At 45.9% G+C, this 71921-nt stretch overlaps 1 protein-coding gene and 1 long non-coding RNA gene across 14 annotated transcripts; both read left to right on the top strand.

The window, feature by feature from the left end:
* Positions 1–11358: 11358 nt before the first annotated feature.
* Positions 11359–53691, top strand: LOC126066566 (schwannomin-interacting protein 1-like). 4 transcript variants are annotated; one of them, XR_007515130.1, is made up of 3 exons: positions 11359–11798; positions 12551–17942; positions 18652–26732. XR_007515130.1 is itself a non-coding variant. In XM_049867756.1 (2 exons), exons 1-2 carry the CDS (start codon positions 11781–11783, stop codon positions 53689–53691), a joined length of 936 nt encoding a protein of 311 aa, XP_049723713.1. In that variant the 5' UTR covers positions 11360–11780. The 4 variants fall into 4 exon arrangements, 3 of the variants coding, with proteins under 3 accessions (XP_049723713.1, XP_049723714.1, XP_049723715.1); XM_049867756.1 differs by lacking the exons at positions 12551–17942; positions 18652–26732 and adding an exon at positions 52774–53691 and having other exon boundaries at positions 11360–11798; XM_049867757.1 differs by lacking the exons at positions 11359–11798; positions 12551–17942; positions 18652–26732 and adding exons at positions 52190–52360; positions 52774–53691.
* An 11574-nt stretch (positions 53692–65265) lies between these two features.
* On the top strand, positions 65266–71619 carry LOC126066568 (uncharacterized). Of its 10 annotated transcripts, none has more exons than XR_007515133.1 (4): positions 65266–68916; positions 69088–69909; positions 69996–70369; positions 70712–71619. It is a non-coding gene; the product is annotated as an uncharacterized LOC126066568 (long non-coding RNA). The 10 variants fall into 10 exon arrangements; XR_007515136.1 differs by having other exon boundaries at positions 65266–69517; positions 69604–69909; XR_007515138.1 differs by having other exon boundaries at positions 65266–69603; positions 69687–69909.
* The last annotated feature ends 302 nt before the right edge of the window (positions 71620–71921 follow it).

Here is a 71921-nt window from a genome sequence, read left to right as displayed (position 1 = left end):
GGCTTTCCACGTCCTGGCTCCTCTTCCCTTCCCTGGACCAGCGACTTGAAGGTGAAATACAGGTACCCCTGAGGGTCCACGGAGACATCTAAAGGAGTATGTAGACATAGATCGTGTTAAGGAAGCTAATTTCCAGACCTTCAGATTTCCTATTACTGGTTTCTAAAACTGATCTGCCTGGGAATCCTACTTCCCTTTTTCTCCCATTTTACAAACTCTTGCTGTGATGAATTACACTGGAGTGTAAAGAACTCTGGCATTCCAAACAAAAGGATAATCTGAAATATTCGTAAGGGTGTTGAGAAAATGAATGACTGTAATGCCTGGGTAACAAATTCCTTTACAAGTCAAATGGTTTCTAAATCTTCACCTTCAACAAAATTGAAAGGGGACCCAATTCAGTTGTCAGCTGATAGAGTATTAATATTTTTATTATAGATCACCGTGTGCATATAGGAGCCCTTGTGGCATGGTGATTAAGAGCTTGGCTGCAAACAAAAAGGTTGGCAGTTCAAAGCCACCAGCCACTCCTCGGAAACCCTACGGGGCAGTTCTACTCTGTCCTATAGGGTCGCTATGAGTCAGAATTGACTCGATGGCAATGGATTTTGGGTATGTGTCTATAACTCAATGGAAAGTGAGTGACATTGCTGTAGCCCCATCCATTCCCAACTACATAAATAATGTTCTTAATGTTTTTATTCATAAAAACAAAAATAGGAACAAAATATGTCAAACTCTATGTCACCAAAACAACACTTAATAATCATCCGCAGTTATAGGCATCTGATTAAGAAATGCACTTCCAAGAATTTTACATTTTTTTCTTAATAATTACCTATCAACTCTTATAACAGATCCATGTTTTTGATCATTTATACCCTGTATTAATTAGGATAGTATAAACTATCTTGCAGTAATCAGTAAAACCTGAAACTTCAGTGGCTTAACACAACAAAATTTACTGCTTTCATATCACACTCTGATGCAGATGACAGGGCTGTCCTTGGTGACTCTCCTCCATGGCGATCTAGATAACTGGTCTGTTTTCACCTTGCATCTCTGCCATCTCAGAGTCCCTTGCTTCCTCCTGTGAAGACAAGAGAGAGAGAAAAGAAGCACAGAACTCAAACCAGCTCTTAGCTGCCTAGGACAGAAAATGCTACATCACTTGTGCTCATACTCCCAATGGGAAGATTGGAGTCAAAATTTCCTCTACCTCCAGAAAGAGAAAAGGCATGTCTGTGTCACAGGTAATGATTACAATGATCCAAAAACCAAACCTGTTGCCACCGAGTCAATTCTGACTCATAGCGACCCTATAGGACAGTGTAGAACTGCTCCATAGTGTTTCCAAGGAGTGGGTGATGGGTTCAAGCTGCCGACTTTTTGGTTAGTAGCCAAGCTCTTAACCACTGCACCACCAGGGCTTCAATTAGAATGATAACTCAATCCATATGATTTTTTTCAGCAGTTAGAACCTTGTGACCACAGAAAAGAAAAAAAATAACTTCGCTTTATTTTTATTATATTGTTGTTGTTAATTGCCATCATCTTGGCTCCAACTCATAGTGACCTTACGTGTAATAGAATGAAATGTTGCCCAGTCCTGAGCCATCCTCACAATCCATTGTTGCAGCCACTGTGTCAGTCCATCTCATTCAGGGTCTCGCTCTTTTTTATGGACCCTCTACCACATATGATGTCCTTTTCCAGCTACTGGTCCCTCCTGAGGACATGTCCAAAGTAAGCAAGACAAGTCTCGCCATCCTCACTTATAAGGAGCATTCTGGCTGTACTTCCACCAACACTGACTTGTTCCTCTGCTGGCAGTCCATGGGATATTCAGTATTCTTCACCAACATCACAGTTTATTGTGTCAATTCTTCTTTGGTCCTCCTTGTTCATTGTCCAGCTTTCACATGCATATGAGGCAACTGAAAACACCATGGCTTGGGTCAGGTGCTCCTTAGTTCTCAAAGTGATATCTTTGCTTTTTAACACTCTGAAGAGGTCTTTTGCAGCAGATTTGCCCAATCCAATAACACCCAATACATGATTTTTTGGACTATTCTTTCCATGGGCATTGATTGTTGATCCAAGAAAAATGAACCCCTTGATGACAACTTCAATTTCTTCATCATTTATCCTAATATTGTTTATTGGTCCAGTTGTAAGGATTTTCATTTTCCTTATGTTCAGGTGTAATCCAGGTTCAAGGCTGTAGTCTTGTACCTTCATCAATAAGTGCTTCAAGTTGTCTTCACTTTCGGCAAGCAAGGTTGTACCATCTGTGTATCTCAGGTTGTTAATGAATCTTCCTCCAACCCTGATGCCACATTCTTTTTCAAATAGCCCAGTTTCTTAGATGATTTGTTCGGCATATACATTGAATAAGTAAGATGAAAGAATACAACCCTGACTTACACCTTTTCCGGTTTTAAGCCATGCAGGGTGAATAATTAAATGCTCTTAAGCACAAAAATATATTTTATTAGGATAAAATTCTGGAAAGGAATGGAAATAAGAATTCAAAGGGGGAACAAATGATGTAAAATTTCTGACTGTTATGAAGTAGAGGACGGTTAACATCAAGTAGACTATGGTGAATGTCAAGTTGCTTTAGTATTTATCCTCCACTGGATATATTATAATGAGTTGAATAACAGTATTACTTTAAAATTCTAATATTTCATAAATTACATACTTCACCACTTTGAGGAATCTGATGGATTTTTTAGATTGCAGCATGAACTGAGGCAGGGCACAGTTTTTCAGGAATGTTAAACAGAAATGTTGAAGCCCTGTGTCCTACACCATCTTTAGGGAAACGCGCTCCACAATTTGATTTCATTGGTTTTAAACGCGCTCCACAATTTGATTTCATTGGTTTTCAAAACAAACAAGAAAAGAAGGAAAAAATGCAGTTGTTGGTGGGTGTGCTTTTGCCGTACTGGATTTGCAGCTGCCATGGGCTGTTAACCGTAGTTTATGAAGATTAAATGCTGTATAACCCCTAGGACACCAACTCCTGAGGAAGCCCAGGGGCAGAGAGTCCCGGGTACAGGACCGTCACATTTCTTGGCCGAGTTCACGGGTCAAGGGAAAGAGCAGACCCATGGTCTGCCACGCCCTGCTTAGCTTTGCAGTCAAGCCACCTTAGCATTTATTTAAGTCCTTAGCTGTGAAGTCAGTGAATTCTTGTTGCCTTACTCATTGGCTCGTCATGCTGAACCACGCTCCCAGCTAAATAAACATCCTGCCACTTTCCAGAAGAATCTAAAGCAGCCTGTCTTTTTGACTGCCAGAGATGGCAGTTTTAGACACGGGTCTAGCTCTCCTCCCTAAAAAGGCCCGTTGACCTTTACAGCAAGTGAAATAGCTTATGGGAACAGTAAGTGGCTAGCCTCACTGTACCATAAAATAGAGCTCCCTGCAGCCTCTTCTCCCTCAGCTCTGCCGTGAGACCCTTAATAGCCTCCCTCATAAAAGCCTCCGTGCCGTTTCCCAGGTGAATACCTTTACAGAAGTACAAATGGGGAGTTTCCAAAATTGCTTGAAGATAGTCTAAGGATATGCCAACTTTTTAGTAGGTATATCTTAATTTGAGATCACTTTATTTTTGCATTTCACTTTTGTACCAGGTAAGAATGATGACTGGCAATATGCTGGAAACAGGAGAGAGCTAACGTTAAAAGTCTATTGAGAACGCCATCTGATTTGGAGATTAAAAAAAAAAAAAAAATTCTACTCTCTGAATCAATAAAGTTAAAGCCATGAAAAAGAAACTTTTGTCAGGTTTCAAAAAAAAAAAAAATTCTACAATCCTTCCCGAGCACCAACCATTTGCAAGCTGCTGCAGGAACTAAGAAAAAAGATACGATCAGCTTCAAAGCCAGGAATTCAGAGGGTCCTTTCCCGACCAACACCCGCTTAGCCTGTTCACAGAATTTATCACTCCCTGACATTTTCTTCTTTATTTACTTGCTGGCCTGTCTCCCTATAGAATGTAAGCTCCATGAGAGGTGGGCTTTGCCTGTTTTGTCCACTGCTGTAGCCCCCCCCCCGCCCCGGGGTTCTGAACAGAGCCCAGAGTGTTGCAGACTTTCAACAAATCTTGTCAAATGAATGACTAAATTCCCACCCTCAGAAGGAATGTAGACTCACAAGGAGCAGAAAAAAAAAAAAAAAACCCACGTATCTATAATCATGTGTTCATGAACTTACTCAGTAAAACGGGGCTCAGACAAAACAATCAGAGACTCGGAGAATAGAAGGAGCTTGCAGAAGGAATCAGGTTACCTACAGGAAGTGCCTGGGTTGGCATTCAATTTTCCAGGCTGGAGGGGGCTGGGGGCAAGGCAGAGTGTGGCGTACACTCAGGGAATACAGAATGGTTTGGACCCACGCCTATAACTTTACATGAAATGAAGGGTAGCTATCAAAGCCTTCGTGACAGTCAACAAATCAATAAGCCTTTTTTCAGTGCATCGTGCGCTGGCCAGTCCCCGCACGGTTGTCGGGGGGTGACTCCCGACTTCGCCCTCACATCCCAGGTCACTCCCATGGCATCACCAAATAAAGAAATCTAGTCTCTGAAAGGAGGTAACCTGAAATTGAGAGTAATTTGAAGAGCCTGGGATTTGGTGTGAGCTCCGAGGGCTCCTTTGAAACATGAAATTGTATGATGTCTGATTGCGCTGTGATTGTCTCTCTGGCGCCTTAAGGACAGTCTCATGCCTGTGGGTGGGTACACGAGTATTTCCCAGAAGGGAAGAGGTCGTTCCACTCTCATCATGGGATTCGGCAGGAAATGAGGACTCCGGAAGTGGCCCTTACAGTAATGTCGGAGATTCTTTTCTCTCTGGGTTCGTGTCACTGTTGTCCAGACTCCAAGAGGCAGAGATTCTCTTGGCATCTGGGGGCAGGCTGAGAAAGAAGCAGGCAGGCTGAGAACAAAGCAGGCAACCAGCCCCACAGGGGACCCTAAGACCAGTCTTGCCATTAACTTCCAACCTTCAGTAATGTTGTGCTAGATTTCACCCTATTGTCAGTTCTCTTGTGAGATAAAGGCAGAATCTGTACCACTTTGGCTGCAGTGACGAAGGGGAGAGGAAGTCCCCATCCCTGCTCAGGCCCAAGGGGCAGCAGGGGTTTACTGAAGCTGGTGACCAGCAGAGAACAGCTGGGTTCAGAAGCCTGACAACAGGGTAGGGAGAGAACAGGGGGCCCTGCCTGTTTGGGTATGCTTGTGATGGCCTCTGAGAGCACTGGAGACCTCCCAGAAATAGCTGAGGGATAGCTAGAGGAGGAATTATCCCTGGTATCAGGCCAATGGGTGATGGAGCTATCAAATCTAGTCATTAAGGTAACTTTGTTCCTGCTAAACTCTCTTAATACAATTAAAATTTCATACTTAAATTATTTTTACTGCGGTAAGGAAATACCCTACCGCCCATCTGTCAGTTTGTCCTACTTTGATGGCTTGCGTGTTGCTGTGATGCTGGAAGCTATGGCACCGGTATTTCAATAACAGCAGGGTCACCCATGGGAACAGGTTTTGGCAGAGCTTCTAGACTAAGACAGACTAGGAAGAAAGGTCTGATGATCTACTTCTGAAAATTAGCCAATGAAGACACTACGGGTCACGACTTGTTCACTTTGGTCAAGTCATCAGGATGGATCAATCCCTGGAAGAGGACATCATGTTTGGTGAAGTAAAGGGCCAATGAGGTTAAGAGAGAACCTCGGTGAAATGGACTAGCACAGTAACTGCACTGATGGACTTGACCATCAGTCCTGAGGATGATACAGGATCAGGCAATGTTTTGCTCTGTTGGACATGAAGTCACCAGGTGTCGGAGTCAACTCAGTGGCCGCTAACAGTAACAACAAGGAAATATCCACTTATTCTGGTGTTTTCTAAGGCGGCATCTTGATTATTGGTGAAACACAAAAAGACTTCCCATTAAAGTGAGGAAAAAGCAACTTTGTTTAACATAGTTATTGTTTAAGTACTACCCAATTAAATAAGAGAAAATACCGTATACAAAATTTAAAGGGATGAGGCAAATTGGTAACTATACACAAATAATATAAGCACCTAACTAAAAGAGAACCACGTGGAAAACTATTGAAAATGATTAGATGATCCAATAGGAAAACTGGTTATAAAATGGAATAACAACTTTTCAAAATAAAACAATAAATTAGAAAACGTAATGACGAAAAAATCTATTTAAAATAGCACCCAGAATAATAAATACGTTAGAATAAAAATAACAATAAGCAGTCAGGATATAGATGACTTGATCTTGAAAGAGTGAAATGACATTCCCTGCATTTGGGCAGAAAGACTCAATATTATAAAGATGCCAGCTTTCCCCAAATTAAATAAATAATTGAATGCAATACCAATAAAACTGCCAGCAAGACTTTTTGGTTATTGCTGAGTTCACATGTGGCAAATAAAGATACTGATTGCACAATTATTTTAGTTTCAATAGCCTGGAAACCATCCTAATGCAAGTCAGCAGAAGATTGGTTAAATTGTGGGTATTCCCAGAGCATGGCATTATGATATCCTGACATTTGAAAAAAAAATAAGGTAGACCTGCAGGTCTCGGTATGGGATCATCTTTAAGATACATTGTTAAGTGTAAAAAGACCAGACTTACTGGTCTAACAGAGACTGGAGGAACCCTGACACTACGGTCCTAAGGACACCCTTCTGGACCGGAACCGAAGCCATTCCTGGGACCACCTTTCAGCCAAATCATAGACAGTCCTGTCAAATAAATAATAGCACCCTAGAGAAGTAGTTTTTTTAGAGAAGTAAGCTCCTTAGAACAATCAATTATACAAGATCAAAAGGGCAATGTTTGCCCAAAAGCAAAGATGAGAAGGCTGGAAGGGATAGAAAATCAGCCTGAAAGAAAATGGGGAACCCAGGGTGACAGTGGGAAGAGTGCTGACACATTGTGGGGAATGAAGCCAGTGTCACGAAATACTTCATGTACAAACCATAGAACAGGAGATTAATTGCCCTGTAAACTTTCACCTAAAGCACACACAGAAAAAAATTTTTAGAGATGTATTGTTAAATGAAAATATCAAGACACAGAGAAGTATGTGTATAATTATATAACACACATACATTATATACACATATATTATACACATGTATGTTATACACACATATATACATTACTGCTCTGTTCCTTGATACATGTATCTCTTATGCTGTCAGTTGCATAAAATATTTACAAATGTATACACACACTTCAAAGGACACCCCCCAAAATTTACTACTGGGGATGAGGACCAGGGGCCTGGGATGAGAGGAAGGCTTACTTTTTCACCACATATCATTTTTATATCATTTGATGTTTTTACTATTTGTATGTCTGAGCTTTTCAAGGAGAAAAAAATGTTATTTTAAACAATAAAAGAAATAAAAAGCATCGACCTAAACAAGAGTACTTACTCAGTTTAACAGTATCTATTAATATGTTTTTTATTATTAATATATAGAGAGTGCTTGGGTGGTATAAAGAGCTAATGTGCTCAGCCGCTAACCAGAAGGTTGGAGGTTCAGATTTACTCAGAAACTCCTTGGAAGAAAGGCTGGGCCATCTACTTCTGGAAACCCTATGGAGCACAGTGTTGCTCTGAGACACGCAGGGTCACCATGGGTCATAGTCACCTCAACAATAGCTCCAGGAAGAACTTTACGTTGGCACGTTTTACACTTTGAACAACCAGTATGTAAATTTTTTTAAATTTATAAAAATAGAAAATAAATGTAACTGTGTCAAAACAAAAACCCATGACATACCTAAGGATAAACTTAATCTTAAACATGCATACAAAATAACACACATAAAACTATGTCTCTTTACTGATGCCTGTCAGCATAATACAAAGGAACCGGGTTTGTGACCACACAGAGGTCCATAACCATTCCACTACACCTGATGTTGACTTTATGTTGTTTGTTTGTTTTTTCTTATACTCTTTCTTTTGTTTCCCCAAATGGGCAATATACTATTATATGTATTCATTTAAAAAGAATATTATATAAATTAGATCAACCTATGTCTTTACTGGATTAATTATAGTTTACACTGTTAATATTTTATCAGAAAAAAGAACTATTACCTCCTTGAAAACATTTTATTAAGTTTGTTAAAGGTTTAACGTATTAACTCATTCATCTAGAATCACATGGTCCCATCTCCCTCCTCTCACGGGAGAACATCTCTGAAATAATTTTAGAAAAGAAAATATGATTATTGGGCCAAAAGGTATAAATATATTTGTGCCTCCTAATGTAAGTTTTCGGTTTGTTTTTTGACAGTTTTAGCTTCTTTAGCATTGCAGTACCTCACAAGGTGTAAATTTACCACAGACCTCAACAACTTCAGGCATGACATATAATTTTTTAATTGCTAGTTAATTTATACCACACTTTCCCCTTTATTCATCGAATAAGCCCATCTTCTGAGACATATGTTTATTAATAAATGTTTTCAGATTTTGTATCCCTTGCTGGTGGCTTTCCCACTTAAGGAAATTCTTTGTGAGAGAACTTCCCTGAACGTGGCTGTCATGAAATGCTTTGTCCTTACCAGGTCCACAAAATCAGGAGACGTTAGGTGGACATGGACATTGTAAGACTTCGCTTTAATGTACCGTCAATTCAAGGGCGAGTGGACGGAGGCCAGGTGTGCAGCAGGTGGGGCAGGCACTTCCCGTCCCAACTACAGTGAGCCGTGCAGCCAGCAGAGCCCCCAGAGTGGTGCACCATCAAGGGAACCTCTCATCAGGCCCTAATCCGTCACTAGAGCGTCTTTTAGAGGGCTGAGGCAGGACAGACAGACAAGGCACGATAAAGTGCCAAGGCTGAAGTTTTTGTAGCAGTGATGGATTTTTTTTAATTCATTTTTAAAGGAAAGTAGTAAATAACATTTAAGATCATTTTAGAGAAAATCTTATCCTATTTGGTCTAACACTATTATATGATTTTCAGTGTTACACATTGCATTAGCTTTATTGTAGAGAGATACACAGCTACACATATTTAACTATTTGCAGTCATAGAATCTTGTATTCTGCTTCTTTCATTTTGCCTTATATCATAAGCATGTTTTCATGTTCATAACAGTTTTCATGATTATTATTTTTAATGGCTACACGAAGGCAGGGGTGGCGTGGTGGTTAAGTGCTACGGCTGCTGACCAAGAGGTTTGCAGTTCGAATCTGCCAGGGGCTCCTTGGAAACTCTATCGGGCAGTTCTACTCTGTCCTATAGGGTTGCTATGAGTCAGAATCAACACGACGGCAGTGGGTTTGGGTTTTGGACATGAAGGCAGTGCTCTTTCTATCTCCAGAGCTAATATAATTCTCACTAAGTCTTAATGAGGTCACCGAATGAAGATAAAACTGAAAGCATGGTGTCAGAATGCCTCAGTTCAAATGCATGTTACTTAACCTCTGTGCCTTAGTTTCCTGGTCTGTGAAATGGGATGATGATAATTCCTGCCTCACAGATTTGCCATAACGGTTAAAGGGGTTACTCTGCACAAAGTCCTTAGAGTTTAATGGGACCTGTTATTGCTGATGTATAAACGGCCTTGGGGCCTTTAAGTTATTTCTTGTGTTTGGTATTACAGACGCCAGTGCAGCGAACATCTCTATTGATACAACGTTTGCTTCAGTTTAATCATTTCCTTAGACTAAATTCCTAGGGCTAAGATTGCTGGATCAAAGGTTTATCACAACAATTACCTTTTTTTAAAAAAATTCTTTTAACCCTGCCCTTGGAGAAAATTTGGTGGTATAAAAAAGAAACGCTAGTTGCTATAAAAGATGAAGAAACCAAAGAAACCACGTATTTATTCGAAAACAACAATAATTTAGTAAATACCCACTTTATTCATAAAACTAAATGTTGTTGCGTGCTGTTGACTCAGTTCTGACTCAGAGCAACACTACGGGACAGAGTAGAACAGGGTTTCCTACGTTGTAGTCTTTACCGGAGCAGGTCGCCAGGTCTCTTCCCCTATGGAGCAGTTGCTGGGTTCGAACCACTTACCTTTGGGTTAGCAGCTGAGTGCTTAACCATTGCACCACCAGGGCTTCTTAAAATTAAATAGACATAGTTCAAAAAGAAAACCTAAGTTCCATTTAGTTGATTTAATCCAACACGTATCTCCCAGTCTACTCTGTGTTTGTTCTGTGCTAGGTATTAAGCAGAGTATGGAGGAATCTGAAGGGTCTTTGCCCCTAATGACTCAAAGTTTCCATCAGAAGGTATGACTTGAAGGAAGTATGAGACTGTATAATGTAATAAGGTTCCAAATTACATGCTAAAAGACCCCAAATGTATGGCACAAACACTATGAATTAGGCCTAGTTAGACCACGGGGAAGGAGCCCTGTTGGTGCAACAGTTAAGTGCTTGGCTGCTAACCAAAATGTTGGTGGTTCAAACCTACCCAGTGTCTCTGTGAGAGAAAGTCCTAGTGATCTGTTTCTGTAAAGATTACAGCCAAGAAAACCCTGTGGGGCAGTTTTACTCTGTCACATGGGGCCCCTATGAATTGGAATCGACAGCACCCCACCAGAAAACAGGTGGTGGAGACAGTGGTGGTTCAAGGGCAGGATTGTCCCCTTCTGTGCAGGAGACCCAGGAATGATTCCCAGCCAGTACACCTCCAGGGCAGCAGCACCCGGCTGTCAGGGGAGGCTTTCATGTGGCTGTGATACTGAGCAGGTTTCAGCAGGGCGTCCAGACTGAGAGGGAGTAGAAACAAAGGCCTGACGATCTACTTCTGAAATGTCAGTGGGGACTGACTGGACAGTTCTAACAACAGTTAGACAATAAAGCTTAAGTACTGACCAGAACCACCCGGCTGACTTCAAAGCATTTTCAAAGATGCTATCCATGACTAAATTAAGCTCTACTGTCTTCTCAGAATCTAACATTTTACAATTGACTTTAATCCACCCCAAACCAGCAGGCTATCTTTGCATTTGAATATCAAGAGCAGAAAATGTCTGCTTTTGCTAAAACACATTCTTACCCTTACCCACAGAAAGCTGAAAGCGGCTGTCAAGCTTCGGCAGTGGGCTTCAGCCAAGGAAGCCAGAAAAGGGCCCTGGGCAGAGGGAATGGCCGAGGGTGCCTGGGTCAAGGACTGTGTGTGTTCGTCTGCTGGGGAAGGGCCCTCTGCCAGCCAAAAACACAACACAACCCCCACTTCAGTCATTTTCAGAGTGCAGGACTAGCGATGTATTTGTTTAAACAGTCAAAACTTCACAGCACAAGCTTCACACACTCTCCAGTGGTCTCCCTTTTGCCTCCGTGTCAGGAAGAAGGGGTCTCACAGCCTCTCCCGTTTGAAGGTGATCAGGGTGCTACCCTTTCATGTAATTTAGGAAGACTTCCCAGTCTCTATAAAGCCCTTTTCATGGAGGGACAAGCTCCATAGGAAGGGTTTTTTTTGGTCTTTGAAATTGGCCTGCCAAACACCATTCTTCTGCAGAATTTTTCTGCTATGTACAGACCCCTGTGAACTGGCAGGCTCCAGATTCCCCCCAGAAGGCTTAAGCCTCTGCAATGCCAAGAGAAGGAGCTGCTTTGCCCATACGGGTTCCAAAGCAGATGAGGGAAATTGTCTTCCTTATATGGAGAAAAGCGCCCTGTCCCTTTAAGGCCAAGAGACGTGGCTGCAGACCGTCCCTGGGAAGTTTGCGGGCAACCCCATCCTGTGTCTGATGCTGGCTGCCGTGCAGGTGAGCTCCCAAACCTTCTCCCCAATCCGCCTTCTGTAATCGCTCTTGACGGGGGGTTGGATACGCTTTTTGAGGGGGCTAGAGAATGTCAGGGTTAGCAGAGATGGTGTTCTTTGTGGAGAAGTTTGAGTGGAAGGAAAAAACAAGGTTAGAGAGAAATATGCAGAAATGTAGCCACTGAGAATGCGTGTAACTTCCAGGGGAGAGGCGTCAGGGTGAAGGAAGGCCCAAGGCGTTCCAGAACAGGGTGCAGGAAACCTCCTGCTGGGGAGGAAGGATAGATTCGACCTGAGGCCGTGCTGGGCTAAGACCAGACGCCCAAGCTGTGTAACCTGGTGAACTGCAAGTTTAAGCCAAACACAGCTGGGAGGAAGTATCGCTTCTGCAAGCGCTGAAGGCTTTGGGGGAGCCAGGGCTGTGGGGCTGCCTGCAGACCCAAATGTAGACAGGAATGTTTGCAGCGTCCACAGCCATAGAAGGCTCCAGCCATAACCGTCGGCACAGCCTGACTGGTCAGTAGGTAGGACCTGGCTCCCAGAGCACAGGGTGGGGGTGGGAGTGCCCTCGAGGAGTCTGCAGCAGGAGGCTAGATCAATGAATAACACTGTGGGTGTGGAATGGCACCTCTGAAATCCCCACATACCACGTGCAGAGAGGGGAGATTTTCTGAACTGGGAAATTCTGTGCAGAAATTCTGGAAAAAGTCTCGCTTAAGCTGATTCCTGCTCTGTCATCTCGAATTCTGCTTCCAGATTTCTTTTCTCCTGTGGTCTGGAGCCTCTTAAGATATTAATTTGAAGTTAACCAGTAGAAGTTCTTATCAGCTGGAGGTTTTCGGAAAGAAGCATGTGTCTATTCTATGAAAGGCTGAGATGTATACGGCTGGGGCTGGGACTTTATTGACAGGATAAAAAGAGGAGGACATGGGTATAGGAGGAAAAACTTGATGGTTATCATTTTACAGCGTGTCCAAAGCTCTTTGCTGAGTCCAGTCATTCAGCTACAGCCCAAAAAGAAGTCTACCCAGGGATTCAAATAGAAAGATGCCATGTTCCAGGGCTGGGGGCCCATCGTCACTCCTGGCTGAGTCTGGGGCTGCTTGTCACCCAGAGGTCAGTGGCTCCTCCGCAGTTGTGTGAGGGAGTGAACACAGAGACTGGATTAAAATTCCTCACATACTCCATGCCTTTTAAAAATATTCATTCATCTGAGTAGTCGCTGAAGAATTCTGTTTATTATTAACCAACAAGTGCTCTGTCCACAAGCTAGCACTTTCTAAAGACAGAATGTTGATGAAAAAAAAGATTTTGTTTTATCAACAGGGATTTGTTAGCCCAAGGATTCCTTCTTTCCCTCACTTTTGTGGGCAGAGTGGGAGTGATTTGCTTGCTGAATAGAAATATCTCTCCTTGACTCTAAAAACCACAAAGGGCTCCACTTGGGCCTTACCCATTCAGAAATGCTAATGTCCTGAGCAAAAAGCTCGCTCCTGTGCACGATGAGGAGGTGAGCGATGAGGAGGTGAGCGGAGCACGCGGCTATACACTTCTTTCGTTTTGTATCAAGCTAAGTCCAGAAAACAGCGTCAAATATAGTGAAGGTGCCAGGAAAATCGCCACCCCCTGCCTCAAGTTGGAAAACCTCTAAAAGTAACATGCTGTGATCTTCAGTAATTAAGGCATTAAAAAAAAAAAAGGACACAGTTTCCTGAGCATTTTCCACAGAGACCCACAGTGGCAGATCCATGTACAGCTTCACATGAGCCATTTATTTTATCTGTGCCTCAGTTTCCTCACCATGAAATCGGTGATCGTTAAGAGGGACTTTCTGATTAAATGGAAAGACCATCTGGGCCTGGCATTAAGCAGACCTGGTTAAATTTCCAGAATCTTCCTTCATTTCCTAACCTTAGGCAAGTTACTCAGCCAGTGTGAACCTCAGTTTCCTTATTTGTAAAGTAAGTAAATAATTAACCAGGTTATTAGGATTGCATGAGCCCAGAGCCCAAGAGGGCTCCACAAGTGTTACTTTTCTTTTTCTAAGACTTGAGAAACTATATTCTTCCTTGTTGTTGTCATCGGGCTGATTCTGACTCATGGGGACCCTATAGGACAGAGTAGAACTGCCCCATAGGGTTTCCACAGGGCAGCTGGTGGATTTGAACTGCTGACCTTTTGGTTAGCAGCTGAACTCTTAACCACTGTGCCACCAGGGCTTCCTAGCGGGGAGGAATCAGTTTTAAAAACAGAAAGCAGCTCTGTAGCACAACTTTGCAACAGTTAGTCCATCTCGTTTCACCACTGCCCCCTCAGAAGAAGGGCTGACTGCCTAGGAACCTCGTCGCTGATTATTAACCAGGCTCATTGTTCAGAAGTTCTGCTTAAACCCAACCCACTTCTACTTATTTTGTGTTCAGAGACATGAAGAATAGTTGGTTGTTTTCGTTTGGTATAAAAAGACATCACATACTTCGAGAACAATAGTAAACCATCTTGGATTCTCAACTAAGGTGGACCATTCCAAAAATAAGTTTAAAAAGTGTTTTTAAAGAAACTTTTTTTGTTGTTATTATATGGCACCTCTTACCAATTGTTTAAATAATAATGAATTGCTGTTTTTCTGTAAAACCCCCTAACATACTCACACAGCTGCCTTTGAGAACCTGGTCATTGTTACTTTCAGAGTTTCCAAGGTTCACTTCAGGCAGCTTTAAGAACAGGTTTGTCTTCCTTGCCATATAGCTGTTACAGACTGAATTGTGTCCCCCAAAATGTGTGTCAACTTGGCTCGTCCACGAGTCCTAGTATTGTGTGCTTGTCCACCATTTTGTGATCTGATGTGATTAGCCTACGTGTTGTAAATGCTGACCTCTGTGATGTTAATGAGGCAGGATTAGAGGTTATATTAATGAGGCAGGACTCAATGTACAGGACTAGGTTGTATCTTGAGTCAATCTCTTTTGAGATACAAAAGACAGGAGAGGGACCTCCTACCACCAAGAAAGCAGTGCCGGGAGTGGAGCGCCTCCTTTGGACCCAGGGTCCCTGCGCTGAGAAACTCCTAGACCAGGGCAAGATTGATGACAAGGACCTTCCCTCAGAGCCAACACGGAGAGAGAAAGCCTTCCCCTGGAGCTGGCATCCTGAATTCAGACTTCTGGCCTCCCAGACTGTGCAAGAATAAATTTCTGCTTGTTAAAGCCATCCCCTTGTGGTATTTCTGTTATAGCAGCACTAGGTAACTAAGACAGTAGCTGTGCATAGCATACTTTAAAACTGACAGCATTCTCCCCACCAGCCTAGAAGTGTGGCGAAAGATTTCAGCGGCAGAAACATTCTATTGGAAATTCAATTCACGGCACATTCGTCATCTCGGGATCAGAGGGCTGCCATTTTTAACTAAAGAAAGAGCAAATCACCCCCACAGCCCATCTTCCTCTTTCATGGGTTTGTGAGAACACTGGGGTTTAGAGTCCACACCTGGTCACATGTAATGTAGCTGTGGGACCCCGATCCTCAGTTCTGTTGCCTGCATTGTGGGAATGACCGTAATACCTACGCACATGGTTGTGGGAAAGGCATGAAACTTGGCAGAGTGTGTGCTCAATAATTATGTTGAATCTGAATGCCTAATCAAACCAAATCCAAGCCCATTGCTGTCAAGCTGATTCCAACCCATAGTGACCCTATAGGACTGAGTAGAACTGCCCCCATAGGGTTTCCAAGGAGAAGCTGGCAGATTCGAACAGCCGACCTTGTGGTTAGCAGCTGAGCCCTTAACCACGGTGTCACCAGGGCTCCTAACGCCTGATAGCAGTCTCTATTGAAGTCCCTGAATTTTAATAATAAGACACCGGCCCTGGATCTTGTGTATACAATGTAAAACAATCCGCAAGTACAGATACGTGTCTGATGTTTTTAGTCGCCGTTGAGTCGATTCTGATGCGTGGCTCTCCGTGTGTTACAGAATGGAACTGCTCCGTGGGGTTTTCTTCGCTGGGTGGATTCAAAACTGCCAGCCTTTAGGTTAGCAGTGTAGTGCCAATTCTTTGTAACGCCTAAGGATGTATAAATTAAGTTTTAACAAAAATTTAAGTTTCTAATTAGGTGGAACCAAAGGGAAGTAGATGCTGACGCAATGCTAGAATTTCCTGCAGGGTTTAACTTTGGAAACAGCCTACAAATGCAGACTGGGTCTGCAATCTGCTGGTTCTCACAGGGCTGAGAATTGATTAGATTCTTTATAAATCTGTTTTAACCACTGAACCCATGGAAAAAATATTTGTATCCAATACATTGTCAGAAAGGCTTGGGATGGAGAAAAGCGAGTGGTCGAGATTGAACAGGTAAGAAAGACTCCATTCATCTGGTGTACTGGAGTCTCTTGACACACCTTTGACACACCCCCACCCCCATTCACTCTGAGCTCATCAGATGCAACTCATTCATGACATCACCAGGCTGCGGAAGCTCGGGGAAGTGTCCAGGCCAGCTGCTTGTTTTCAGCCCAAGCTGCACTGGAAACAGTCAGGAACAATGACCATCTGCCTCTCCTCAGGGAAAGCTCAGTCTGCTGTCTACCCGCACGAGCTATTAGGAAGTTCTCCCACCCCTAACCTTGTAACGTTGTTGTTAGTTGCCATGAAGTTGGCTCGGACTCATGGTACCACTTATGTGTAACGACTGAAACGCTGCCTGGTGCTGCACTGTCTTCGTGATCTTTGGTCTGAGTCCGTTGTTGCAGCCATCGTGTATTGCCCTCCCAGCCTAGGGGCTCACCTTCCAGGGCTGGATGGGACAACATTCTGTTGTGATCCACGGGGTTTTCATAGGCTGGTTTTGGAAGTAGATCACAAGGCCTTTCTTCCTAGTCTCTTGGTCTAGAAGCTCCACTGAAACCTGTCCACCATGGGTGACCCTTCTGGTATTTGAAATATCAATGGCATAGCTTCCGGCATCACAGCAACACCAGGCCACCACAGTATGACAAACTGGGAGACGGGTGGTGGAACCTTGTAATGCAAGCCCATCGTCTCTTAGTGTGCTCAGGGCTGTCCTTTATGTTTGTGTGACATTGCCACTAGGGTGGGGGCTCCTGATACAGCCACAGTCTCTGTGAGGGGTCAGTACTTCCTTGTTCTTCTCCAATTCATCATCAGACAAGCAGTTTTGTCCCCTGACTTCATCACTTCCGTACCCCCCCCCTTCCCTATCTCTATTGCCAGATAGAGATGGCTTCCAAACTACAGCTTCCATCAGAGTTACCTGGAAGGTTTGTCAAAACACAAGATTACTGATCTATTGGTCTAGGCAGCTGGTCTGGGAACCACTCCTTTAGTCCAACACTAACCCACTCCCAGCCTGTAAGATAATACCTCCTGCATTCATGGTATAAATACAGCCTTTGCCTCACTGAACTCATATGCTACTATTTACTGAATTCTTATTGGAGCAAGGACAGTGCAAAGCACCTTATAATACATTATTTGTCTGGGAAGTTTCATTCCTTCCACTATTCTAGGTCTGGAAATAGATCTTTAACTTGTATACAACGCCAATGCACTGTCACCAGCACCAGGCTGAGGATTCCCAGGTGGTCTGGGTACTCAGCAGGAGGGAGCTCTGTCATTGGTGAGCAGAACCACATGGCTGCAGACGTGGGGAGTTCTGTCACTGGTAAGCAGGACTCATGGATGCAGACATGGGGAGTTCTGTCACTGGTGAGCAGGACCACGTGGCTGCAGACATGGGGAGTTCTGTCACTGGTGAGCAGGACTCATGGCTGTAGGCGTGGGGAGTTCTGTCACTGGTGAGCAGGACTCATGGCTGCAGGTGTGGGGAGTTCTGTCACTGGTGAGCAGGACCACGTGGATGCAGGCGTGGGGAGTTCTGTCACTGGTGAGCAGGACCACGTGGATGCAGGCGTGGGGAGTTCTGTCACTGGTAAGCAGGACTCATGGATGCAGACATGGGGAGTTCTGTCATGGGCAAGCAGGACCACGTGGCTGCAGGCACGGGGAGCTCTGTCACTGGTGAGCAGGACTCATGGATGCGGGCACGGGGAGCTCTGTCACTGGTGAGCAGGACCACGTGGATGCAGGCGTGGGGAGTTCTGTCACTGGTGAGCAGGACCACGTGACTACAGGTGTGGGGAGTTCTGTCATTGGTGAGCAGGACCACGTGGCTGCAGGCGTGGGGAGTTCTGTCATTGGTAAGCAGGACCACGTGGCTGCAGGCACGGGGAGCTCTGTCACTGGTAAGCAGGACTCATGGATGCAGGCACGGGGAGCTCTGTCACTGGTGAGCAGGACCACGTGGCTGCAGGAGTGGGGAGTTCTATCATGGGCGAGCAGGACCACGTGGATGCAGGTGTGGGGAGTTCTGTCATTGGTGAGCAGGACCACGTGGCTGCAGGCATGGGGAGTTCTGTCACTGGTGAGCGGGACTCATGGCTGCAGGTATGGGGAGTTCTGTCACTGGTGAGCAGGACCACGTGGCTGCAGACGTGGGGAGTTCTGTCACTGGTGAGCAGGACTCATGGATGCAGGCATGGGGATTTCTGTCACTGGTGAGTGGGACTCATGGATGCAGGCACGGGAAGTTCTGGCACTGGTGAGCAGGACCACGTGGCTTCAGACGGGAGTTCTGTCACTGGTGAGCAGGACTCATGGATGCAGGCACAGGAAGTTCTGTCAGTGGTGAGCAGGACCACATGGCTGCAGACGTGGGAGTTCTGTCACTGGTGAGCAGGACCACGTGGCTGCAGGTGCGGGGAGTTCTGTCACTGGTGAGCAGGACCACGTGGATGCAGACGTGGGAGTTCTGTCACTGGTGAGCAGCACTCACGGCTGCAGGTGTGGGGAGTTCTGTCACTGGTGAGCAGGACCACGTGGCTGCAGGAGTGGGGAGTTCTATCATGGGCGAGCAGGACCACGTGGATGCAGGCGTGGGGAGTTCTGTCATTGGTGAGCAGGACCACGTGGCTGCAGGCATGGGGAGTTCTGTCACTGGTGAGCGGGACTCATGGCTGCAGGTATGGGGAGTTCTGTCACTGGTGAGCAAGACCACGTGGCTGCAGACGTGGGGAGTTCTGTCATTGGTGAGCAGGACCACGTGGCTGCAGACATGGGGAGTTCTGTCATTGGTGAGCAGGACCACGTGGCTGCAGGCATGGGGAGTTCTGTCATGGGTGAGCAGGAGCACATCACTGTAGGGTGGGGAGTTCTGTCATTGGTGAGCAGGGCCACGTGGCTGCAGTCGTGGGGAGTTCTGTCATTGGTGAGCAGGACTCATGGCTGCAGACGTGGGGAGTTCTGTCATTGGTGAGCAGGACTCATGGCTGCAGGCTTGCGGAGTGGCAAGGTGTACTACAACATGTATTGCCCTCCTTGCCCTGTGCCTCATCTTGTTTGTGGATCAACTCTGGTAGGCACTAGAATCAGATGAGAGATAGGTCATGTAAATTGGTTTCATAAGAACAAATAAAACTTAACTTGTCCCTTCCTTTCTCTGAAGGGGGAATCTAAGTTTTTGGGCATAGATTTGAGAAGGTGTATTGTTGTTTTTAGCTACCATCAAGTTGGCCCCCAAGTCACGGTGACACCATGTATCCACAGGTTAACTGTTTGCAATCATGGAGTCTTTTGTTTTTGGCTTCTTTCAGTTAACCTTATAGATGGCCAGGACTTTCTTCCTAGTCTGTCTTAGTCTGTAAGTGCTCTTGAAGCCTGTTCAGCATCACAGCAACATGCAAGCTTCCACTGACAGATGGTGGTGGCCACCCTTGAAGTACATTAGCCAGGAAGAAAACCTGGGTCTCCCGCAGGGAGGGGAAGAATTCTACCACTGAACCCCACTGCTCCCTTGAGTAGGTATAACAACCTAAAATGTAAAATGAAAAACCCATTTGGTATATAGATCCCACACCTGCAGTTGACATCAAGTCGATTCCGACTCATGGCGACCTTCTAGGACAGAGTAGAACTGCCCCATAAGGTGTTTCCAAGGGTATAAATCTTCATGGAAGCAGACTGCCACATCTTTTCCCTGCAGAGCAGCTGGCAGGTTCAAACCGCTGACCTTTCAGTTAGCCGCTGGTCACAGCTGAGCACTTAACCACCACACCACCAGAGATCCATGGTATATAGATACTAGTAACAAATGTGGACATTATACCCTGAAGTGGTGGGAATAAGGGAATTACATTAATTATAGTCTTTGTATGCTCTGTGTCCTTCAGTGTGACCTATTTAATGGACTGCCCTATGCTGAAATAATCCACTGTGACATGTCTAGTTTTCTTCCTCCCTTCATCATTGATATTCAGTGTAGGACTTACTATTTTTGGTGTCTTAGTGCTTTGTCTGAAAAATAAATTTGATAGTGCTTTTCTGCTTTTTCCTAACATTTATTATCAATGTGATTCAATGACCTATAACATGGTATCTATCTTCTTTGATCCAAAAAAAATTTATAAAAATTTAGCCCCAGGCACTGGGCACATAGCAGCAAACCAAAGAGACTGCTCTCATGGAACTTCCATTCTAGAGAGGAGAGAGAAACAATAAACAAGTAAATAAAGAAGAAAACCACGTATAGTGTTGAGAGACAGAGAATAGCTGTGTGTATGTGTGTGTGTGCGTGGCAAGTATGGCTATTTTAGATGGAGTTGTCAGGGAACGCCTTTCTGAAGAGGTGATATTTAAGCTGGTTCTCGGGAGTGAAAAAAGAGCCAAGCATGGGTAGGTCTGGAAGCGGAGCGTTCCTGGCAGTGGAAGCGGCCAGTGCAAAGATCCCGAGGTTGCAGAGGCCAGGTCGAGTAGGCTGGCAGGAGTTCTTACCTGGGAGTGATGTGCCCCCACCTCTGTCTGGGGGCGTTTGAAGATCTGTACGTGAAGATTTGGATGTGACGTGCTGGAGGTGAGCGGGCGCAAGTTGGCTCTTAGTGGGCAGGGAAGAGGGATACCAAGCACCTCGCACCGCTTTGGACAGTCGTGCACAAGACTTGCCCTGCTCGTGTTGTCCTGCTCACAGAGTTTCTGTTGGGAAACCCTGAAGAGCCTCTACGGCCAGAGTAAGAAATTTGAGTTCTGTTCTATGTGCACTGTGGAGCTATTGGAGAGTTGTAAGCGTTGCAGGAATGATACGACAAGATTTTTACTTTTAAAAGATCACTCTGGCTACTGACTGGAGGGTGAATTGTAAGGGGACAAAGACGGAAGAAGGGAAATTCAATGAGAAGCTATTTCAGTGGTCCAGAATAGAAATAGTGGTGGCCTAGCCAGGGAGGGAAACCCTGGTGGCGTAGTGGTTAAGTGCTACAGCTGCTAACCAAAGGGCCGGCAGTTCGAATCCACCAGCAGCTTCTTGGAAACTATGGGGCAGTTCTACTCTGTCCTATAGGGTCGCTATGAGTCGCAATCGACTCGACGGCACTGGGTTTGGTTTTTTTGTTGTTGTTGTTTAGACAGGGAGGGGATGGTAAAGGCTTTGAGAAGTCTTTGTTCCTTCAAGAAGGCTGCTAAATATAAAATGCTGTTTCAGCCTTGATACCCTAATGTCATTTTTTTTTCTTGAGAGGTTTTTCAGTTCCAGAATAAGCTGGTTTCCTCCATATTCATTTAAGAGAATTTAAAAAAAATTATGTGGCACCAAATTACAGAAGGCCTAGCTCTTTCAAATGCAAGCCCTGGTTCCCTTGCTCTTTCACCCTGAGTAACTGTATGCATTTCAAGTTGTTCATTGCTCAAGAAGGTAACCTATTTGATTCAGGCTTGTAAAAAGAGAGAAAATTACATGTGCTTCTTGAATAACAATATGTGATTTCTTTCTGTGTAGGGTGGATAGGAATTAACCGAGATATGAGATACGTCATTTTACAAAGCTGGTGGCTAATCACATGAATACCTGGGACCAATTCTACATTTGTTATGCTGAAAGAGTAGCGTTAAATGAGCGTAAATACCTCGTATCTTCCTCGAAGAGGCTGAGGCATTCCAGTTCTGATTTGACTTGAGCACTAAATCCTTGCAAACAGTCTTTAGGGGCATCATCCTCCGCCACAAAGGAGGTTCATCTTTCAAAGTTTTAGAAAATTCCCCTTGCTGCTACCTTTTTCTTGTGGCCATCCCTTCTTACTGCACCCACACTGCCAGTGACTACCCTTGGAGGCAAATGCAGGGATCCACAAGCAACAGTGCGGGAACCTGTGAGTTCATCTGTAGAAAACCCACCTCTCACATAACCAGTAGCCAGTTGCCATCGAGTCGGCCCTGACTCATGATGACCACAGGTGTGTCACAGTAGAACTGTGCTCCATGGGGTTTTCAACGGCTGATTTTTCAGAAGTAGATTGCCAGGACTTTCTTCTAAGGCTCCTCTGGGTGGACTCAAACCTCCAACCTTTCAGTTAGCAGCAGAGCACATTAACTGTTTGCATCACCCAGGGACTCCACTTCTCACTTACCCAGGCTAAACTCAGGGGGTGGGAGGAGAAGGAAGGAAAGCGGGTGGCTGGCTTCAGGCCATACCCACTGGTGAATGGGTCCCACCAAGTGGAAGGTGCCTCTGGGACTAGGAGGTGGGTCTTCCTCACCAGAATCATGAGGCCTGAGAGCAGAGGTGGGTAGACGCCGAAGGGACACTGCGAGGTGATGCTGCGTGATAGGAACCACGTACTACAGCCTCCAACTAAAGCTGCACCCAGGTGCTCACCAGCCACGTCGTGCCTTCCAGCATTCGGATACAACTGAAGAAGAGAAACATAAAGGAGACAGGACCATCCCAAGTCATCAAATTAAATCTTTAATTTAAACCCATTACCCAGTCTATGGAAACCCCGGTGGTGTAGTGGTTAACAGCTACAGCTGCTGACCAAAATGTCGATAGTTCAAATCTACCAGGCGCTCCTTGGAAACCGTGTGGGGCAGTTCCACTCTGACCAACAGGGTCACTTTAAGTCAGAATTGACTTGACAGCAACAAATTTTGTTTTTGTTTTTGTTTTTTTATCCAGTCAATATAAACCAAGCTCCCAAGAGTTAAAAAAGCAGTAGTCTTACTTTGCTATTAAAAAAACAAGGAAGAGGAAGCTCTGCCTTTATCTCTGGGCCATGTGTTTGGTCCTGGAAGAGGTGGGCCACTTCATTTGCCTAGTCAGAAAGTGGGGAGCCAGAAGGAAAGAAATCCTGTTACGCGTTTGAACTTAGACAGGGTCATTTTCTTGGGCTTCAGAAATAAGGAATTTATCAAAGTTCTTTCTGTGCTTTGAGCTTCTGAAGTGCTCTGAGGCCATGACTCACAATTCAGCTAAAGATCTTCACTAGTCCCTCAAGCTGCTCCTAAACCACCCACCCACCCAATTCCTGTTGCTCACTCTCCCTCTCTCTCTGTCACCTTTCACGCGCTGTGCCCAGCACCACACCTCAAACTCTCCTGCATTCCTCTCTTTCTTTGCACGTCCATCCCACCTCTCTCTTCTAGCTCTGAAACTCCCCTAAAGGGAGGCACCAATGTGTTGGTGTTTTTGTTGTTTAATTTCCAGTGCTTATTGCTGTACCTCACACTTATTAGGTGTTTAATAATGTTCATTGTTGAATGAATGAATGGGGAGAATGTAAAAATAAAGAATAAGCCCAAACCAAGTCAAAGCCCAAGAGCTAGCTTTTGCTTAAAATTATATATTCTTTCCATAAGATACTAGACCTCCTGGAAATAAAGAAAGAGAGTTTTAGATATTATAGCAATAATTTTAAGACACGACGGTTTCTATTACCTACATCTCCACTGAGATCCACATTTTCACAGAATTTTAGAAGAACTAGAATTTGACCTTATCTTATGGAGTACCTTATATTTGTAAAGAGCTAGAATAAAATTGCTGACTAGAAATTTCCAGACCTACTCCATGATTTCATGCCTCTGTAAGCTTTTCCCCAAAAGAAAACCCAAATCAGAAAGCTTAAAACTGCTCGCATCTTCTCCTCTTATATGTTGATCCTTTCATTTATTTAAAACCTATAACGACTATGGCCTCATAATTTAAATTTTAAAGAACAAAGGAAAGGCCATGTGGGATCAAACCCCTGGCCTGTCTAGCCAAGTTACCAAAAATGGCGGGGGGAGGCTTCCTGGCATGGCAATGGGGAGAAGAGAGAGGGAGCTGGGACAGGCAGCAGAGTGGCCTGGCATATGGCAAACCCAAGCCTGGTCCAGGACCAGGAGTTTGGATTTGGAGGAACTGAGATAGGATTCAACGTCAAAACCTTTGAGTAGTGGCCAGATGTTGGATGAGTCTTAGAATCACCAGGGAAGTTGATGCGTGAGTGATTTCAGCCCCAGGAAAAGTGCCAAAAGGAAAAGAGAAATGCTGCTAATCTCACCTATTCCTTGTGCCAGGCCTTGGGCTGAGCTGCTGCTGCCAGTGGCTGGTGTGGGGAAGGAAGATGCTGTCCCCAAAAGGTAGAACCTCCAATGGTGGCCCCAAAGGATACTGAATGTTGTCTGCAAGGCAAAGAATAAGGAACACCCCCAAATTTGTATGCACGAGTCGCCCCTGCAGCTTGAGTAGCAGGTGTCATGAACGCACTTGTTTTTATTCTTCTGTCCACTGTACAAAGGAGCAAGTCCCTGGCTTTCGTGGGAGTGGGGGGAGGTGTCACCACGAGACCATACTACAGCTGTAGGTTTTATGACGATAATAAACTTTATTCTGGTTTATTTTGGGTGCACTCTTTAGAGACTTGTGATGTTGGGTGTCTTCCTCCCATAACTGCCTCCTCCTCCTCCTTCCGGCTGCTGTAACTGTAAGAGCTGATGAACAAGCCAATATTCTCCTGCTTTCAGGTTCCCAGGGGCTTCTTCTCAGCCTTCATCTCTCCTAGGCAGAAATGGACTTAGTCCTTTCCTAAACAGTACTTGCTGTAGTCTTGGTCATTTTAATTGGTTGTTCTAGATCTCGGATACATCCTACTGTTTTGAGCAGAATCTCGGTCTTAAAAGCTTGCAAGCGGCCATCTTAGATACATCTATTAGTCCCATCACGTTCTGAGCAAAGGAGAATGAAGAAAACCAAAGACACAAAGAAGATATTAGGCCAAAGGACTAATGGGTCACATGAACCACGGCCTCCACCAGCCTGAGCCTAGAAGAACTAGATGGTACCCAGCTATCACCACTAACCACACTGACAGGGATCACAGTAGATGGTCCCAGACAGGATGGAAGAAAATGTAGAACAAAATTCAAATTCACACACACACACACACACACACACACAAAGACTGGATTTACTAGTCTGGCAGAGACTGGAGGAACCCCGAGACTATGGTCCCTGGATACCCTGTTAACTCAGAACTGAAGATACTCTCGAAGTCCACCTTTCAACCAAAGATTAGATAGGCCTCCAAAACAATAACATACATGAGGGACATGTTCCTTAGTTCAATCAAGTATAGGAAACTAAATGGGAACAGCTGCCCAAAAGCAAGGACAAGAAGGCAGGAAGGGTTAGGAAAACTGGATGAATGGACACAGGGAACCCAGGGTGGAAAGAGAAAGGGGGAGAGTGCTGACATGATGCAGGGATTGCAACCAATGTCACAAAACAATTTGTGTAAAAATTTTTGAATGAGAAACTAATTTGTGCTGTAAACTTTCACCTAAAGCACAATAAAATTAAAAAAAAAAAAAAGTCCCCAAACACATTAAGAACACCTATACATATTAAACATAAAAAGCCCACCATAACAACACAGATGCCCTTTAGTGGGTGAATGGTCCAACCAACTCTGGTATGTACATACCATGGAACACTCCTCCCTCCAAAACATACAGACAGATGGAGGGTCTGAAAGGAATTGATCAAGGACCAAAAAAATTTTCCAAAATAAGGTCAACAAGACTTTAAGTGAAAATTTCAAACACGCCAATAGACGTAGTATAAAATGAACTCTGTCTCTCTTTCTTCACTGGTAAAAATTTTGCTGACTGGAAAAAAAACTTTGTGGGAGTCAGGAGCATTAGAACTTATCTATAAAATATATTCGCGAGAAAATACTTTTTTCTCTACTCATCCTGCTCACCAGGGCAGGGCTCATTTAACAGTTTCCTTTCCAAAGCTGAAAGGTTTAAAATAATGCCTCTCTGGATGCTGGTGTTGTGATCCCAGGAGTCTTTTAGCAGAAGCCTGTTTAACATCAGAATGTGCTCAACGGGGCTGGTGCAAGGCACTGCGCCTGAGCACCGCGTCCCGCCCCACAGTGTACCTTTCCCTGTGGTAGCTCCATCACAGGCCCTTCATTATGCTTTGTGCGCCGGCTCAATATTTCTTATTTTGCTTCACCCTTTACATGCTTCAAATAGCTCATTTTTCCTTAGCCCTTACTTAACCGAGTTCCTTGTATTTGGTTCCTTTGATCTTTCGGCTAAAATCGATCTCTTCCTCTAATTATTTTCTGTTCCAATTCTTTGAACCCTTTCCAGTTGCCTTCATTTCTCAAGGAGCTAGCAGTTTAATAAAGAGCCTGAGTCAAGTTCAGGCAGAATCAGGGAGATGTGGCTGTTCGACGCCTGCTCACAGGCTGCCTTCTCTTTCAGCAGCAAAGGTGGTTTACTAAGGCAGGTGACATTGCAGAGCCTAGCACGGTGCCTTGCACATGGCAGGTGCTCAGTCAACAATTCCTGAATTAATGAATCAATAGGGATCTCTTTTAAACGAGCTAGACAATATTCCAGCTTGCCCTTAATTTGCTTCCCCATCCCACCCTCACCCCGGGTCTCTTCCTGCTTTCAGGCTCTTTATCTCACAGCTATTTCTTTTATTTCATAGCTTATCTCTTTGATGCTTTAGTTTACACACTTTTAGACTGAATTTCCTTTTTTTTTTCCTGCTCATATGTTTAACCTCATTAGTTTTACTCATGTCCTGGGATTTTGCTAGTAACCTTGTTTAACAGATTAGCGTTATTTATAAATTATTCTATTTCATCCCTTTCTCCAAGTGATTGAAAATATTGTCTTATTTTTTATTTCTTTTATTAGACAATGGACTTTGCTTCTATATTTGCTAATTTTCAGTCATTTTTTCTAATTATCCATAGTGCAAGGTTTATCATATCCTATGATTCTGGCACATTTGGGCTGAGAAGAATAAAGACCATTGTCTCAAAATGATACAACGCCTGGGATTTGCTCCAGAATAATCTAGTGGGGCAGAAGGAGTAGGATTCTAGCTGAGATGATGTTGTCCCACATTGACAGTTGTTAGAACAGCATGGTGGGTAAATGGGAGTCCATTGTACTACTCCGTTATATATATGCTTGAAAGTTTTCCATAATAAAAAGGTTTAAAAAAAAAAAAAAAAAAGCAAAATATGTACCTTAGCAGCCCAAACAGTTAAGTGCTCAGCTGCTAACCAAAAGGTTGGCGGTTCCAGCCCACACAATCACTCCATGGGAGGAAGACCTGGTGATCTGCTTCCCTAACGATTACAGCCTAGAAAACCCTCTGGGGCAGCTCTACCTTGTCACATGGGGTCACTGTGAGTCAGAATGGACTTGACGGTACCTAACAACAATGACATACAGATACAGAGTTGATCCCTACAAGTTCTCTTACAACTTAGAGAAAGGAAATCTCCCATCATCCTCCATCTGCCCTTGTCGGTGTCGTTCACTGATGTTTCAGCCATTCCTCCACTTTCGTTGAGAAGTTAGTATCTGCTCCTCCTCTTCCTTTTTTCCAAACTCTTGCTGTCACCCGGAGATTTCAAAGTCTTGGTGTATGCCTCACGTGGGCACCACGAGTTGTCTGCACTTCCATGCCCTTTCAGTAACCCTGCTATCATCTACACCCTAAATCATCTTTTTAAAAATGGCGCAGATCTACATATGCTATCTGGCACTCTGGTTAAAGCCTTCCTTCATGTTACGTTTTGACATAGAATTTACTTATCCTATAGGGTTGCTATGAGTCAGGATCGACTCGACAGCACTGGTTGGGTGGGTCAGCATCATTCAACACGTAAAACACATATGCAATCCAGCTTTTCCTGGATTAAAATTCTTCAGGGCTCTCTATCAACTTCAAGTTCACTATCTTTCACATCTGGCTCTTTCTTTCCTCTCCAGCCAATTCTCCTACCACACTGCAATAGTCACTCTCTTTTCCAAACTTCTCTCACTTGACCAGAACGTTCCCTCAGACTGGAATATCCTTCTGCCCTTCAGCGTATGTCAATTTCTGTTTCTCCCTCAAGGCTCACTTCAAGCATCGCTTTGTGTGGAAGGCTTCCTGGTCTCTCTACGTTGAGTTAAATGTCCCCACCCATATCATTTGTCACACACTCTGATGTGCTTACCCTGATACTGAGGAAATGCAGCTGTAACAGGGGTACCTTTGTTTCTTTCCTAAACTGTGAGTTCCTTGACCTTTTCCCACTCTCTCCCCCACAACCCTCCCCGGTGCCTGGTACCTAGTGAGTACTTGGATGAACAAGTAACTGAATGAGCAGAGAAATGGATAAATGAATACTATGTTTTCTCCTCAGGAACTACCTCCTCACCTGGAGGTCTGGGTCGATGCTTTCAGTCTTGGAAAATTTCTCCAGTTTTTGCCTCTTAACTGTCCTTCTTAACCCACTTGATGCACCTGGTTCAAGCTATAACCCAGTCATCCTCACCTCTGCCCAGTCCTTCCTATTTGGTGCTTTGTCCAGACGAGTGTTTCTCAAAGTGTAGTACACAGTGATTTTAAAGCGATATTCAGATAAACATTTCTTAAGAGCCTTGTATTGACATTCACATATATTCAGAAAAAATAAAAGGACATAATGTCCGTGATTTCACAGAAATTACTGTTTAGGATGCGCATAATATAGGTAAACCAGAAGCTGTCGAGTCTGACTCAAGGTGACCACATATGCTTCAGGGTAAAACTTTGCTCCAAAGATATTTCAGGATGAATTTTTGGAAGTAGATTACCAGGCTTTTCTCCCAAGACACCTCTGAGTGGACTCGAACTTCCAACCTTTCAGTTAGGAGATAAGCATATTAACTGTTTCCATGACTCCAGTAATACAAGTGGTGCCATGGTAATCAACTTTACCCAGACCTAATAAATTAGAGATGAGGTGTTCAGGGGGCATGACCATAAATGTTCCAAACCTTCAGTAACTGAACCCTGGCCATGCCCATAAGAAGCATAGACAGCCAGGATCACTAACAAGGAGGGACTTCCATGTACTGAATTCACAGGTATCTCTGTGCTTTCCTCAGCAATATGCTGGGATGTGATTTCCTGAAGTTGTGGAGTATGTACATAATCACCTAATTTTAACAGAAAAAACAGTTAAATATCTCCTGAGCTGTCCAACTGCATCTTCATGTGAGGTCACATTTTTAGTGTGGGTTAATGTCAGAAGTGACACATTCGTCTCCCTGATGCGGATGCTTAGTTCTGTCTAAAATCAGCATATCCAGCTGTCTGATCAAAACTGCTCCATTCTCAGAAGAAACTTATTCTCAGCCATCCATTTTATAAGTCAGTTTGATTTATTACTTCTTCTATTCATTGTTTGGTAATTTTACTTTTAGTTTTTAAAAGCTTAATACTGCTTTTATAGAATTTACTGTGTCTTAGGCTGGGTTTTCTAGAGAAGCAAAATCAGTGAAGCGTGTACATATATATAGACAGAGAGAGAGAAAGAGAGAGATTTATACCAAGTAAATGGCTCATGAGGTTGTAGAGGCTGCAAAGTCCCAAGTCCGTGAGGCAGGTGTGAAGCTGGAGGCTTCTCCGGACTCACATGGCTGCAGGGGCTAACAAACCCAAGATAGGCAGGTCAAGTGGCAGGCTGCTGGCTCACAGACTTCAGAGGCTGACTAATCCAAGATTAGCAGGTAAGACTGTGGGCTGCTGGCTCAAGTCCCAAGGACTGGAGGTCAGATGACGATGAGCTGAATGTGGGATCCAAAGCAGAGCAAAAGCCAGCAAACTTTGCCAGAAAGTCCATATATATTGGATGTAGACCACACCCCCAAGGAAACGCCCTTCCAACTGATTTGCTGCTCATAGCAGATCTCATTATGGAGATGGTTATATTAGATCTTATCATGGAAGTTATTATATCATTATATAACTGCCAAACTACTGAAAATCATGGCCCAGCCAAGCTGACACACAACCTTAACCATCACAATCCACCCCTTGTCAACTTGGCACCTGTACATATCTCCTGAAACCATACATAATCTCTAAATAAAGACAGTTACAAAGTCATACTTGTACCTGACATGATATAACTAACATGCATACAACCGAATATGCACTGGCTCTGTTTACATCTTACATTTAATAAGTGAAGAAAACAAAAATATTTGATGCATACATACAGGAAGAAATACTCATCACAATTATAGTCCTTGTTTCTGCAACTGGTCATATGGTCTCAGCTGGTATTTAGAACTACCTTCTTCCACCACCCATTCCATATTCCTCTTAACCTCAGGAAGCACCTCAGCTGGTCATGGTTCTTTGCCTGCTGGGGTGACCCAAACCTTCATTCCTGAAGGATTTGGGCCATTAATAGTCATGTTGGAATTGGGTTGCTGTAGTTTTCCATTGACTTTAATCACAAGGCATGGTAGTACTGAGAAGCCCTAAAGGATCTCCCGTATTCTAGACATACTCTTCCTTACCTCCACTTTGTAATATCAATTCAATTTCCTTTTGGTAACCAGGAGCAATCACACCAGCCAGTATGGTGACTCCCTTCTTTACCTGTTGATCCAGAAGCGTAAGGAGCCCAAAGTGGCCAGGTCGCGTTCTTCACTTCCAGTTCGGTGGAATCAGTAATGTGTCTCCAAAATGGGAGCATTCCTCCCTTTGGAACTAAGGGCTCTAGGCCTGCAGAGCATAGGATCGTGGGGATAGGAAGCAAAAAATTTGTGAATGGGCTACTAGGGGTAATAGTGAGTGGTGCCACTCCCATTTCAACCCCTTGATTCCTGGACACGTGAATCCTGGCTAAGGGAGAAACAGCACCATATATTGGATTCTGGTTTACAGCATATATAGCCTTCTGGAGAATATTGCCCCAACCCTGCAAGGTATTGCCACCTAGCTAGTGCCATAATTGTGTCTTTAACGGCCATTCCATCATTCTATCAAGCCAGCTGCTTCAGGACGATGGGGAACATGGTAAGACCAGTGAATTTCCATGAGCATGGGCCCATTGCCACACTTCATTTGCTGAGAAGTCAGTCCCTTGATCTGAAGCGATGCTGTGTGTGATACCATGAAGGTGGATAAGGCAGTCTATAAGTACGTGGATGGTAGTTTTGGCAGAAGTATTGCATGCAGGGAAGGCAAATCCATATCCAGAGTAAGTGTCTATCCCAGTAAGAACAAAATGCCGCCCTTTCCGTGATGGAAGCGGTCCAATGTAATCAACCTGCCACCAAGTTGCTGGCTGATCACCTCGAGGAATTGTGCCATACTGGGTACTCAGCGTTGGTCTCTGCTGCCAGCAGATTGGGCACTCAGCAGTGGCTATAGCCAAGTCAGCATTGGTGAGTGTAAGTCCATGCTGCTGAGCCTATGCATAAACTCCAGTCCTGACATTGTGGCCACTTTGTTCATGAGCCCATTGGGCAATGACATGTGTAGCTGGGGAAAGAGGATGACTGGCTTCCACAGAAAGCATCATCCTATCCACTCGATTGTTAAAATTCTCCTCTCCTGAGATGAATTTGGTGGACGCTCACATGAGACACAAATACCTTCACTTCTTTGTGCCATTCAGAGAGGTCTACCCACATACCCCTTCCCCCTACCTCCTTGTTTCCAATTTTCCAGTCCAAACCATTGGCCACAGCCCATGAATCAGTATACAATTGCACATCTGGTCATGTCGCCTTCTAAACAAAATGAACAAACAGATGCACTTCTTGAAGACCTGCCCATCGGGAGGATTTCCCATCACCACTGTCCTTCAGGGAGTTCCCAGAAAGGGGCTGTAGTGCTGCCACTGTCCACTTTCAAGTAGTGTCTGCATATCACGCAGAACCATCTGTAAACCAGGCACGAGTTTTCTCTTCCTCAGGCAACTAATCATAAGGAACTCCCCATAAGGCCATAGGTCAGACTGGGAGATGGAAGGTAATGTGATGAGAGTGGAGACCATCTGCATTTGGGCCACTTCCTCATGCAACTTACTTGTCCTTCAGGTCCTGCCTGGGCCTGATCTTGTATATACCACTTCCATTTAATGATGGAGTGCTGCTGTGCATGTCTGGCTTTATGACTCTGTGCATCAGACCACACTCAGTTCCTGGTGGGCAGCTCAGGCTGCATGGTGATTTGATGGCCCAGGGTTAAGTGTTCAGTCTCTACTAAGGCCCAGTAACAATCCAAAAGCTCTTTCTCAAATGGAGAGTAGTTATCTGCAGAGAATGGTGAGGCTTTGTTCTGAAATCCTAAGAGTCTGCACTGTGACTCACCAATGGGGGCCTGCCAGAGACTCCCAGCATCTCTGTCTGCCACTGACACTTTAAGCACCATTGGATCAGCTGGATCATATGGCCCAAGGGGCAAGGCAGCTTGTACAGCAGCCTGAACCTGTTGCAGAGCCTTCTCTTGTTCTGGGCCCCACTCAAAACTAACAGCTTTTCAAGTCACTGGATAAACAGGCCAGAGTAGCACACCCAAATGAGGGCTGTGTTCCCTCCAAAATCCAAAGAGGCCCACCAGGTGTTGTGCCTCCTTTTTAGCTGTGGAGGGGCCAGATTAAATAACTTACCTTTCACTTTAGAAGAAATATCTCAACATGTCCAACACCACTGGACCCCTAGAAATTTCACTGAGGTAGAAGGTGCCTGAATTTTTGTGGGATTAATTTCCCACCCTCTAGCACGCAAATGTTTTACCAATAAGTCCAGAGTCATTGACACTTCTTCCTTACTAGGTCCAATCAGCATAATGTCATCAATGTAATGGACCAGTGTGATGTCTTGTGGAAGGGAAAGGCAATCAAGGTTGCTACAGACTAAATTTTGACATGGGGCTGGAGAGTTGATATACCCCTGAGAGAGGAGAGTGAAGGTGTATTGCTGCCCTTACCAGCTAAACGCAAACTGCCTCTGGTGTTTCTTTGAAAGGGGAATTGAGAAAAAGGCATTGGCCAGATCGATAGCTGCATACCAGGTACTGGGAAATGTATTAGTTTGCTCAAGCAATGAAACCACGTGTGGAATCAAAAAACCAAAACCAAACCCACTGCCGTTGAGTCGATTCCAACTCATAGCGACCCTACAGGACAGAGTAGAACTGCCCCGTAGAGTTTCCAAGGAGTGTCTGGAGGATTCGAACTGCCGACCTCTTGGTTAGCAGCTGTAGCACTTAGCCACTGCACCACCAGGGTTTCCACATGTGGAATAGCAGCTGCAATTGGAGTCACAACCTGGTTAAGTTTACAACAACCCGCTGTCATTCTCTGAGACCCATCTGTTTTTTGCATAGAACAAATAGATGAGTTAAACGGGGAAGCAATGAGAATCATCATCCCTGCACCCTTCACGTCCTTGATGACAGCAGTAATCTCTGCAGTACCCCCTGGAATGCAGTTTTGCTTTTGATTTACTATTTTCCTAGGTAAGGGCAGTTCTAATGGCTTCTATTTAGCTTTTCCTAACATAATAGCCCTTACTCCACTTGTCAGGATCCAATGTGGGGTTTCCGCCAGTTGCTGGGTGTACCTATTCCAATTATGCATTCTGGAAGTGGGGAAATCATTCTAGGATGGGCTAGGGGACCCAGTGGATCTGCTGTGAGATGAACTTGAGCTAAGACTCCATTGATAACCTGACCTCCATATGTTCTGCTCTGACTGGTGGGCCACAGTGATGTTTTGCATCTCCTGGAATTAGTGTCAGTTCAGAGCCAGTATCAAATAATCCCTAAAAAGTCTGGTTATTTCCTTTTCCTCAATGAAGAGTCACTCTCATAAAAGTCTGTATATAGAACCCTTTGTGGAAGGCTGGGAGAAAGATTAACAGTATAAATTTTTGGCAGTGTATTGAAGTCTTTCCCAAGGAGACCCAGCCTGTCTTTAATTCAAGGGGTTGTGTGTCTTTAAACTGGGAGTTGATTAAGGGGCCCTGACTCTCTATTCTGGCGATTTCAGTTAGACTGCTGTTCACCTGACCTAGAATTCATCCATTTGTACAGATCAAGAAAATATTTAGTAGATTTCCTATCTATTTCCCTCCTAGGGACACACTGACTAAGTAGCCAAGGCCATAAGTACATACGAGTCAGACTATTCCGATTACTTCTTTGACTCTGCTGTCCATTACTGCAACCATGCCCACCTTGTCTTTGTCGATTGAGTGCCACTGCCACTTGGACCCCACCACCACAGGCTCCAAACAGACCCATTGTAGTTAGGTGTCTTAATTCAGTTAGGCCATGTCCCACTCTCAAATCTGACTTCCATAAAATAGCAATCATAGCAGTCTTCAAGGATACTGGGGCTCCCTTCACAAATTTGTTCCTTACCATTGTGGTAAAAGGTGTGTCCTCTGGGCACTCCATGTGTGGGTCTATGGGTCTAACCTGATAAATCCACTCTAACACACCTATTTTCCTAAGCCTTTGGATGTGTGTGTGTTTGGATACCTTCTTCTACAGTATACCAAGGCAGGTCTGCTATCTCAATTTGATTTAGTGTAGGCCACTGCATAGTCCACACTTCAGTGACCCAACCAAATAAACTATTAGAGCCTTTCCTAACCTCTTGAGCTGAAACATTGAATGAAGAATCTGTGCTCAGTGAGCCCATATCAATAAACTCAGACTGGTCCAACTTTGCATTCCTCACACAATTATCCGACACCCTTAATAGCCATTCCACACATATTCCCCAGGTTTCTGTTTTTACATATCAGGAGAGTCAAGCAGTTCTTTTACAGTGTAGCATACCTCCTCCTGGGTCACACTATGTACTTCACCTTTTGAAGCTTACTGTAAACCCTGGTGGCATAGTGGTTAAGAGCTATGGCTGCTAACCGAAAGGTCGGCAGTCTGAATCCACCAGACACTTCTTGGAAACTCTATGGGGCAGTTCTATTCTGTGCTGTAGGGTCGCTATGAGTCAGAATTGGCTCAAGAGCAATGGTTTTTTTTTTTTCTTTCTTTTCTTTTTTTTTTTTTTGGTTTTGGGACTTAAGTCTAGTTGTAGGTCTAGAAGCAAAAATCGGTGGTGGGATGTGTTTTGAGAACATTCAGCAACGTCTTGTAAGGCATCTGCCTCAGGTGATGCCCCAGGCACTCAGATGCTGCCCCAGACAATATCTCGGACAAAGGCCCTTCTGACACAATTGGGTTAATCTCTTCATATGTGGGCAGAGGGGCTAATAGTTTTGTTGGCAGGAGTAATTTAACAATTCACTTAGGGGCTCAGTGTCCCCAGCTTCCTGATTATCTGTCCATATGTCCCCATCTCAAGTTTCAGGATCCCATTTCTTCCCAATCAGTGTCCTCACTTTAACTTCAGACACCATTCAAGGTGAGGAATTTAATTGACACTGTAATTCAGCCACTCTTATGACAAGACTCTGGGTTTGGTTTTCAGAAATATCAGCTCTGTTACTAGAAGAAATAAGGCTTTTTTTCAGGGCACAAGTGGCAAATCTGAGGTTGTTGATGTGGCTTTTGAGCTTTGACTCTGAAGCCCTGAGCTCATCTCTTTCTTTCAACACTTTGTCTAGAGAAAGTAGGACCAACCAACCAGCTTCCTTATACTTCTCATTCTGACAAAATTGTAGAAAAGTATTAAACATGTGACCACTCAGAGCTTTGCCTCTCACCAATACTTGACCTATTGGTGAAGATATTTTTTTGTATTTCTATTACCACCTCATGCCATAGATTAGCAGTGCCCCCTTTACTACTGGTCATCAACATCTTTAAGACTAACCAGACTTGAGAACCCATTTTAAAAACTCATCCATATAATATTGTTTCTCTAGAACCACTCCTGGTACCAAATGTCTTAGTCTGGGTTCTCTAGAGAAGCAAAACCAGTGAAGCGTGTTTATATATATGCATATATATATTGAGAGTGAGCGAGAGATTTATCTCAAGGAAATGGCTCATGCAGTTGTAAAGACTGGAAAGTCCCAAGTCTGTGGGTCAGGTGTCAGGTTGGAGGCTTCTCCTGACTCATGTAGATGCAGGAGCTGAGGAACCCAAGATCAGCAGGTCAGATAGCAGGTTGCTGGCTCATGGGCTGCAGAGGTTGACAAATCCAATGTTGGCAGGTAAGACTGCAGGCTGCTGGCTCAAGTCCCAAGAGCTGGAGCTTGGGTGATGTTGAGCCAAATGCAGGATCCAGAGCAGAGCAAAAGCCAGTGAGCTTTGCCAGGAAGTCCATATATATATTGGATGCAGTCCACACCCAAAGGAAACTCCCTTTCAATTGATTGACTGCTCGTAGCAGATCTCATCATGGCAGTGATTACATCGTTACATAACTGCCAAACCACTGAGAATCATGGCCCAGCCAACATGACACACAACTTTTACCATCACACTGTACTTCATCAAATCTAATACAATCATTATTTGTGTGCCACTAAAAATGACCGAAGTGCTACCAAGCACAACTGCAAGAGGCTATTGATGGTAAGACACATCTCAATTTCAGGGATGTTAGAATTATTTTTACAAAATTGATGAAATACAGTGTACGTACAATTCCCTTCTATTTTAGCAGATGAAAATTATATTCCATTTATAGTCATGATAAAAAGTTTCCTTCTTGAATAAATTTAACTTAAAAATAAGTTGATTTAAAGAATAGTATTATGTGAATTAGAATAAAACCCCAAAACCAAACTCGTTGCCATCAAGTCAATTCAAACTCATAGCGACACTATAGAACAGAGTAGAATTGCCCCATATGATCTCCAAGGAGCACCTGGTGGATTCAAACTTCTGACCTTTTGTTTAGCAGCCAAGCTCTTAACCACTACACCACCAAGGTTTCCAAATTAGAGTAGAAGTGTTATATTATATAGCAAGATCCTGGAAGTGGCACACAAATCATAGCGACATGGCCTGAATACCAAGGCCCCAATACTGTCCCTGGGCCCCATGTGCCAGTCAGGCCTAGCCCCACCACACTCCTGCACTGCTGCCCAGTTCCCACCTGGGCAGAGCACTGGCTCCTGAACTAAGCATGGGAAAGGCATTTGGACAGTTATGCCTGTGCTCGGGTTGAAGAATGTGGCTATAACTCCAATCCCAGACCTGTTACTGTCCAGTCAATTCAGACCCATAGTGACCCTACATGACAGACTAGAACTGCCGCGTAGGGTTTCCAAGGCTGTAATCTTTATGGAAGCAGACTGTCACATCTTTCTCCCGTGGAGCGACTGGTGAGTTCAAATGGTGGACCTTTCGTTCAGCAGCCAAGCGCTTAACCACATCACCACCGGGGCTCCTTCTGGCTATAACTCACCTAAGTCATTTTAAGAGAGTGAAAAGTCGCTCTAGGAAATGGACTCGTTATAGCTATTGGGAAACTCTGGACCGGCCTCTGTTTAAAGAACAGCGTACTCAGAGGTTTCTATTTTTTGTTTTGTTCTGTTTTGAATCTGTTCTCCAAGAAGTCAATGGAAAAAGAGCATTTTAGTCAGTGTTGCTGAGTAATTTATTTACCAATAATGGTTAACTAAACACTTAACACTCAGTTTTAGTCATTATCAAACCAAAGAATGGCCTACTTTGTTTTTCATAGTAGATTTACCAATTGGAAATAATTATGAATAACTTGAAGCAAAATGCATTTCACTGGGAAAGTATAAAAAGTACCTAATTTGCTGCTTCCAGAATAGGAAAAATGAGGTGAGCTTAATTTTAAGTGGAGTTGGGAAAAACTGTTAAAAAAACAGAAATAAAATTCTGTGCTGTTCCACACCATCTCGCTTCCCATTGCAATGGTTTGTGCTCAGCGTGCAGGCTGCACTGGGTTGGGTCCATAGACTGGTAGGTGCTGTGGGCAACATTTCCTGGAGAGCCATGCTGAGCCTTTTCATTTACTCAGTGCCTGTTCTTGAAGGCTATTTTGAATCATTAGCCAGAATGCAACAGAGCAGGAGGTCACAAGTCTTACAGGCTCCACTGCTCGCACGTAGCCTGTTTTTGCAAACTTAATTTTGAAGGTTTTAATGTAGGTGTAATTGAGAAGATAAATTGAACACATATGCATAGCCTAATAAAGGTATTCTCTGGAGTCAGCAAATATTCACATCATATTAAGCATCAATGAACCTATTACAGTATAATAAAATGGAAAGGTCTTATAGCAGAAGGTTATTTATAGGCTATTGGTTATTAGTGTGTAATTTTCAAATATTATCAGTAACAATTAGCAAAATTGATAACACTACAGATGCAGCTGTTTCCCCTCACCAGTACTAATAACACCAGCAATAATCCCACAATAACACCAGCAATAAACCCACAGTAACACCAGCAATAAGCCCACAGTAACACCAGCAATAATCCCACAGTAACACCAGCAATAATCTCCCACAGTAACACCAGCAATAATCCCACAGTAGCACCAATCCTACAGTAACACCAGCAATAATCCCACAGTAACACCAGCAATAATCCCACAGTAACACCAGCAATAAGCCCACAGTAACACCAGCAATAAGCCCACAGTAACACCAATCCCACAGTAACACCAGCAAGGATCCCACAGTAACACCGGCAATGATCCCACAGTAACACCAGCAATAATCCCACAGTAACACCAGCAATAATCCCACAATAACACCAGCAATAAGCCCACAGTAACACCAGCAATAAGCCCACAGTAATACCAGCAATAAGCCCACAGTAACACCAATCCCACAGTAACACCAGCAATAAGCCCACAGTAACACCAATCCCACAGTAACACCAGCAATGATCCCACAGTAACACCAATCCCACAGTAACACCAGCAATAAGCCCACAGTAACACCAGCAATGATCCCACAGTAACACCAATCGAAAGCTAAACCTCTTGTTTATCCTTATGGTGTTCTTGTTTGTCAGACCATGGCTGCATAATTTTATAAGAACTATTTCCTGCTATTCATAAAATTGACATCATACTTTGTATTGACATCAGACCCTAAATTTTGAAATGTATTCATAGGCTAGAATAAAATTCTAACCCATTCCAGTACCCTTTTCCCAAGCAGATGTAATGGTCAAAAAGCCATGAATATTTAAGAGGTAGAATTATTGAGACTTGATGTCTCAGGTCAGGTTCCCTAGAAAAAGAGCCCAAGGCAGGGATTTGCAGGTGGTTGATTGAGGAATAAACCTGTAAGGGGGTGAAAGAAGCAAGATGGGGGAGGGGAGAAATGCCAAATACGATGTGAAATCAGACAGCCTGGCTTGGCTTGATGGGGGTGGCCAGATAAATTGCACCATAGAGGTCATCCGTGAGCCCTTTGCAGCCAGTACTCACAGGGGCTGGGAGCTGGGTGTTGGAGCACCAACAGCACTAACAACTCCACTTGGTGACATGGGGAGTGAAGAGGAAGGGGCATCACCATTGCTCCCAGGTTTGTGGCATCAACACCTGAATGGATTCATGTACACAACACAAACCCAAACCAAACCTGCTGTCATCGAGTCCATTCCAACTCATAGCCATCCTATAGCACAGGGTAGAACTGCCCCATAGGGTTTCCAAGGAACATCTGGTGAATTCAAATGCTGAACTTTTGGTTAGCAGCCGCAGCTCCTAACCACTGTGCACCAGGGTGCCTATACAACACAACACCCTCGTAATACCAAAGATCTAAGATTTCCGAAGAAATATTAAAATTCTTCTGTGTACAAATCAATAATTTTTCCTTTAGCTTTTACTTTTCCAAGTTAAAAATACCATCCCTTGAAATATTTGCATAGGATCTATTTTCCATTAAAAATATATCAGCTTTAACCTGATTTTAGAACATATTATACAGCCACAGTAGTCAAAACAGCCTGGTATTGGTACAACAGATACATAGACCAATGGAACAGAATTGAGAACCCAGATATAAATCCATCCACATATGAGCAACTGATATTTGACAATGGCCCAATGTCAGTTAATTGGGGAAAAGATAGTCTTTTTAACACATGGTGCTGGCATAACTGGATATCCATTTGCAAAAAAATGAAACAGGACCCATACCTCACACCATGCACAAAAACTAACTCCAAGTGGATCAAAGACCTAAACATAAAGACTAAAATGATAAAGATCATGGAAGAAAAAATAGGGACAACGTTAAGAGCCCTAATACAAGGCATAAACAGAATACAAAACATTACTAAAAATGACAAAGAGAAACCAGATAACTGGGAGCTCCTAAAAATCAAACACCTATGCATCTAAAGACTTCACCAAAAGAGTAAAAAGACCACCTACATATTGGGAAAGAATTTTCAGCTATGACATCTCCGACCAGCACCTGATCTCTAAAATCTATATGATTCTGTTAAAACTGAACCACAAAAAGACAAACAACCCAATCAAAAAATGGGCAAAGGATATGAACACGCACTTCACTAAAGAAGATATTCAGGCAACTAACAGACACATGAGAAAATGCTCTCGATCATTAGCCATTAGAGAAATGCAAATTAAAACTACGATGAGATTCCATTTCACTCCAACAAGGCTGGCATTAATCCAAAAAACACAAAATAATAAATGTTGGAGGGGCTGCAGAGAGACTAGAACTCTTATACACTGCTGGTGGGAATGTAAAATGGTACAACCACTTTGGAAATCTATCTGGTGTTTTCTTAAAAAGTTAGAAATAGAACTACCATACAACCCAGCAATCCCACTCCTCGGAATATACCGTAGAGAGATAAGAGCCTTTACATGAACAGATATATGCACACCCACGTTTACTGCAGCTCTGTTTACAATAGCAAAAAGCTGGAAGCAACCAAAGTGTCCATCAATAGATGAATGGTTAAATAAATTATGGTATATTCACACAATGGAATACTACGCATCGATAAAGAACAGTGACCAATCTGTGAAACATTTCATAACATGGAGGAACCTGGAAGGCATTATGCTGAGTGAAATTAGTCAGATGCAAAAGACCACTATTATAAGTTCTTGAGAAATAGTATAAACTGAGAAGAACACATTCTTTTGTGGTTACGGGAGAGGGGAGGGAGGGAGGGTGGGAGAGGGTTATTTACTGATTAGTTAGTAGATAAGAACTACTTTAGGTGAAGGAAAGGACAATACTCAATACACGGAAGGTCAGCTCAAATGGACTGGACCAAAAGCAAAGAAGTTTCCGGGATAAACTGAATGCTTCGAAGGTCAGCAGAGCAAGGGCGGGAGTTTGGGGACTATGGCTTAAGGGGACTTCTAGGTCAATTTGCATAATAAACTCTATTATGAAAACATTCTGCATCCCACTTTGAACTGTGGCATCTGGGGCCTTAAATGCCAACAAGCGGCCATCTAAGATGCATCAATTGGTCTCAACCCACCTGGATCAAAGAAGAATGAAGAACACCAAGGTCACACAATAACTATGAGCCCGAGACAGAAAGGGCCACATGAACTAGAGACTTACATCATCCTGAGACCAGAAGAACTAGATGGTGCCTGGCCACAACCGATGACTGCCCTGACAGGGAACATAACAGAGAATCCCTGAGGGAGCAGGAGAACAGTGGGATGCAGACCCCAAATTCTCATAAAAAAACCAGACTTAATGGTCTGACTGAGGCTAGAAGAATCCTGGCGGTCATGGTCCCCAAACCTTCTGTTGGCCCAGGACAGGAACCATTCCTGAAGACTACACATCTGACATGGAAGGGACTGGACAATGGGCTGGAGAGAGATGCTGATGAAGAGTGAGCTACTTGTATCAGGGGGACACTTGAGACTGAATTGGCATCTCCTGTCTAGAGGGGAGATGGGAGGGTAGAGAGGGTTAGAAACTGGCAAAACGGTCACGAAAGGAGAGACTGGAAGACGGGAGCAGGCTGACTCATTAGGGGGAGAGTAAATGGGAGTATGTAGTAAGGTGTATATAAGCGTATATGTGACAGACTGACGATTTGTAACTTTCACTTAAAGCACAATAAAATTATTAAAAATATATATATATCAGCTTTAAAAACATTATTGCTCTTTTAGACCCTTTCTATTTATTTTTCCTGTTGACAATAAATCCAAACTGGTTCTAGCACTCTAATAGCTGAGGACTAACCAGTACATACTCACCTAGCTACAAATCCCAATATTAGGCTAATTTTTTATGAAAAAGTAGTTACGCATTTTCCCTTGTGCGTTCATGTTCATCCTTTAGTCCAGGGGTCAACAAACTTTGGCCCTCGGGCCAAATCCAGCCTGCAGCCTGTTTTTTGTGGCCTGGGAGCTAAGAGTTTCTATATTTTTAAAGGAAAAGAGGAAGAGGAGAAGGAAGAGAGAAAGGGAGGAGGGGAAGGGAGAGGGAGAGGGAGAAATGGGCTGTATGACACAAAGTCAAAAATATGACTTATCTGCCCCAACCTGGCTCCAGTCCATTATGACCCCAAAGTTTGCTTGTTTGTTTCCAGAAGTGTGTTGATTCTACTTTTAAAAAACCTGATATTCAAAAACTTTAAATTGGCAGGTGATTTATGGAACAATAAAATTATTTGTGCTACAAAAGGCTTCATCACAGAATTTATATAAATTAATTCTAGCTCATCTAATCAATTATTTTTAATGTAACTCCTCAGTGGATTTCAGCATCATTCATATTAAGTAAAATAAACATGCATAATTCATCCTCTGCTTTGGAAAAATATTATTGCCTTACATTGTGATTATCATGGAGAAATTGAAAAATACAGATAGCTACAAAGATACAAATCACCCTGAATCTTACCATCCATTGTTAGCCATCGTTAACATTCAGATTCATTTTTTTAGGGCAAATAACCATCTAAGTTTTCAAATGTGAATCACATTATATGTATAATATTATACCCCCTTTTATTTACTTACCATTATAATTTTCAAAAACATTTTATTTTACTTAATTTATTCTGCATAATGAATGTTAGTTTATTTAAACATCTATTTTTTGACATTTATGTAGAACCTAATATTTCACTATTGTAAATGCCACATTGAGCATCTTTACGCATAAATCTAGATCCTCATTCCTGTGTCCTTAGGCTAGATTAAGAAGAATAACTAGTGGTCTCTACCCACCATCATCTGGGCTCTATTCCTGGACTCCTTTATAAACTCATCTGTCTTTCCCTGGATCTACGAATCATAGAGTTCCTCAGGCTAGAAACTTAACCTTTTCTTTGCGCTCTCTACCTTGTCTCCAGATGACGTCACCCACACCCAAGGTTCCAAATACCATCTATATGCTGTGACTCCCATATTTGTATCTCCAGCCCCAGGTCTTCCATTTGAGCTCCAGGCCTACGTATCCAAGTACCTAATTATCATCTCCACTTACATTTCTCATACTATCTCAAACAGAAAACGTGCAAACCGAATTCAACGTTTTCCCTTTCCTCCCAGATCAAAAGCTCCTCCTCCATAATCGCCCACGTCAGTAGAAATACCACCTTCCGCTAAGCCCTTGTGATACAGCCTAGAAACCATTAGTGGCATCTGTCTTCCTCACCACCCTCCATTCACCCCGTCACCAGGTCCTGTTGATTGTACCACCTAAATATAGCTTTAATATCTCTACTTTTCTCCGTTTCCCCAACCCAATCCATCACCACTATCTCTTTCTAGGACTACCGTGTTTGCACCATATAATTTGTCAGGTAAACTGGGACAGTTTTCAGAGTGCTGGTCCCTCTGCATCCACTCTTGTCATGCCCTCCCCCTCCATCCTCTTTTCAATTCTCCACCCTGCGGAGATTTCTAAAAATGCCAATCTGCTTTTACAACCTTTGCATGGCTGTTATTGGCAAGATCTTAAAGGCCACCCCTGCTCACCTCTCCACCCTGGTCTTGCCACTTTTCCTCTCACTCTCTTGCTCCAACCACAGTGGTTTCCTTTCAGTTACTCAAGCGTTGGAAGCTTCTTCAAGCCTCAAAGCCTTTGTTGAAGATGTTTCCCTCTGGCTGTAACACCCTTCCCTTTCGTTTCAACACTCTTTTCCTGACTCCTCTCCCCCCCCCCCACACACACACACCCTACGTGCTGTCTCAGCACCATGTGAGTTTACTTTTTAGGTACTTACTACAAATTGTAATCTAAATATTTTTGTGTACATTTTTTCCTGTAGCATCTTTTTCTTCACCACACTGTAAGCTCCAAGAGGTGCAAACACGGTGTTTGTCTCATTTGCCAGTGTATCCTCTAGTGCCTCACATGTACTAGGCACTCAATAAATGCTTGTTGCATTAGTAACAGTCGTGGGGTATAAACTTTAAGATTTTTTACATTGTAAAGACTGTTTAAATTCGACACATTGTCAAATCACATTCCAGAAAGTTTGTATCCATCAGTTGATAAACCACCACTATGTGAGTTTTTTGATCACACCCATCCTGTCACTGAGCAGTATAATCTTAAATAACTTTTAAATATTTTGACAGGCAAAATAGTGCCTCATTATTATTGAAATTGCCTTTCTTTGATTATTAGTGAAGTTGAACATTTTTCACATATTTGACAGCCTCTCATATTTTCTGTGATTTCTCAATTCTTGGCAGGCTGCTTTTATTGAACCTTTTTGGGGGGTATTTGAGGGGTTATTTAGATTAATTATCTACCTACAAAATAATGCCATCAAACCTACTGAACTTCATTTGAAAGTCTGGGCAATTTGGGAGATCCTGCTCCCCAAGGTTTATGGGTAGTCTTTAAATAATTCTCCCTTACTTTGGGAGACCATATAATTTATCATCTAAACTGGGACACTTTTGAGAGTGAAGAATGGCCCCATCAATAATTATGCCAGGACAGCAGGTATAAAGCAGGACTGTCCTGTGCAAGCCAAGACGCGAGGTCTCCCTAACCTTACCAAAAAAAAAAAAACCTTACCAGCCCCCTTTAATTTTCATGCAGACTTAACAACTCTGGGATCTAAAGCCAGACCAGAGGTCCATGTGAGGGTCCAGGGATAAGCTGAGGATGGAGTGTGCCTTTTGTTCTGAATTTTAGTATGGTGCCTTTGCTGTGCTTTTCAGTGACTCGGTAGCTCAGCCCTGGCATTCCCTGTCACCCCTGCTGCTCATTTCACCCCCTTCCCTCACCTGCCTGACCCTGGGAGGCACTGGGGTTGCAACTCATGAAACTTAGGGAGTTTCTAAGGCTCAGATCCACCACCCCTGTCAGTTTGTCATACTCTGGTGCTTTGCATATTGCTATGATGCTGGAAGCTATGCCTCCAGTGTTTGAAATATCATCAGGAAGGCCACCCATGGTGGACAGGCTTCAGCAGAGCTTCCAGACTAAGACAGACTGGGAAAAAGCTATGGCAATGTACTTCTGAAAACTAGCCAATGAAAACCCTATGGATTATGACAGAACACTGTCTGACTCACTTGCTTTGGACCCATTATCAGGAGGGATTAATCGCTGGAGGAGGACATTATGTTTGGTGGTGGACTCAAACATGCTGGTGACTGTGAGGATGACCCAGGACTGGGCAACATTTTATTCTGTCATCATGAATTGGAGCTGACTTGATGGCAGCTATGTATTCACCTCCCTCCCTCCCTCCCTCCCTCTCACATAATTTCATACAACTCTCTTCTCATGATGAGGCTAGTGGCCCAATGAGCTGAAGGAGCTGCCTTGTCCGTAAATGCAGAGCTAGTCAGAGGCACAGTCAAGGCTCCCAGAAGAGCTCTCATCTATTCCACAAAGCTGCCTCCTCCTTCATTTTGAGACACATTCCTCCTTCTTGCACTGCACTGATGATCAGGGACTGATTACCCAGTAACCAAGGCATACACGGCTTAACTGCACTTACTAATCTGTAGTGCACAATTTCACTTGTTTTTCACCACACCTGAAACTCATGTAAAGTCGTGCACTACAGATTAGTAAGTAAACATTTCAGCCTGTGCCCACCTTGCTCACTGGCTGATCCAGCAGTGACAATGCAGCTATATTCTGACTTTATAATGCTTCCAAAGTTATGTCAAGAAGTAACCAAAACAGAGCTTTCACTTCCTGGAGCATCTTGCGAGGATGTTCTTTTCTGACAAGTGTAACACATCAAAGTACAAGGCGCACAATTTCTGAGGCAGTTCATCCTGCATTGGGGTCACGTCCACATGGGCTTCAGTGCCCGTCACAGCTCTTGCAGTGCACCTACACACATCCCCAGCTTTTCCTAAATGTCCTTTTAGGCAATTGACACCCTTCAGCAAAGCTCAAAACAATAGATTGAGATGCTCACAGACTTGCATTTTCAAGAATTGCTAGGAAGATAAGGAAAGCGGAACAGGATGGCAGAAAACTTCCGGAAAAAAGGAGAGATCGGGAGCATTTAGATAGCTGAACTTTGTCAGTGCCACCCAATCTGAGCTATGACTTTATTAGGAAAGAACAGGAGGCTCCTCTTCCAACCTTGCCAACAGAGAGCAAATTCCCTACCAATGCAATTCCCACGGCACTGTTGTGCAGGTTGTGGACCGCATACCTCCAGGGGGCGCTATTCACACTGCCGTCTACTTGAATGGTACCAAATGGTCCCTCCTGGCAGTTCACAGTCCTACTGGCACTGTGCAGGGCACAGCCTGTGCAGCCATATGCTGAGACCCTGACTGACACCCTTTATGTGACTTCCCTGATAAAAGCACTATCCCTCTGATGCTGTGAGGGTTGCTTCATTTGCCAACACCTCCAGATTTTTCAGGGTAACCCTCATTCCCAGCATACATTCACCTACTTTCTGTAAGTACTGTAGTATTTGTCAGGTCAGGTGTTCTGGTTTCAGATTTGGAAAATAGGTTATTGGTGCCATCTTTTATGTGCTGAGTTTTGCCTAGGCTTTGCCATTTCATTTTTACTGAGGAAAACATAGGAAATAAATCAGGACTTCCAACCTGCTCCTTCTGGTTCCAACCCCTGCATTTCTAACAAGTTCCCAGGAAATGATACCTAAGACTCACCCGGGGATCTTATTAAAATGTAGACCCTGATTCAGTATGTTTGGGGTGGAAATGCAAATGATCAGCAGGGAACCTGTTAGAAATGGAAATTCTCAGCAGAGCAGGGAAGTTAAGGTCCACTCATTGTCTCTGCAGTGGAGAGAGAGGGAAATCCATGCACCCAAGAGGGCCGGTTTGCCTGGTGGGGACTGACCACGGTTTTGAATCAGTGGAGGAAACAATTTTATATCTTCCAGCAAGGAAGTCAATGAAAAGATTCGAAGACATCTTAATACAATTTCCCAGAGTTTCTCGGATGAAATCATAGGTTCTTCAGGCTGGAAGAAGCCTTTGAGTTCATTCACTTATTCACTCATTAAATTCTTACTAATTGCCCGACACCGTGATCATGCAGTCCAGGCCTCTTCATGAGGAAACTGAGGTCACAAAGTTGGTCAGAGACGCGGCTGGAAATGAAGCCCAGATGTTCTGTATCCAGGACACCGACCCCCACAGGGCTGCCAAATACCCCACGTAGTTACATCCAGGTGATGAAACAGGACAGCGTCTGTATATTGCATGTGACTTGCATGTAATTCCTGCAATAAAGGTGAACTGTAAGCCCCTTCGCCAGCCCTGTCTTTATTGCTCTAAATGCCGCAACGTAGAGAAGGTTCAGTGTTAGGGCTAATCACTTCAGAATTAGTTTGGGAATTTTGCAAATTAATATTCTCCCACCCATCACACTCCTTATGATTTAAATATTTCAATCATGTCCTTTCTTAAATATTGCCTTTCAGATTAAAATCCCATAAATAGCACTGACCTTGAAGAATATTAACTTCAGTCTTCTTTAGCCTCACCGTTTGAGCATTACCCTGGACAGTTTCTGCTCACGACAACATGAATACCCCAGTCTCACAGTGGCTTCCTTCTTAAAGGATTTGTTTTTTGGGGAAACTTTAGGTATGTAGTTTATAACAATGTGAAATTTCCTTTTCTGAGGTAGCTATACTCATCCTTTACATAGTTAAATCTCCCAAGTTGCTGAATATTGAACTTGTTGATGGCTGAGGAGGTGGAGAATGAGTGAGCAAAGGAGAACAGCTGCTCTTGCCAGCTTCCTCCTTCTCTGCATAGACATAAATGCTGCCCAAGCCGCCTCGGTAGGTGAGGCACTGAGATCTAGATGGACGTTGCTGCGAGGAGACCTTTTCTGACAGTTTTGCTAGGTAAATTCATCCAAATGCCTCTGGACTAAGGGACACTGAGCTTTTAATTGAGTGACTATGAACAAGGATTCTGAACTCAAACTACACCAGTTAACCAGGTGATTCTGACTAGTGGTGACCCCATGTGTGTCAGAGTACCACTGTGCTCCAAAGGGTTTTTAATGGCTGATTTTTTTTCAGAAGTAGATCGCTAGGCCTTTCTTCCCAGGTGCCTCTGGATAGACTCGAACCTCTAACCTCACTGTGAGCAGCCAAGCGTGTTAACCGTTTGCACCATGCAGGGACTCCGAAGTCACGCTAAAAAGAAAAAAACCAAACCCACTGCCATCGAGTCGATTCTGACTCAGTGACCCTATAGGACAGAGTAGAACTGCCCCATAGGGTTTCCAAGGAGTGGCTGCTGGATTTGAACTGGTGACCCTTTGGTTAGCAGCCAAGCTTTTAACCACTGTGCCACCAAGGCTCCAAAGTGAAACTACCTGGGCTCAAATTCTAGCTAGTTTACCAACCTTTTACCTTGTGCCTCAGCTTCCTCTGTAAATAGGGATAATAATAGTTTCTTCCTAGGTTCTTGAGGATTAAATGAGTTAGATTTTATTATTATCATTTATTAATTCTAGAAATTAATAGCTACTGAGTTCCTACTATGTTCCAGTTCCCAGGAACAAGACAGAAATGGCCCTTCCCTTCAGGGACTTTTTTCAGACTAGAAGCCCTGGCCCATTAAAGGGTTATGAAATCTGTGTAGTAGATGAGACCAGATTTTGTTTTAAATGACTAGAAGAGAATTTTACAGAGTTGTATGAAACTTTTCTCCAGTTACTATATGGAAACCCTGGTGGCATAATGGTTAGGGGCTACAGCTGCTAACCAAAAGGTCCGAAGTTCAAATCCACCAGAGGCTCCTTGGAAACCCTCTGGGGCAGTTCTACTCTGTCCTATAGGGTTACTATGAGTCAGAATCGACTTGACGGCAACTGGTTTGGTTTTTATATTTTTATATATATGTGTGGCCTGGGTCTTGATCTGAAGTGCATTTTGCACTGTGAATTGCTATTGAATATTTAGATGTGGTCTAGTGGAGAAGAGAAGCAATTAAACAAGAAACCTGGACACAGTATGTGTGGTAAGGGCAGTGGGAGCCCTGGGAGCAGCCACAGGTCCCTTGACCAAGTCCCGCAGGTACAGGGCACCAGGCAAGGCTTTCAGGAGGAAGTGGCCTTGAAGCCGAGGCTTAAAGGCTAAGCAGAAGTTTACCAAGGAAGTTGTGGGGTGGGGTGGGGAAGGTGGAGAGCAGTTCCTTTAAAGGCAGTGGGGAGCCCTGGGGGGTTTTAATGAAGCAGGAGAGAGACTTGTTCAAATTTGAAGTATAGGAAGGTCACTCTGGCTTCGCAAGGAGAATGGACAGAGTCAACTAGGAGACTGTTCAGTAATTTCGGCAGGACAGACGAGAGTGGCCTAGGTTGGGGAGGTGTCAGTGGGGTGCAGGGACATGGGTATTCAAAAGGGACCTTGAATTTAGGTGTAACTGACAGGACTTGGTGACTGATGAAGAAGGTGCTGGAACTGGAGGGAATGGGGCTGATGTCCACTTGTCCCTCACCTCTGACTCTAATTTACAAAGGTGTTAGAGGACAAATCCAAGTCTTTAAGCTCCAAGCTCCTAACCTGAGGAAACACTCCTGTAAACAGGAAGACAGGGCCTTTCAATCACTTTGCGGACGGACCATCGCTCCATCCTGCTGGACGTATCTGCAGACGGTTGCCGGCCTAGGACTTGGCAGGGCCTCCTGTTCCAACGTGGGGTGGTTCTTGGCAGGAGACGGACGGACGGGAGTCTGAAAACAGAATGGAAACTGGGCCAGCCAGGCACCTTCCATGAAAAGAAAAAAAGGAAACCTGGTACTTTCCTATCTGATCCAGAATATCTGGTCAGAAAATCATTTGAAAGTACAGATAATTCTAAGACGTTTCTATTTGGTTTTGAAATGCCATGCATTTTTGGCAGCAGACTTACCTTGCCAAATATTTTTCTCAGGCCTTATTTAGCATTCCCTGAACAGAGACCATCTGGGCAGTAGGGGGGTGAGCCGGGGCCCAGGAGGGAGCCTGGGTGGGTGGCTGGGGAGGTCCTAATGTTTAAAAATTGGGCTGAGACCACAACTCTCCCCTGTCACCCCAGTGGATCAATACCTATCTCTCTACCTGAGTCCTGCTGCAGAGGGGGAGCGTTTTCTGACCCAAGTCTTGCCAGGTCACATGGTAATTTGAAAAGCAGCTATCTAGTCCTCAGCAAGCAATGTCTCCTACTGGCACCTCTGACTACTCCACAGGGCCACCTCCACGCAGCAGGGTGGCAGCCAGCTGACCAGGGCTCAGAAAAAAAAAAAAAAAAAAAAAAAAAATTTTTTTTTTTTTTTCAGCAACCTCAAAATCAAACCATATTTGGAGCACCAGGCAGGGCATTTACAGATGTGACCATAAAAGACATTTTAAGTCATAATCAGTCCTGTTTTACGTAAGAGCTGGCCAGACCAGAAGGCCTCTTTTCCTGTTATTCCTAAGACAGCAGCTTCCAGACTTGTAAAGGGCCACCTTATCTTCCATGGCTCAGGTCCACCTAAGAGTCACGTCTCACCGAAACCCATGAAAGGGTCTCCACAGAGACATGCCCGCTGGCAGCCGCTCCCTACTGAAGAATCCTAGGCATCCCCCTGTTCCTCCATCCCGACTTTGCCAAGGCCGGGAGAGGGGCCTGGCCCCCAGGCCGGAGAATTCAACTGAGAGTAATTAGTAACCGGCCCAAATCTGGAAGTTCAGGGAAGCTGGGCTTTGCCAGTCTCTCTTAAGTGTTGCATTTCATAATCAGAGAGCAGCCCTAGTTTCCCTGTTCGGAGAGCTCAGAACTATGATTCGAAGGAAATTTTTATAAGGTGCTCTGTGACCCACCTTCGTTTTCCAAATGTCGGTATCTTTCACTTCATTGAGCTTTCTTCCTAAGGAGATGGGCTGCCACACTCAGGCAGCCCATGTGTTTTGAAAAACCCAGCATAGGTGTCTTTGACTCAGTTTCCCGAAAACTTTGCAGAAGCGAAGACCTTGTACAGTGCCAGGAGCGCTGCCACCCGACAGCCGTGTCTCCCCCCTTAACGTGTCCTTGATTTGAGATGGCAGAAGAGGTCTCTTGATGCTCGTCCCAAACCTTTAAAGCTGATGTCCCCAGCCCCTCCCCCGTCACCATGCCAATCTCAGCCCATCTCACCACCCCCCAACACACACCTGGCTGAGGTCACCCTCACCCTGCCACCGGGAAGAGGAAGGAAACGTGAGCTTAAGCAACAGGTTCCGCCCACACCGAACTTGGAAGGGAGCGGGCAAGGCGACGGGAGCGGGGCGGCGGAGGGAGAGGAAGCGGGAGAGGATGGTGGAGGGAAGAGGTGGGGCACGACCACCGAGCACGTCACTCGGGCTCCTGCACGGGTGTGTGTTGGGGGGGGGGGGTCCTTCACGGCGTCACTCGGGGACTTCCGCGTGGGTGTGGAGGCGCCGGGCTTGCGCTTTGGGGTACCCGGAGGCTTCCGTGGGTACGAGCCCCGTGGAGACGGATTGAGAAGCGCTAAGAAAACGCGAGTGTGTCTGGGTTAAAGCACAACACGTCCCCAGGGCGCCGCCCCTGCTCGCTGGCCGGGTCTGCGCCCCCGGAGCCCCGCGGCCCCGGAGCCCCGCGCCCCCTCGGCCCGGCCTTTCCCGGCCTCTCCGCCGCATCCCCTCCCCAGCCCGCAGCCGCGAACACCGGGGAGCCGACTGCGCCGCGCCCGGCCGCCTCTGGGCATGCTCGGTGGCCGGACCCGCTCCGCCGGGAGGGCGCGTCCTCCTCCCCCAGGGCGGCGGCTCCCGCGGCGGCCGCGCCCGACCCGGCACACCCCCGGGGCCAGACGGGGGCCACGCTGCCCGGCGCGGGCGGAGACGGCCCCCACCCGAGCCGCCCCCACCCGAGCCGCCCCCACCCGAGCCGCCCGGCGAGCCCAGAGGAGGCGCCGGCCGGGGAGGCCGGAGGGCGGGTGAGCCCCGAGCTGCCTGCGGCCCCGCAGAAAGTGAAGCTCGGCTGGCGCGGAGCCGGCCTCCCGGGGCGGGCCGGCGGGGGGTGGTCTCGGCGCCGGGAGCCAGGTGCGAAATGAGGGGCCGCCCACCTCCTCGCGTTCCCGCCCCCCGCCAGTTCTGATCCTCTGGGAAAGTGCCCGGCTCTCCGAGAATCCTCGGGGCGGGGTGCAGGGGCGCGCGCGGCGCCAAATGGTTAAAACAAAGTCCGCGCGCGCGCCGGGGTCCCTCGTCGGAAAAGTGTGCGCGCTGGGGGCTGGGCACCCCCTTTGCCAATTTGCGGGTTAGTTTCCCCGAGGAAGTCCGGTTGGGGTGGGGGTGACTAGGGAAGCCTCAGGCCGGTGCGGACTCCCGCCCCCAGGTCTCCTTGGGGGCGCGCCTGGGCCGGGTGGGCTCGGGGCACTGAGCCGGGCGTTCGCGGCGGGCGGCGGGCGGCCGGAGCGGGCTGGGCCCGGCGACTCACTCTCTGCCTCCTCCCCCAGGATTACCGAGAGGATGGGATGGATCTAGGCAGTGACGCCGGCAGCAGCCGCAGCAGCAGCCGCGCCAGTTCGCAGTCCAACTCCACCAAAGTCACCCCTTGCTCCGAGTGCAAATCCTCGTCGTCGCCGGGGGGCAGCTTGGACTTGGTGTCTGCCCTGGAGGACTATGAGGAGCCCTTTCCGGTCTACCAGAAGAAGGTGATTGATGAGTGGGCGCCGGAGGAAGACGGGGAGGAGGAGGAAGAGGAGGACGAGCGAGGGTGCCGGGATGACCGCTGTCCGGCCCGAGAGCGGGGGGACGTGAGTGCCCGGACCGGCAGCGGCGGCGGCGGGGGCAGGAGCGCCACCACCGCCATGCCGCCCCCCATGCCTAACGGTAACCTCCACCCGCACGACCCCCAGGACCTCAGACACAATGGCAACGTGGTGGTGGCCGGCCGGCCGAACGGCCCCCGGGGCCCCCGCCGGTCGCTCCAGAAGCTCCAGCCGCCGGGAGGCCGGCGCGGTGGCCGGGGCCCCACGGCGCGGGCCCTAGGCCTCCAACCCCCGGACGGCGGGACGTGCGTCCCGGAGGAGCCCCCGGCTCCCCCCATGGACTGGGAGGCGCTGGAGAAGCATCTGGCGGGGCTGCAGTTCCGGGAGCAGGAGGCGCGGAACCAGGGCCAGGCCAGGACCAACTCCACCTCCGTAAGTTGGCAGGGTGCGTGCCCACACGCGCGCACACACGCGTACACACCCCGCGCAGCCCGCACGCCCCCTCCCCTCGCTCCCGCCCGCCTGCGGCCCCATTCATCCTTCCCCGAGAGCGGGGGCCGGCAGCAGAGGCCGCCTTCTGCTCCCCTGGGGTACAGTTGCTCAGTCTGTGAGCTGTCTGGGTTACAGGATGGGCGGAGGGGAGGGAGGGGCCGCAGAGGGTAGCGGAAAGTCGGTTAGTGGAACCGGCGAGTCATTTTGATGGAATTACTTAAGGAGACAAGGTTGTGAGTCACTTGCCTGAAAATAAATCCGGGGAGATTTTGGCACAGAAGCCAGCGCCGGCGGGTGATATTTCAAATCTCAGTAGTTGGGACTTTGTCAAGCGTGGGGGGTCTCCCTTCCTGGCCACTGATGTCTCGCCCGTGGATAGGCCGTGCTTGTGCGCACGCACACAGCCGTCTGCCCACTCCGCAGGGCCGGCAGCAGGGTTTGTTCCACCTCGCCTTTGAGCTTCTGTGTTTGGATGGGTTGACCGCGCTCCTTTAAGACTGTCCCTCGCTCTAACACCGGAGCTATTCTTGACCTGGGGGAGCGGGGTGAATTGCCCTGCCAGGATGAGGGAGCCTGATTCACTCCCTGTCTGGTGAATTCCTCCTGGTTTTGAGAACTGAGCTACTTGCATTTCCTTACCGGAGGCTGCTGCCTCAAAAGAGGAAAGCCAGGCAGGGAGGGGTGCTGGGTCGAGAGGGGAGGGAAGGGGGCGGGCTGCATCCCTGATAGGAAGCTCGGCAGGTTAGTGTTTGTCTGACACCTTTTTTGCCCCTGAGATAAGAGCAGATGAATGACTCAGAAGAAAAGCATCATGAATGTGCGCCCCTCTTTATCACTGTTTTACGATAAAGCAACAGTTGTAATTTGAAATCTTTAATGGTGTCCCCGAGTGGGGCTGAAGGGCAGCTTCAGTAGCTGCTGTCTGCGGGTGGCGGTTCTGTGGGGTGTGGGAGAATGCTGGCCTCGCAGGTGCAATTTCTCTACTCTAGGGCCCTGGGTCTACTGGAAATTGGGTGCGTGCACTTCTGACTTCAGGGTTGAGGTTGGAAACTGCGTTTCACAGAGAAATTGACACGGTTTCCATCAGAGAGAGCCTTTGGCTGACAGAGCTCTCTGGTCAGTGCCCCTTGAGAAGCTACCTATTAAATTAACACACTCGTTTTAACCCTAGCCATTTAGGAGTGTACCATGGCCTCTAGCAGACAGGGAATCCTTCCATTACAGCCAGGCTATCTCTTGTACCTTATGAGAGAATCCCGCCTTTCCTGTCAGTGCTGGATACAGAAAAATTCCTCCCTAGGCTCCCTGGACTTGAGCAATGATTTGAAGATAAGCAAGAGTTTCATTTACCCTTGCATGACATTTATACATTCCAGAGAAATTTACTAATTGGGTGTTTTAAAATACTGTTATAGACATGCTCTGTCCTGTAGGGTTGCTATGGGTCGGAATCGACTGGATAGCAAAGGGTTTTTTTTTTTTTTTTTTTTTTGGTTGATAAACATACAGATTTATGGTTGGATGGTGTCAGTGAGCACCATTTTTCAAATTATTAAACAAAATGTTACTGGGCACCCATGTATTAGGTGCTGTACACCAGGTGTGGTTCTAAGTGCTGACATTACACACCCGCCTAGAAGAGGGCCTGCATTCTGGAGTGGGGGAAGGGACAAAGACTGACTCCCCACGAGGAGCTGAAAATTAATGGCTTACCTGACAGCCCCCTTCCCCATACACACACCTGCACCTGCTTATGGTCACGACTTCATGAATCTTTTTGGCCAGTCTTTGAAACAAAATGTGCCTCCTCTCCTGGAGGGGACACTTTGTATGTTGGGGTGCTCTCCCGAAACTGTCCCCTCTGGGCATTTCCTCCACAAGTCACACAGAGAAATGTGGGTCCCATTGCTTAAAACAAATATGTACAGAAAAATGGGGGGGGGATGGGCTTTTCAGGTTGTTTAATATTTAATTTTTCCATGTTTTTGGTTTGTGTCTAAACAAAATTATTAGGCAGTGTAGGTTTAGAATAGCGTTTTTTCAAACTGCAGGTTACTCATGAAATCACCTTAGCATTAAAAAAAAATGAAATAGAATAGAATGTACTGTAGCCATTGCAAGAATTTAGTCACAGTATGCTTGGTTTTATGGAACTTTTGTTTCGGTTTTATATATACACTGGATCACAATGTAAAATTTATTTCTCACTGTGGGTCTGGTGGCTGTCTTAATTTCTTAGTGCTGCCATAACAGAAATACCGTAAAAGGGTATTTTTAACAAACAAATTAATTTTCTCACAGTTAGGAGGCTAGAAGTCTGAGTTCAGAGCGCTGGCTCTAGGGGAAGGCTTTCTCTCTCTGTTGCTTCTAGGGGAAGGTCGTTGTCTCTTCAGCTTCTGTTCCTCGGTTCCTTGGTGATTTTCATGTTGCCCGACATCTGCCTTCCCCATCTGTGCTTCCTTGCTTCTGTGCCTGTTGTAGTTAGGTGCCATCGAGGCTGTTTGGACTCATAGCCACCCCATGTGACAGAGTAGAACTGCCCCATAAGGTTTTCTAGACTGTGATCTTGCAGGAGTATATTGCCAGGTCTTTCTCCCTCTGCCACTGAGTGGGTTCGAACTGCCAGCCTTGACAAGGATGCCTTTTATTACCACTCCTATTTAACATTGTGCTGGAAGTCCTAGCTAGAGCAGTAAGACAAGAAAAAAAAAATAAAGGGCATCCAAATTGGTAAGGAAGAAGTTAAACTGTCCCTATTTGCAAATGATATGATAATATACAAAGAAAACCCAAAAGATTCCACAAGAAAACTACTGGAACTAATAGAAAGATTCAGCAGAGTGGCAAGATACAAGATAAACATACAAAAATCAGTAGGATTCCTATACACCAATAAAGAGAATGATGAAAAGAAAATCAGGAAAACGATGCCATTTATAATAGCTTCTAAGAAAATAAAATACTTAGGAATATATTTAACCAGGGATGTTAAAGACCTATACAAAGAAAACTACAAAACACTACCGCAAGAAACCAAAAGAGACCTATGTTAATGGAAAAATATACCATGCTTATGGATAGGTAGACTCAAAATTGTGAAAATGACAATTCTACCCCCAAAAATCCACAAATACAGTACAATCCCGATCCAAATACCAACAACATTCTTTAAAGAGGTGGAAAAACGAATCATTAACTTTATATGAAAAGGGAAGAGGCCCCGGATAAGTAAAGCACTATTGAAGAAAAAGAATAAAGTAGGAGAACTTGAACTACCTGACCTCAGAAACTACTATACAGCTACAGTAGTCAAAACAGCCTTGTACTGTACAAGGACAGATATACATTGACCAATGGAACAAAATTGAGAACTCAGATGTAAATCTATCCAACCATGGTCACCTGATCTTCAACAAGGGCCCAAAGTCCATCAAATGGGAAAAGTCAGTCTTTTTAACAAATGGTGCTGGCAAAACTGGATGTCCCTCTGTAAAAACAAAAAAGAAGCAGGACTTATACCTCACACCATACACTCAAAATGGATCAAAGACCTAAATATAAAACCAAAAACTATAAAGATCATAGAAGAAAAAATAGGATCAATGCTAGAGGCTCTAATACACAGCATTAACAGGATGTTGTTGTTAGGTGCCGTCGAGTTGGTTCCGACTCATAGCGACCCTATGAACAACAGAATGAAACACTGCCTGGTCCTGCGCCATCCTTACAATCGTTGTTATGCTTGAGCTCGTTGTTGCAGCCACTGTGTCCATCCACCTCGTTGAGGGTCTTCCTCTTTTCCTCTGACTGTGTGCTCTGTCAAGCATGATTTCCTTCTCCAGGGACTGATCCCTCCTGACAACATGTCCAAAGTATGTAAGACACAGTCTCACCATCCTTGCTTCTAAGGAGCATTCTGGTTGTACTTCTTCTAAGACAGATTTGTTCGTTCTTTTGGCAGTCCATGGTATATTCAATATTCTTCACCAACACCACAATTCAAAGACGTCCATTATTTTTTGGTCTTCCTTATTCATTGTTCAGCTTTTACATGCTTATTATGCGATTGAAAATACCATGGCTTGGATCAGGCGCACCTTAGTCTTCAAGGTGACATCTTTGCTCTTCAACACTTTAAAGAGGTCCTTTGCAGCAGATTTGCCCAATGCAATTCGTCTTTTGATTTCTTGACTGCTACTCCCTGTGTGTTGATTGTGGAGCCAAGTAAAATGAAATCCTTGGCAACTTCAATCTGTTCTCCATTTATCATGATGTTGCTCATTGGTCCAGTTGTGAGGATTTTTGTTTTCTTTATGTTGAGGTGCAATCCACACTGAAGGCTGTGGTCTTCGATCTTCATTAGTAAGTGCTTCAAGTCTTTTTCACTTTCAGCAAGCAAGGTTGTGTCATCAGCATAACGCAGGTTGTTGGTGAGTCTTCCTCCAATCCTGATGCCCCGTTCTTCTTCATATAGTCCAGCTTCAGCTTCTCGGATTATTTGCTCAGCATACAGATTGAATAGGTACAGTAAAAGAATACAACCCTGACGCACACCTTTCCTGACTTTAAACCAATCAGTATCCCCTTGTTCTGTCCAAACAACTGCCTCTTGATCTATGTAAAGGTTCCTCATGAGCACAATTAAGTGTTCTGGAATTCCCATTCTCTGTGATGTTATCCATAATTTGTTATAATCCACACAGTTGAATATTTACATGTGTCTGTCAGTCTGGTTGGTGGGTCAGTTTGTCATACTGTGGGGGCTTGCGTGTTGCTGTGATGCTAGAAGCTATGCCACCCGTATTTGGATACCAGCAGGGTCACCCATAGAGGACAGGTTTCAGCTGAGCTTCCAGACTAAGACAGACTAGGAAGAAGGACCTGGCAGTCTACTTCGGAAAAGCATTAGCCAGTGAAAACCTTATGAATAGCAACCGAACATTGACATTAACAGGATACAAACCATAATTAACAATGCACAAACTCCAGAAGATAAACTAGGTAACTGGAGTCTTCCAACTGCCAGCCTTTCCGTTAGCAGCCAAGCACTTAACCATTGCACCCCCGGGGCTCCTTCAAATAAGCCCACTGCTGTGAAGTCGACTAGGACTCAGAGCTACCCTAGTGACTGGCATAAGTCACACCTGCGGCCTCATTAACATAACAAAGAAGACTATTCGCAAATGGAATTATATCCACAGGTATTGGGGGTTAATATTCCAGTACATATTTTGGGAGACACAATTCCATCCACAACCATCGCTGTTATAAAAGTTTGAAAAGCTTTAGTTTACTGCTATATGGAATAAATGCAAGAGAATTTATGACGAGGACAGAAACCTGAGAAGAGCAAGGGAGTTTCGGAAAAGGGAAGACCTGCCTTGGAGGAGTTAACTCAAATCAAATTATATTTTTGCTTCCTTTTAAAGAGTTGTGTATAGATACATTCATATAGGCAATGATACATACCACTCGGAGGAGGGGGTAAAATGAAAAAGGAGTTGGTGTCCTTTACCTTCTGTAATGAGGGGAAGCGAATAAGCTTATTCCCGCTGCAGCAGGGCCTTGGCCTGGTGGCTTGCTTTTACTTCTGCTTGGAATCCCCAAGGGACTGGCTCCTTCTGCTCATCCCTCCAAGACTCAGCTCAACTCTCGCACCTCAGAGAAGCTGCCCCTGAAAGTCCCGCTAAGTAACAGCGCCCCGCCCCCCACCCAGATGCTCATAACCAGTCCCTTTGTTTACTGTTTCCTTAGTGCTTATGATGCCTGGAACGATCTTGTTTAGTTCTTTATTTTGAGTCTCTCCCCAGTAAAATCCAAGTTGGAGTGCAGGGAGCTTGCCTGCCTTTTTGCTGTGGTTATATAGTGCCCGGGATAGTGCCTGGTAAGTAGTAGCATCTCAAATAGAAAATGAATTAATGAGTGAATGAACAAACGAATGAATGAACTGTTTATAAGACCCGCACTTCACAGACCTAATCCAACCTCCTCATTTTACAGTTCAGCAAACAGGCCCAGAGACATTAAATGATTTGCAGAGTCCCCATAAGAAAACCTGTGGAAGGGGTTTTGTTTTTTCTGACAGAAGACTAACCAGACTAGGTTTGGGGTGTTTTTGTTTGTTTTTTTCTCCGCACTCCCACTTCCCCAAAGTAACTTAAAGCATCTCCTAATGGAATCCTTTCTTGCGTTTCCTTAGTATTAAGGACAAAAATGAACAGGGAACAAATGAAACCCTATCACCCTTGAGTCTCTTTTCAGGGATGGGGTTTTATGGATTAATGTTGTCTTCTGCAGAATGAACAGGTGACAGAACCCAGGTCTCCTCACTCCCCCCTCAGTGCAGGGTATGTTGTTGTTGTTAGGTGCCATCGAGTCGGTTCTGATGCATAGCGACCCCAGGTACAACAGAACAAAACACTCTCTGGTCCTGTGCAGTCCTCACCATCATTGTCAGGCTTGAACCCATCGTTGCAGCCGCTTTGTCAATCCATCTCATTGGGGGTCTTCCTCTTTTTCGCAGACCCTTCAATTTACCAAGCGTGACATCCTTCTCTAGGGACTGATCCCAGTACAGGGTATACTCAAAAGGAAATGGTATGATTTCAAAAATATGTTGACAATCAGCCATCCATAATCCAGGGAAAATCTAGAGGCAAAATTAAAAAACATATAATGTTTAGGTGGGATTTAAAGCCTAGTGCTGACTTTACCTGGTGAGGGGTTTGAGCAGTTCACATCTCCCTTGGTCCCAGCGCAAGGGTGATGAGCTTGGATGCTGCCAGGACCTGCCTGAGGTGTCTGAGTAGCTGAAGTACCTCAGGAGTGAAGAACACACTAGTGACCTAACTTCCTGCTTCCTTCTCACTCGTAGATGGCCCAGCTCCCTACCTTAATGCCAGCGCCTTCAAGGAACAGGTGTTTTATTCCAGGGCCATACTTCCAGCAGCTAGCCTGTGCTTCACACAAATGCTTGACACACTTGGGGAGCGTGAGGTGTCAACCCACAACCAAAATTACCCCTGGAAGTGCCGCCTTCAGTTGGCCGGCGCCTCCTGTTCTGGTGGCAGTGTGTTCCTCAAGCCCTGCCCTTGGCCCACGTTACCGCCTGTCTGTGAGCCTTAGCAGTGTGTTCCTCACAGCCCTGCCCTTGGCCCACGTTACCTCCTGTCTGTGAGCCTTAGCAGTGTGTTCCTCACAGCCCTGCCCTTGGCCCACGTTACCTCCTGTCCGTGAGCCTTAGCAGTGTGTTCCTCACCGTCCTGCCCTTGGCCCACGTTACCGCCTGTCCGTGAGCCTTAGCAGTGTGTTCCTCACAGCCCTGCCCTTGGCCCACGTTACCTCCTGTCTGTGAGCCTTAGCAGTGTGTTCCTCACAGCCCTGCCCTTGGCCCACGTTACCTCCTGTCCGTGAGCCTTAGCAGTGTGTTCCTCACCGTCCTGCCCTTGGCCCACGTTACCACCTGTCCGTGAAGCTTAGCAGTGTGTTCCTCACAGCCCTGCCCTTGGCCCACGTTACCTCCTGTCCGTGAGCCTTAGCAGTGTGTTCCTCACAGCCCTGCCCTTGGCCCACGTTACCTCCTGTCCGTGAGCCTTAGCAGTGTGTTCCTCACCGTCCTGCCCTTGGCCCACGTTACCGCCTGTCCGTGAAGCTTAGCAGTGTGTTCCTCACAGCCCTGCCCTTGGCCCACGTTACCTCCTGTCTGTGAGCCTTAGCAGTGTGTTCCTCACCGTCCTGCCCTTGGCCCACGTTACCGCCTGTCTGTGAGCCTTAGCAGTGTGTTCCTCACCGTCCTGCCCTTGGCCCACGTTACCGCCTGTCTGTGAGCCTTAGCAGTGTGTTCCTCACCGTCCTGCCCTTGGCCCACGTTACCTCCTGTCTGTGAGCCTTAGCAGTGTGTTCCTCACCGCCCTGCCCTTGGCCCACGTTACCGCCTGTCTGTGAGCCTTAGCAGTGTGTTCCTCACCGTCCTGCCCTTGGCCCACGTTACCTCCTGTCCGTGAGCCTTAGCATGTGTTCCTCACCGTCCTGCCCTTGGCCCACGTTACCGCCTGTCTGTGAGCCTTAGCAGTGTGTTCCTCACCGTCCTGCCCTTGGCCCACGTTACCGCCTGTCTGTGAGCCTTAGCAGTGTGTTCCTCACCGTCCTGCCCTTGGCCCACGTTACCGCCTGTCCGTGAGCCTTAGCAGTGTGTTCCTCACCGTCCTGCCCTTGGCCCACGTTACCGCCTGTCCGTGAGCCTTAGCAGTGTGTTCCTCACAGCCCTGCCCTTGGCCCACGTTACCTCCTGTCCGTGAGCCTTAGCAGTGTGTTCCTCACAGCCCTGCCCTTGGCCCACGTTACCTCCTGTCCGTGAGCCTTAGCATGTGTTCCTCACCGTCCTGCCCTTGGCCCACGTTACCGCCTGTCTGTGAGCCTTAGCAGTGTGTTCCTCACCGTCCTGCCCTTGGCCCACGTTACCGCCTGTCTGTGAGCCTTAGCAGTGTGTTCCTCACCGTCCTGCCCTTGGCCCACGTTACCGCCTGTCCGTGAGCCTTAGCAGTGTGTTCCTCACAGCCCTGCCCTTGGCCCACGTTACCTCCTGTCCGTGAGCCTTAGCATGTGTTCCTCACCGTCCTGCCCTTGGCCCACGTTACCGCCTGTCTGTGAGCCTTAGCAGTGTGTTCCTCACCGTCCTGCCCTTGGCCCACGTTACCGCCTGTCTGTGAGCCTTAGCAGTGTGTTCCTCACCGTCCTGCCCTTGGCCCACGTTACCGCCTGTCCGTGAGCCTTAGCAGTGTGTTCCTCACAGCCCTGCCCTTGGCCCACGTTACCTCCTGTCCGTGAGCCTTAGCAGTGTGTTCCTCACCGTCCTGCCCTTGGCCCATGTTACCTCCTGTCCGTGAGCCTTAGCATATGTTCCTCATAGCCCTGCCCTTGGCCCACGTTACCGCCTGTCTGTGAGCCTTAGCAGTGTGTTCCTCACCGTCCTGCCCTTGGCCCACGTTACCTCCTGCCTGTGAGCCTTAGCAGTGTGTTCCTCACAGCCCTGCCCTTGGCCCACGTTACCTCCTGTCTGTGAGCCTTAGCAGTGTGTTCCTCACAGCCCTGCCCTTGGCCCACGTTACCTCCTGTCTGTGAGCCTTAGCAGTGTGTTCCTCACAGCCCTGCCCTTGGCCCACGTTACCTCCTGTCTGTGAGCCTTCCTGGTAAACTCAAGGGCCAGACACAGTTTAGGAGAAAAGAGTGATCTGGGTGTTGGTGCTTTTGCTTTAGAACCCAAGTGGCAAGTTAAGGGAGTCATGCTCTGGTATGTTTGTCCTAAATTCTTACCTCCCTGACTCCTCTGCCCCTGCTGAACTGCTTGGACAGTCTTGAGGGAAACCTGGAGCGTCTCTTCAGTGTTCCCTCTTTTCACACAGGCCCCAAGAAGCTGGCTTTCTGGTTTCTTCTGCTTCTTCAGGACTTCGATGTATCTCTGTACAAGCCTTTCTCCTACTCAAGAGGTACCCCTGACATATCACCAAGGAGGGTGAGGGTGCCCACTACCTATATCCCTCTCCAAATGGAATGTAACTCCAACTCTGTTTCTAAGTGTTTTTTCCATGAGGTTTCCTCCTTTGGGGCATGTGGTCCCTGAAGTTTAGCTCTTCTGTCTCTGAAAAGTCGCCCCTTTTTCGCTTCCCACCTCTTCTTCCCTTGAATTTTTTTTTTAAACTGCTTTGTTGAGGAAACCCTGGTGGCACAGTGGTTAAGTGCTACAGCTGCTAACCAAAAGGTCGGCAGTTCAAATCCACCAGGTGCTCCTTGGAAACTCTATGGGGCAGTTCTACTGTGTCCTGTAGTGTTGCTATGAGTTGGAATCAACTTGATGGCAGTGGGTTTGGTTTGTTGTTTTGGTTAGTGAGGTGTGACACACAAGAGAGTATGCATATTTAAAGTATGCAATATGATGAGTTTTGACACATGTATACACAGGCAAAACCATCCCCACAACAAGGTAATGAATATATCCATCACCCCCAAAGTTTCATCGTGCCCCTCTGTAAACCCTACATCCAGTCCCCCAGCAGCCACTGGTCAGATGTCTGTCACTCTGGGTTAACTTGTATTTTATAAAATTAATATACATGGAATTATATAACATATACTCATTTTTTGCCTTGTTTTCTTACTCTGCATATGATTATTTTTAGGTACATTCACGTTGTTGTGTGTGGTGATAGCCCATTCCTTCTTCTTCCTGATCGGTGCTCCATTGTGTGAATGTACCACAATTTGTATATCCATTCACCTGTTGGTGGACATATGGTTGTCTCTAGTTTTTGCTGTTACAAATAAAGGTGCTATGAACATTTGTATACAAGTTTTTGTAAAGACATATGCTTTCATTTCTCTTGGGCAAATGCCTAGGAGTGGAATGGCTGGATTGCATCATAGATATATCTTTAATTTCTTTAAGAAGCTGCCAAACTTTCTGAATGACATTGTATCATTTGACATTGCTGTCAGCATGCTTCTCAGTGCACTGACTAGAACCTTTGCTTCCCCTCTCCCCCGGGTGCTCCATCCCAGGACGTCTCAGTGCACTGACTAGAACCTTTGCTTCCCCTCTCCCCCGGGTGCTCCATCCCAGGACGTCTCAGTGCACTGACTAGAACCTTTGCTTCCCCTCTCCCCCGGGTGCTCCATCCCAGGACGTCTCAGTGCACTGACTAGAACCTTTGCTTCCCCTCTCCCCTTGGTGCACCATCCCAGGGCATCTCAGTGCACTGACTAGAATCTTTGCTTCCCCTCTCCCCTGGGTGCTCCATTCCAGGGCGTCTCAGTGCACTGACTAGAACCTTTGCTTCCCCTCTCCCCTTGGTGCACCATCCCAGGGCATCTCAGTGCACTGACTAGAACCTTTGCTTCCCCTCTCCCCTGGGTGCTCCATTCCAGGGCGTCTCAGTGCACTGACTAGAACCTTTGCTTCCCCTCTCCCCCGGGTGCACCATCCCAGGACGTCTCAGTGCACTGACTAGAACCTTTGCTTCCCCTCTGCCCCGGGTGCTCCATCCCAGGACGTCTCAGTGCACTGACTAGAACCTTTGCTTCCCCTCTCCCCCGGGTGCTCCATCCCAGGATGTCTCAGTGCACTGACTAGAACCTTTCCTTCCCCTCTGCCCTGGGTGCTCCATTCCAGGACGTCTCAGTGCACTGACTAGAACCTTTGCTTCCCCTCTCCCCCGGGTGCACCATCCCAGGGCATCTCAGTGCACTGACTAGAACCTTTGCTTCCCCTCTCCCCCGGGTGCTCCATCCCAGGATGTCTCAGTGCACTGATTAGAACCTTTGCTTCCCCTCTCCCCGGGGTGCTCCATCCCAGGATGTCTCAGTGCACTGACTAGAACCTTTGCTTCCCCTCTCCCCCGGGTGCTCCATTCCAGGGCGTCTCTTCAGATGAGTGGGCTGACTGCTTCCTGTCTCTGTAGAGACCACAAGAAAGCACCAGGATCGCATGTCACATTCAACAAAGTCGTGGAACCCATTGTTCAAAAACAGAGTAGGACCCATCTTTTCAATTAGAAAAGAGTTCTAGCTGTAGACACATGTTTTCAGTGCACCTTTATTATTTTTTAGTGCCTGTGACAGGTGCATTTTCCTCAGTTAATGAGAAGATAAAGAATAATTTTAATTGACATGTTAATTGAAAACAAATTCTCCTGATGAAGTTATTTCCAAAATACTCGGAAATAATTTAGCTTTCATTTGTTTATACTATTCACAAGGAGCAAACTTCAAAGTACCTACATTGCCTCTTAAAAAAAAATAGGATGGTGCTAATTGCAGGTTATTTTCAGTGTATCATTTTGTAAGAATTACAGGCCACTTACTCCTTCCCCATCAATGATGCTACTAAGTAGCTTGAATGGTAGAGTACATTGTTTCCTTAGTTCCCTGGGCTATGTGTAAATCACATGAAGTCCCGTTTTTGTAGACTGTACTAAGAGGTCTTTATTGTTCCTGGAAATATGGTGAGGTTCATGGGTTTAATGAGTTAGCTTATTCTGCGGCCGGGACACAGCACTGAACACATTCTGTGTGGTGTGCAGTTATCAGTTTTGCCTGCTAGTCAGAGAGCACCACAGGAGAGTGTTACGTTAATTTTTTACTATGCTCAGAAGTTGCCAGGACTAAATGTATTCTGTGCTTTCACCTTTTTAGTGCCATAATGAGAAGTCCTTTGCTTACTTTCAAAATTTATGTTGACTTTTGTTTAAGGCCACTTTATCCATTAGTACGTACTCCAAGAAATATGATAGTGTTTTAAAAGAATTAGGTTACAGGTAAGCCACAAGTGAATAATTATGAAAATTTTGAAAAAAACTTTTTTTTAAAAACATACCATTAATTCTGGGGCCGTGTGTGTGTGTGTGTGTGTGTGTGTGTGTGTGTGTGTGTTTTAGGGTACCATCACGTGGTCCTTCCTATTATGGAATAGTCTTTTGAGAATGTTGAAGTTGGAGTTGGAGTCCCTGGGTGGGATAAATGGTTAATGGACTTGGCTGCTAACCAAAAGGTTGGAGGTTCGAATCCACTCAGAGGCACCACAGAAGAAAGGTCTGGCAATCTACTTCCAAAAAAATCAGCCATTGAAAACCTTGTGGAGCACAGTCCTGCCCTGACACATATGGGGTCGCCACAAATCAAAATCAGCTTGATGGCAACCAGGTTCACCTGGTGGCTGGATTAAGAGCACTCTTCACCTGCCTGTTGGTCTGCACACAGTGGACCTTTATGTATCCCAAGGGAAGTTTTCAGAGCATGTTATCTGAAAACTATGCCCATGTCCTCGTCACAGCCTCCTGAGCTCATTGAACATCTCACCACTGGCATTGCATCACCTTCCTCCACCCCTCTCTGGTGCTGCGCATCTTAAACTCTAGCTTTGTTGGCCTGGCGTTCCTTACGTCCTCTCCTCAGGAAGGCCCAGCATAAGCCCTTGGCTCAGGAGCAGGTGTGCTCACCACCGTCCCCACACCGAGGAGGTCAGCTCACCACCATCCCCACAGTGAGCAGGTCACATCACCACGGTCCCCACATTGAGGAGGTCAGCTCACCACCATCCCCACGCTGAGCAGGTGTGCTCACCACCATCCCAACACTGAACAGGTGTGCTGACCACCATCCTCACACTGGACGGGTGTGCTCACCACCGTCCCCACACTGAACAGGTGTGCTCACCACCATCCTCACACTGAACAGGTGTGCTCACCACCATCCCCACACTGAACAGGTGTGCTTACTACCATCCTCACACTGAACAGGTGTGCTCACCACCATCCCCACACTGAGCAGGTGTGCTCACCACCGTCCCCACACTGAGCAGGTGTGCTCACCACCATCCCCACACTGAACAGGTGTGCTGACCACCATCCTCACACTGAACGGGTGTGCTCACCACCGTCCCCACACCAAGCAGGTCAGCTCTCCACCGTCCTCACACTGAACAGGTGTGCTCACCACCATCCCCACACTGAACAGGTGTGCTCACCACCATCCTCACACTGAACAGGTGTGCTCACCACCATCCCCACACTGAGCAGGTGTGCTGACCACCATCCTCACACTGAACGGGTGTGCTCACCACCATCCCTACACTAAGCAGGTCAGGTCATCACTGTCCCCCCACACTGCCCAACACTTTGCTTCTTCAAGACCTGCTCTGACTCAGGGTCCCACTACTTTGGGGAGCTTTACCTGATCATCTCAGCTCTGAGCATCTTCTCTTTCTTCTGAATATCTTATCCCATGTGCGTCTGTACCACTTAATCATACTTAAATTTTATAAGACTTCTCAGTTTTGAGTGCTTTAATGTCCATTATCACATTCAATCCTCAAGACAAACCTGAAAATTGGACAAGGCAGTTATTATTCCCATTTTAGAGATGAGAAAACCAAGGTACAGAAGGTTCAGGGACTTGCCTGCTTAAATGACAAAAGTCAGACCAAAAACCAAAACCCACTGCCGTCGAGTTGATTCCGACTCATAGCGACCCTGTAGGACAGAGTAGAACTGCCCCTTAGGGTTTCCAAGGCTGCCTGTGTTTACAGAAGCAGGCTGCCGCATCTTTCTCCTGCGGGGCGGCTGGTGGGTTTGAACCGCTGACGTTTTGGTTAGCAGCCAAGTGCTTTAACCACTGCACCACGAGGGCTCCTAAAAGTCAGACCAGACCTACCAGTTTCTGACTCTACTTCTGGCTGTGTCACTGTAACCACCATTGTCTTTTATTCTTGGTTATCTTCCTGTGGGTTTGTCTCTTTTCTACCCAACTACTTCAAATCTCTGCTCCTCTTCAGACACACAGAGACACACACACACATACAGACACACACACATACACACACATGCACCACACACATACACACACATGCAGACACATGCACAGACACACAGACACGCACAGACACACGCGCAGACACACACGCAGACACATGCAGACACACATACAGACACACGCAGAGACACACAGACACATGCAGAGACACACATGCAGACACACACGCAGACACACACACAGACGCAGACACATGCAGACACACGCAGACACACGCAGGCACACGCAGAGACACAGGCACAGACACACGCATACACAGGCACAGACACACACTCAGACACACACACACGCAGACACAGACACACACACGCAGACACACACAGAGACACACACACGCAGACACATACACACACGACAGCAGGACTTGCTGAAGAGTCGGTGTTTGATGAGTGCCAGTTATCTGGTGGATTAATGCCATGCGCATCACCCTTTCTGTTTAGTTCTTTAATTCAGTCAAAGCAGCCACACTATGAACTTTGCTATCAGTGCTAATAGTTCACTCTTGGTCTTTTCTTAAAAGGTTCGCCGCAGGGACAGGGCGCCATTGTTTAGGAGCAGTCAGTGTTTGTTAGGTGAGGAGGAACTTGGTAACAATTAGGGGCAAGGTTCTCCCCAGGACCAGGGTGCCATTGTTTAGGGAGCAGTGAGTGTTGGTTAGGTGAAGAGAAACTTGGTAACAGTTAGGGGCAAGGTTCTCCACAGGGCCAGGGTGCCATTGTTTAGGAAGCAGTGAGTGTTTGTTAGGTGAAGAGGAACTTGGTAACAATTAGGGGCAAGGTTCTCCACAGGGGCAGGGCGCCATTGTTTAGGGAGCAGTAAGTGTTTGTTAGGTGAGGAGGAATGTGGTAACAATTAGGGGCAAGGTTCTCCACAGGGCCAGGGCGCCATTGTTTAGGGAGCAGTGAGTGTTTGTTAAGTGAAGAGAAACTTGGTAACAATTAGGGGCAAGGTTCTCCACAGGGCCAGGTCGCCCTTGTTTAGGGAGCAGTGAGTGTTTGTTAGGTGAGGAGGAACTTGGTAACAATTAGGGACAAGGTTCTCCACAGGGCCAGGAAGCCATTGTTTAGGAAGCAGTGAATGTTTGTTAGGTGAGGAGGAACTTGGTAACAACTAGGGGAAGGTTCTCCACAGGGCCAGGAAGCCATTGTTTAGGGAGCAGTGAGTGTTTGTTAGGTGAGGAGGAACTTGGTAACAATTAGGGGCAAGGTTCTCCACAGGGCCAGGGCACCATTGTTTAGGGAGCAGTGAGTGTTTGTTAGGTGAGGAGGAACTTGGTAACAATTAGGGACAAGGTTCTCCACAGGGCCAGGGCACCATTGTTTAGGGAGCAGTGAGTGTTTGTTAGGTGAGGAGGAACTTGGTAACAATTAGGGGCAAGGTTCTCCACAGGGCCAGGGCGCCATTGTTTAGGGAGCAGTGAGTGTTTGTTAGGTGAGGTGGAACTTGGTAACAATTAGGGACAAGGTTCTCCACAGGGCCAGGGCACCATTGTTTAGGGAGCAGTGAGTGTTTGTTAGGTGAGGAGGAACTTGGTAACAATTAGGGGCAAGGTTCTCCACAGGGCCAGGGCGCCATTGTTTAGGGAGCAGTGAGTGTTTGTTAGGTGAGGAGGAACTTGGTAACAATTAGGGACAAGGTTCTCCACAGGGCCAGGGCACCATTGTTTAGGGAGCAGTGAGTGTTTGTTAGGTGAGGAGGAACTTGGTAACAATTAGGGGCAAGGTTCTCCACAGGGCCAGGGTGCCATTGTTTAGGGAGCAGTGAGTGTGTTAGGTGAGGAGGAACTTGGTAACAATTAGGGCAAGGTTCTCCACAGGGCCAGGGCGCCATTGTTTAGGGAGCAGTGAGTGTGTTAGGTGAGGAGTAACTTGGTAACAATTAGGGGCAAGGTTCTCCACAGGGCCAGGAAGCCATTGTTTAGGGAGCAGTGAGTGTTTGTTAGGTGAGGAGGAACTTGGTAACAATTAGGGGCAAGGTTCTCCACAGGGCCAGGGCGCCATTGTTTAGGGAGCAGTGAGTGTTTGTTAGGTGAGGAGGAACTTGGTAACAATTAGGGACAAGGTTCTCCACAGGGCCAGGGCACCATTGTTTAGGGAGCAGTGAGTATTTGTTAGGTGAGGAGGAACTTGGTAACAATTAGGGGCAAGGTTCTCCACAGGGCCAGGGCGCCATTGTTTAGGGAGCAGTGAGTGTTTGTTAGGTGAGGAGGAACTTGGTAACAATTAGGGACAAGGTTCTCCACAGGGCCAGGGCACCATTGTTTAGGGAGCAGTGAGTGTTTGTTAGGTGAGGAGGAACTTGGTAACAATTAGGGGCAAGGTTCTCCACAGGGCCAGAGCGCCATTGTTTAGGGAGCAGTGAGTGTTTGTTAGGTGAGGAGGAACTTGGTAACAATTAGGGACAAGGTTCTCCACAGGGCCAGGGTGCCATTGTTTAGGGAGCAGTGAGTGTGTTAGGTGAGGAGGAACTTGGTAACAATTAGGGCAAGGTTCTCCACAGGGCCAGGAAGCCATTGTTTAGGGAGCAGTGAGTGTGTTAGGTGAGGAGTAACTTGGTAACAATTAGGGGCAAGGTTCTCCACAGGGCCAGGAAGCCATTGTTTAGGGAGCAGTGAGTGTTTGTTAGGTGAGGAGGAACTTGGTAACAATTAGGGACAAGGTTCTCCACAGGGCCAGGGCACCATTGTTTAGGGAGCAGTGAGTGTTTGTTAGGTGAGGAGGAACTTGGTAACAATTAGGGACAAGGTTCTCCACAGGGCCAGGGCACCATTGTTTAGGGAGCAGTGAGTGTTTGTTAGGTGAGGAGGAACTTGGTAACAATTAGGGGCAAGGTTCTCCACAGGGCCAGGGCGCCATTGTTTAGGGAGCAGTGAGTGTTTGTTAGGTGAGGAGGAACTTGGTAACAATTAGGGACAAGGTTCTCCACAGGGCCAGGGTGCCATTGTTTAGGGAGCAGTGAGTGTGTTAGGTGAGGAGGAACTTGGTAACAATTAGGGCAAGGTTCTCCACAGGGCCAGGGCGCCATTGTTTAGGGAGCAGTGAGTGTGTTAGGTGAGGAGTAACTTGGTAACAATTAGGGGCAAGGTTCTCCACAGGGCCAGGGTGCCATTGTTTAGGGAGCAGTGAATGTTTGTTAGGTGAGGAGGAACTTGGTAACAATTAGGGGTGGTGGCTGCACAATGTGATTGATGTAATTGCTGTCACTAGGTTGTACACCCAAAAAATGTTGACTTGGCAAATGTGTTACATCATTTTTACAATTGAAAAAAAAGTTTATCCAACTCTGTGACATTACATTTGCATTTTAAAATAGAAATTTGATTTTACTCCCAGACCTTTGCGTGAAGATATAAATGGTTTTTTTTTTTTTTTTTTGCTTTTGAAATTATGTCCTATGTGTTTGAACAAAAAGGCGTTTGTAGATGCTGTTTCTTAACTGCTTCACGCCCCTCGAACCATGCTGACAGACGACGCTTTATACTGTCAGTTGCTATGAGATTACTTTGGACACAACTTCAGTGGAAATTCAAGCATCTCATAATTGAGCATTTTCAGTGTAAAACTAATAGGTCATCTCATCATACCCTCACCATTTTCAAAGGAAGAAGCAGGCTTTTGGCAATTAAAAGTCTTCACCCAAGTTCCTCAACCCAGGCCTGACCAAGCCTCAGGTCACTCCTATTCACTCTACGTGAATTTCTCCTGGTTTCAGTTAACGCCATGTTTAAAATAAACAGAAAAAAAGGGGGGGGGGCTTTCAAAACTTAATTTGGAGGAGCCCTTCAGGCTCACTATTTGAGATCTTCTAAGACTGGAAGTAGATTCCAATTTTTGTCACTTTGTATAAAAGTTTCATTTTACTTTTGTGTATCTCTCTCTTTTTCATTTTTTAAACCTATGTTAGAACAACTGTAAAATTGCTTTCTTTCTGACAGACTTCACTCCAGCTCATCTCTGTGTGTTTCTACCCACAGAGCGGTGCCCTCCCTGGACAGACAGTTTTCTGGGCACCACTCCTTGCCCATCAGCTCTGTATGCACT

The sequence above is a fragment of the Elephas maximus genome, chromosome 23 (genome assembly GCF_024166365.1).
Source record: "Elephas maximus indicus isolate mEleMax1 chromosome 23, mEleMax1 primary haplotype, whole genome shotgun sequence".
NCBI lineage: Eukaryota > Metazoa > Chordata > Mammalia > Proboscidea > Elephantidae > Elephas > Elephas maximus.
This window is presented reverse-complemented; position numbering and strand designations above follow the sequence as displayed.